Source organism: Scatophagus argus, chromosome 9 (genome assembly GCF_020382885.2).
Source record: "Scatophagus argus isolate fScaArg1 chromosome 9, fScaArg1.pri, whole genome shotgun sequence".
Taxonomy (NCBI): Eukaryota; Metazoa; Chordata; class Actinopteri; family Scatophagidae; genus Scatophagus; species Scatophagus argus.
Genome location: NC_058501.1, coordinates 1 through 71916, shown reverse-complemented (window position 1 = coordinate 71916; position 71916 = coordinate 1). Strand labels below are relative to the sequence as shown.

General features: G+C 42.1%; 3 protein-coding genes, 1 long non-coding RNA gene and 1 other non-coding gene across 6 annotated transcripts; 2 read left to right on the top strand and 3 right to left on the bottom strand.

Annotated features, from left to right (window-relative positions):
• Positions 1–45781: 45781 nt before the first annotated feature.
• On the bottom strand, positions 45782–48681 carry LOC124065051. Its single transcript, XM_046400075.1, has 6 exons — positions 48659–48681; positions 48260–48393; positions 47991–48057; positions 47121–47369; positions 46394–46664; positions 45782–46205 (listed from the first exon to the last, which is right to left on the bottom strand). The coding sequence occupies exons 1-6, from the start codon at positions 48679–48681 to the stop codon at positions 46002–46004; spliced, it is 948 nt and encodes a 315-aa protein (XP_046256031.1). The 3' UTR covers positions 45782–46001.
• A 1944-nt stretch (positions 48682–50625) lies between these two features.
• Positions 50626–53471, top strand: LOC124065346. The gene is made up of 6 exons (XM_046400638.1): positions 50626–51046; positions 51501–51778; positions 52001–52191; positions 52365–52461; positions 52599–52804; positions 53021–53471. The coding sequence occupies exons 1-6, from the start codon at positions 50954–50956 to the stop codon at positions 53212–53214; spliced, it is 1059 nt and encodes a 352-aa protein (XP_046256594.1). The 5' UTR covers positions 50626–50953; the 3' UTR covers positions 53215–53471.
• Positions 53472–53500: 29 nt separating this feature from the next.
• LOC124065345 lies at positions 53501–56778 on the bottom strand. 2 transcript variants are annotated; one of them, XM_046400635.1, is made up of 6 exons: positions 56475–56778; positions 55282–55410; positions 55001–55194; positions 54478–54625; positions 53891–54095; positions 53501–53805 (listed from the first exon to the last, which is right to left on the bottom strand). In XM_046400635.1, exons 1-6 carry the CDS (start codon positions 56688–56690, stop codon positions 53501–53503), a joined length of 1197 nt encoding a protein of 398 aa, XP_046256591.1. In that variant the 5' UTR covers positions 56691–56778. The 2 variants fall into 2 exon arrangements, with proteins under 2 accessions (XP_046256591.1, XP_046256592.1); XM_046400636.1 differs by lacking the exon at positions 56475–56778 and having other exon boundaries at positions 55282–55649.
• Positions 56779–61169: 4391 nt separating this feature from the next.
• Positions 61170–61360, bottom strand: LOC124065503. The gene has a single exon (XR_006844434.1). It is a non-coding gene; the product is annotated as a U2 spliceosomal RNA (small nuclear RNA).
• Positions 61361–66282: 4922 nt separating this feature from the next.
• Positions 66283–70264, top strand: LOC124065364. The gene is made up of 3 exons (XR_006844396.1): positions 66283–66461; positions 67608–67668; positions 69816–70264. It is a non-coding gene; the product is annotated as an uncharacterized LOC124065364 (long non-coding RNA).
• Positions 70265–71916: the final 1652 nt, after the last annotated feature.

Below are 71916 nucleotides of genomic sequence, written 5' to 3'. Positions count from 1 at the left end.
AGAGGAGCTTGAAAGGCTCCCGTTCCCGATCTACTTTAGGAACTAGACTCTAGGAACCACAAGTAACCCTGCATCTGTCCGGATGTCCTAAAGACTTTCTGAAGAGTCTCCAGTTGGTCCAGAATGCTGCAGCGAGGGTAGTGACAGGAGTTAATCAGACAGTGCATATCTCACCTGTTTTAGCCTCCCTCCATTGGCTTCCTGTAGGATATAGGATAGACTTCAAAATCCTTCCATTCAATAACAAAGCTCTGTCCTATCTTAAGGACATCATTGTTCCTTATTGCCCCAGTAGAACACTTTGCTCCCAGAATGCAGGTCTGCTAGTGGTTCCCAGTATTTCTAAAAACAGACTGGGAGCTAGAGCCTTCAGCTACCGTGCTCCACTACTGTGGAACCAACTCTCTCCATGGCTCAGAGAGGCAGACACTCTCTCCACATCCAAGTCCAGGCTAAAAACATTCCTCTATGATAGCATTTTACTTAGGGCTGTCTCAGGTAACTCTTAACCATTTTATAGCTATGCTGCCATAGGCTTAGACTGAGACAGAGAGCCATCTCCTCTCCTCTCCTCTCCTTGTTGTTCCGTTTTTATCTGTTATGCTGTGTAGTCTGGCCTTGGTGTCTCGCATTCTCCTCACGTCTTCACAGGTTTCCCCAGAGTTCCATCCACCGGCACCAACCTCCACCTGCATCACCTCCTTCCCTTGGCTTCTACCCTGCCTGAGAGGGTATCTACCTAACGGACTGAAACTGGAAGATAGTTACAGTAGAGAAGCTTGAACTAAAGCTTCCCGATCTACTTTTGAAGACTTCTAGGAAACACAAGTATTATTTCAAGATGGCGCTGCAGGAGCAGCTTCAAGTTGTGGCAACTCTGCCCCCACTTCTTTTTAGTATTTTCTACTGTTTTTTGGAGTGCTTTACCTGTTTTGTTTAATGTGGTTGATCCCTGTTGCAAATGAGCACACAGGGACACCACTTTTATTAGTTTCGTTTTTTACTTTTTGCTGTTTTTTTTTTACCTTTTTCACACTCCACTCGGAGACCCCTTCAGCTTCTTCCATGGCTCTATTGTTTACCCCAGGGATCAGCTGTTAGCTCTATGCCGCCCTGCTCTTCTCTACACGGCGAAACCACAGATTCCTGTGGAAATATGGAAGAGAAGGAGAGGCTGCAGAGCGGGATGAAAGATCCAGGAGAGGAAACTGATATACAGACCATATCTGCCCTCCATTATTATGGGCCATGTCCGTTCCCTCTCCAATAAGCTTACGGTGCTGATCTGGCTGCAGGGGTGTAGAGAGAGTGCAACCTTATGTGCTTCACTGAGACCTGGCTGAATGGACTGATACTGGACTCAGTAATTTCCCTGGATGGTTTTTGTCTTTGATGCAGACTCAACACCCACAGTCCCTCCTGCTTATCAGTGGAGATTTCAATCGAGCCTCTCTATCTTCCACTCTCCCCACATTCACACAGTATGTGAAGTGCCACACCAGGGACAACAAGATACTGGACACATACACCTCCGCAGCCCTTCCCCCTGCTTGGACGCTCTGAACACTGTCTTGTTCATCTGCACCCCGAATATGCACTCAGGGTAAGAAGAGAGCTTGCACAGAAGAAGTCTGTGAAAGTGTGGACTGATGAGGCCAGTGAGAGACTGAGAGACTGTTTCCAAACCACACACTGGGAGACACTTTACAGCTCTCATGGTGATGACATCAATGGCCTGACTGACTGCATCACAAACTACATTAACATACATTACATTGCCAACCCGGAGGGTATGGTGTTTCTCCAACAACAAGCCCTGGGTGACCCCTGAGCTAAAAGCCCTGATGGACCAGAAGAAGAGGACTTTCTTTTCAGGGGACAGAGTGAAGCAGAAGAGAGTTCAGTGTGAACTCAAGTACACAATCAGGCAGGCCAAGAACAGCTACAGGAAGAAGCTGGAGGAGCGGCTGATGCGGAACAACACATGAGATGTATGGAGGGGCCTGAAGACCATCTCAGGACATGAACAGAGTGGAGCCAAAGGGACAGCTGAAGATGACCAGCGCTGGACAAATGAATTAAACCTGTGGTAAGGACATTACCACATACAGCGGTGAACATCCAGGGCTCAGACATTGAGATGGTGGACAGTTTTAAGTTTCTGGGTGTTGTTGAAGCACACTTGCTTCCCCGAGTAGGTTGATGTGAGTGAATTAAAACAGAGTCGTTGAATAGCCTTAAAACAGAGTTATTTTTAAGTCTGTTTCAGCCAAACTCCAAGTGGGATCTAAAGCACTCAATGAAGTACATCATTATATATACCTTAAGAGAACACTTGTTGTTAGTCTCAGCACCTTTCCACTCAAGCCAGAGGGGAGGGGTGGTGTATCAGTGTCTTCGTCTGTCGGTCAGAGTGACTTGAGATATGGTGTCCTTCTCTATGTATGACGCCTCTATCTCCCTCAGAGTGTGTGCAGTACTGAGACAAACCAGTTCTACATGATTGTAACATTATGAATTATACTAAAGCATATAACAGAATAACGCACAGTAAATATTTATTAATCCACAGTGTTTACCTCAACCATAAACTGGACTGGTCACGTAACACTGATGCCCTGTACAAGAAGGGCCAAAGTCGCCTTTGTGTTGTTTGCACGTCGGGTGAATTTTTGTCCCAGTTTTGGTTTGCTTCACGTGTGGTGTTCCAGGGGTTCTTTATATTGTTTGGATCAAGCCCGGGAGGTTCAGCCCTGATTGGTTTTCTGTATCATTTGAGTGACAGGTTTGTTCTTCTGAGTTCATGTATTTTAAGTGCTTGGTTTCTTCTTTTTTTATTGTAAATAAAATATAATTATTCTTACGAGCTACGGTCTATTCTTGTGGAGTTAGTCCCTTGGAAAGAATTCCCTGGGTGAAATTCCCGGGGTGGCGTTGTCTGGCAGCTATTATTTATTTCCATAGCCCCCTTCCCTAGCATGCGGCGGTCCCGCCCTCGTGCCGCCACATAATGTAATCATGTAAAACAGACATATTTGTTTGTCTCTGTACTGCACACTCTGAGGGAGGTAGATGCGTCATACATAGCAGGAGAAGGACACCATATCTCAGTAAGAACAACCGGCGTTATCTTAAGGTAGATATAATGATGTACTTCCTTGACTGCTTCAGATCCCACTTGATGTTTGGCTGAAACAGACTTGTACTTTGTGGTGGGACCTCCAAAGATCTTTGTTTCTAAATAAATAACTGTTTCGAAGCTATTCAACGACTCTGTGTTAACTCTCTCACATCAACGCATTCGGGGAAGCAAGTGTGCTTCAACAATAGCAACGCTAGATGGCTTAGCCTTGGTCTCAAGCTCCACTGTAAGGAATCTATTTTTGAGTTATTTTTGATCAGGACATGTCCTTTAACTCACACATAACACACATTTCAAAGACTGCATTCCTTTACCTCCTCAATATTGCAAAAATTAGGCACATTCTGAGTCGGAAAGATGCAGAAAAATTAGTCCATGCATTCATTACTTCCAGGCTGGATTATTGCAACTCCCTTTTATCAGGTTGCCCCAATAAGTCTCTAAAGATTCTCCAGCTAATCCAGAACGCTGCTGCACAATTACTCACAAGAACTAGCATTAGAGATCATATTTCTCCTGTTCTGGCTTCTCTACACTGGATGCCTGTAAAATCCAGGATAGAGTTTAAAATTCTTTGCCTCACATATAAAGCCCTGAATGGCCAGGCACCATCATATCTTCAAGAGTTGATAGTACCCTATTATCCTACCAGAGCTTTACGTTCCCAAGATGCAGGGCTACTTGTGGTTCCTAGAGTTTTCAAAAGTAGATCGGGAACCAGAGCCTTTAGTTATCAAACTCCTCTACTGTGGAATCATCTTCCAGTTTCGGTTCTGGAGGTGGTTACCCTCTCTCTACGTTTGAAAGTGGACTTAAAACTTTTTGACAAAGCATATAGTTAGGGCTGACCCTATGTTGCTATAGGCTTACACCGCCAGGGATCTGATCTGCACTTTGATCTTCCTCTGACTCTCCTGTCACACATTTATGTCCCATTAATACATGTTATTAACTCAACTTCTTCCCTGGAGTCCTTGTGCTTTCTCATCTCTCAGGTTTCCATGGATCGTGGTTGGATCTCCTGCTGCGGTCCTGCTTGAAACCTACTGCGATTACCACTGTTTAGTCATAATCTATTTTAATTCTATTACTATTCTGTACAGCTACTACTATTATTATTGTTACTACTATTGTTATCATAATCACCACAATACCTTCTGTATACTTCATCATTATCATTATCTACAGTTCCAATACTTATGGTATTATCATTATTGTTAATTGATTTTCCACTTTAAAGAACACACGTCCATAAACATAATAATACAACACTCAGAAACAGAAACTCCTCTAAACCCCCCTCCTCCCACAATAAGATCTATGGTAAAAAAAAAAAAAAAAAAACAACTACCTGACAATATCCGTTTGTGCATTACATATTGAGTATACATACATTTCAGTGAACATCAGTATATCAATATGCATACAGAACCATATATTCAATGCATCATAAATCCGTAATTCAGTCATCCTCTTCATCTCTATTTCTATTCCCATTTCACAATGCTAGTGCTCTAGCCATGGAGCTAGTAATAAGCCATTTTGAGGTCATAAAGGTGGTGGCATCAGTCCTTGTCCAGTTCTAGGCATTTTCACATTTAGGTTATTCATAAAGGTTAGGAAGAAGACCACATCTTGTAAAAGTCCTCAACTTTTCCTCTTGCCATGTAAATCAGTTTTTCAAGTACCAGATTAGATGACAGCTCTGTAATCCATTGATCAGATGTACAGTAGGTCCCTGAATCTCCTTCCATTTTAAGGCACTTACACGTTTAGCTTGTAGCAGACAGAAATTAATTAGTTTACGTTCCTTTAAAGATGCTGGGAAATCCTCAGGGTATATATGCAACAAACATATCTTAGCCTCAACTGAAACAACCCTTTCTCTCAACTTAGGGATTAAGTCAAGAACCTCTTTCCAGAATATCTGCAGTTTTTGACAGTTCACATGCAATGTAGCAGGGTACCAACATCTTCCATACATTTGATGCAGTGGTCGGGGTATTGGGATTAAAGTGGTGCAATTTAACAGGTGCGATACAAGTCCTAAGTAACCATTTATACTGTAGAAGTTTGCATCTTGTATTTATAGTTTGAGTTTGAGCCAGAAGACATGCTTCCTCCTGAAGATCGTTTTCCCATGCAGATAGATAAGAAAGGGAGTTTTCTTTAGAACCTGCTAATAGTATACCATAAAAGATGGTTATTTAACCTCTGCCATGTATGTGATTTGCCATGGGTTGTTCAATGGTAGATAGTGAGGGTTCCGAAGTAGTTTTAATTTGGGAGTATATGTAGCTTCTTAGTTGCATTTACTTAAAGTGATGTTTCCCAGGAAGGTCAAATTTATCTTTTAATTGTGTGAATGACATTAGAGTACCTTCATCATAAAGATCTTTTATTTTGCTTAATCCTCTCTCCATCCAATGCCTGAATCCCATGTTACGCCTCCCAGGAGTGAAGTTTTTATTTCCCCATATGAGTGTGAAACAAGAAAGTTTGGGGGTATTATTTAAGAAGGTGTGGGCTTCATGCCATATTGTCAGAGAGTTTTTGAGGAATGGATTTTGTGTGCATCTTCTGAGTATTTTAGCTTGTGACGAATAGAGGTACTGACTCAATGGAAGCTCTATTGCATTTTTTTTCCCTATACCCAAGCTGGAACCTCTGTGGTATGAAAGTAGTATATGGCAGCCCAAAGTTGAGCTCTACTTTTATGTAATCAGAAAATTGTCTGAATATATTCAGCATATGCCTAAGGGCCCTAAATGGGGTTCCTAGCTTTGTCAAAAACAAAACAACATCATCTGCAAAAAGAAACAAACAGTGTTTTGTCTTACCTATAGCTATGCCCGTAAGGTTTATTTGGATTGTTATGGCCAAAGATTCAGGGACAGCCTTGGTGTGTAGTTCATCCACTTGTCTACTTCACCCGGTCCCAGCTAGACTGCTTATGGATGTCTTTCCTTTAGTTAACATTTCTATACTGAACCAGATCAAGCTCTCTTTAGTCAAAGGCCTATGTACCACAGGTGGCTGTCATCAAACCACTATTAAAGAAACCTTCCCTTGACCCAGATGTATTAGTTAATTACAGACCTATATCCAACCTTCCCTACTTCTCCAAGATCCTTGAGAAGGCTGTCCTAGAGACATCTCCACTCTAACGACCTTTTAGTATAATACTGAAACAGCACTGATAAAAGTTTCTAACAACCTTTCCTGGCATCCGATAGAGGTCTTGTCTCCATACTTGTACTTCTAGATCTCAGTGCTGCTTTTGATACCAGACATAATGGAGCAAGCAGTGTTGATGAGGACAACTATTCTTCTTATTTAACACTCATTGCTACCATTTCTGAAGATAGTTCTGAGGATGAAGGATTACAGCAGGCAATAGTTGCGAGTATGGAGAGTCACATGTGAGTATTACATGTGAGCACTATTCACTCACTTTACAGGGACTGTCTGATCTAGGCAGATTTTCTTAATGTTTGTGCCATATTCTGTTCATTTATTATTACTGATGTTTTCACTAAAGGGTTACCTCTTACCAGTAAGTTATTAGTAACTAGCTTCTATAACAAGCCAATATGCTGCTCCTTGTGATGGCAGGTATCTGAAAGCACAACCATTGAGGACCTTCAGAAGTCAAAGGCACCTCTGCTTGACTACTTGGCCAATGCAGGATGTCTGAGGCCTCTTTGGTCAGTCAGAGGCAGGAAGTTTATTAAGGACGACTTTAGACTCTGTTGCTCTGCTAAAAAAGAAACTCATAAAGCAAAAGAAACTTGCTCCCTGTTAATACAGAGGTTCACAAATTAAAGCAAAATGTGCAAAAACTTGAGAGGAAATGGCGTTCCTCCAAACTTATTGAAGCTCGCTCAATCTGGCAAGACAGTCTTAGATTATATAGGAAGGCCCTATGGACTGCCAGAGCAGCCTATTACTCGAAATTAATTGAGGATAACAAGCATAATGTCAGGTTTCTCTTCAGCACTGTAGCCAGGCTGACAGAGAGCCATAGTGCTATCGAACCTTGTATCCCTGTGACCCTTAGCAGCAATGACTTTATAACCTTTTTTAACGACAAGATCTTAAACATTCGAGACAAAATTCAGCACCTACTGACCTCAGCTGGTACTCATCTGACATCAAATACTAGTGTCTTAGAACCAACAGTAGAAACAGATAATCATTTTGACTGCTTTTCACCTATTGAACCCCATCAGCTATATTCACTCGTATATTCATCCAAGCCAGCAACATGCCTCTTAGACCCCATCCCTACTAACCTACTCAAAGAAGCTTTACCCTTACTTAGCCCCTGTCTATTAGACATGATCAATCTGTCCCTCATAACAGGCTATGTATATTATTCAGCCTGTATATGCTCCCCATTGGTTATATTATTAGGAAACACTCCATACATTTTCACTGTTATGCGGATGACACACAATTGTACTTATCAATGAAACCAGATGAAACAAATCAGCTGGTCAACTTCAGGCATGTCTTAAAGACATAAAAACCTGGATGACCTGCAATTTCCTACTTCTAAATTCAGACAAAACTGAAGTTATTGTTCTGGGCCCCGAACACCTTAGAAACAAATTATGCAGTGATATTGCAATGCCAGATGACTTAGCCGTGGCCTCAAGCTCCACTGTAAGAAATCTAGGAGTTATCTTTGACCAGGACATGTCCTTTAACTCACACATAGCGAATATTTCAAAGACTGCATTCTTTCACCTCCACAATTTTGCAAAGATTAGGCACATCCTGAGTCAGAAAGATACAGAAAAATTAGTCCATGCATTCATTACCTCTAAACTGGATTATTGTAACTCCCTTCTATCAGGCTGCCCCAATAAATCTATAAAGACTCTCCAGCTAATCCAGAACGCTGCAGCAGGACTACTGACAAGAACCAGCATGAGAGATCATATTTCTCCTGTTCTGGCTTCTCTACATTGGCTACCTGTAAAATTCAGGATAGATTTTAAAACTCTCCTCCTCACATATAAAGCCCTGAACGGTCAGGCACCATCCTATCTTAAAGAGTTAATAATTCAATTCAATTCAGTTTATTTATATAGCCCAATTCACAACAAAAGTTATCTCATGACACTTTCCAATTAGAGCAGGTCTAGACCAAACTCTTTAATTAAATTGTAAAATAGAGAGAGCCCAACATTCCCCCTTGAGCAAGCACTTGGCGACAGTGGCGAGGAAAAACTGCCTTTTAGAAGGCAGAAACCTCGGAGCAGACCCCGGCTCAAGATGGGCGGCCATCTGCCTTGACCGGTTGGGTTGAGAGAGAGAGAGAGAGAGAGAGAGAGAGAGCAGGAGAGCGAAAGAGAGAGCAAGGGAGAGAGGCAGAGGGGGTGGGGTGTGAGAGAAGGAGCACACAAGCAGAGATGCATAGCAGCAGTAATAATACCAGAAGTATCGAAATGTAGATAATGATAATGACAATGAAGTATACAGAAGGTATTATGGTGATTTTGATAACAATGGTAGTAACAATAATGGTAGTAGCTGTACTGAGTCTTAACAGATTTAAATCAGATTATGACTAAACAGTAGTAATTGCAGTAGGTTTTGAGCAGGACGACAGGACCGCAGCAGGAGGTCCAGTCATGATCGCTAGGAATCTGCGGGACAAGAAAGCACAGGGACTCCAGGGAAGAAGTTGAGTTAGTAATATGCATTAATTGGACATGAATGTGTGCAGAAGGAGAGGGAGAGGAAGAAAGAGCTCAGTGCGTCATGGGAGGGCCCCCGGCAGTCTAAGCCTATAGCAGCATAACTAGGGGCCGGCCTAGGCCAGCCCTAACTATAAGCTTTATCAAAGAGGAAAGTTTTTAGTCTACTCTTAAATATAGAGAGGGTGTCCGCCTCCCGGACCGAAACCGGAAGACGGTTCCATAGTAGAGGAGCTTGATAACTAAAGGCTCTGGTTCCCAATCTACTTTTGAGGACTCTAGGAACCACAAGTAGCCCTGCATTTTGGGAACGCAAAGTTCTGGTGGGATAATAGGGTACTATTAACTCTTTAAGATAGGATGGTGCCTGACCGTTCAGGGCTTTATAAGTAAGGAGGAGAATTTTAAAATCTATCCTGAATTTTACAGGTAGCCAATGTAAAGAAGCCAGAACAGGAGAAATATGGTCTCTCATGCTGGTTCTTGTCAGTAGTCCTGCTGCAGCGTTCTGGATTAGCTGGAGAGTCTTTATGGATTTACTGGGAAAGCCTGATAGAAGGGAGTTACAGTAATCCAGTCTAGATGTAATGAATGCATGGACTAATTTTTCTGCATCTTTCTGACTCAGGATGTGCCTAATCTTTGCGATATTTCGGAGGTGAAAGAATGCAGTCTTTGAAATATTTGCTATGTGCGAGTTAAAGGACATGTCCTGGTCAAAGATAACTCCTAGATTTCTTACAGTGGAGCTTGAGGCCACGGCTAAGCCATCTATCAATGCAATATCACTGCATAATTTATTTCTAAGGTGTTCGGGGCCCAGAACAATAACTTTGGTTTTGTCTGAATTTAGAAGTAGGAAGTTGCTGGTCATCCAGGTTTTTATGTCTTTAAGACATGCCTGAAGCTTGACTAGCTGATTTGTTTCATCTGGTTTCATTGATAAGTACAATTGTGTGTCATCCGCATAACAATGAAAATGTATGGAGTGTTTCCTAATAATATCACCAATGGGGAGCATATACAGGCTGAATAATATTGGCCCAAGGACAGAACCTTGGGGAACTCCATGACTAGCTTTTGAGAGTGTGGACGATGTATCATTAACATGAACAAATTGAAATCGCTCTGATAAATAAGACTGAAACCAGCTTAATGCAGTTCCTTTGATGCCAATTAGGTGTTCCAATCTGTGCAGTAATATAGAGTGGTCAATGGTGTCAAATGCAGCACTAAGGTCTAACAGTACAAGGACAGAGATAAATCCCTTGTCTGATGCCAGGAGGAGGTCATTTGTGACTTTGACCAATGCTGTTTCTGTGCTATGATGAGCTCTAAAGCCAGATTGAAAAGTTTCAAATAAGTTATTATTTTGAAGAAAGTCATATAACTGATTGGCGACTGTTCTTTCAAGGATCTTGGAAAGAAATGGAAGGTTAGATATTGGTCTATAGTTGCTTAAAACCTCTGGATCAAGTGTGTGTCAAGGAGAGGTTTGACTACAGCTATTTTAGCCTGTTATCAGGGACAGATTGATCATGTCTAATAGACAGGTGCTAAGTAAGGGTAAAGCTTCTTTGAGAAGTTTGGTAGGGATGGGGTCTAAGAGGCATGTTGTTGGCTTGGATGAATATATGAGTGAGTATAGCTGATGGGGATCGATAGGTGAAAAGCAGTCAAGATGAATATCTGTTTCTACTGTTGGTTCTAAGACACTAATGTTTGATGTTACGTCAGGATCAGCTGAGGTCAGTAGGTGCTGAATTTTGTCTCTAATGTTTAAGATCTTGTCGTTAAAAAAGGTTATAAAGTCATTGCTGCTAAGGGTCACAGGGATACAAGGTAGTGATGGGAATTCCGGCTCTTTTTAGAGAACCGGCTCTTTCGGCTCGGATCACTAAAAAGAGCCGGTTCTTTCGGCTCCCAAACGGCTCTTCAGATTTTTTTTGTTGCTTTAATCAATATATTACTAATAATATGAAATTATAGGTTTAAGGAATTTAAACTTTTAACTTTTTTTATTCAAAACAAATTTAAAGCCAAACAATACAAAATCCCTTAAAAACAAGCAACACAACAAAATATAAATTAACAATATTTACTCTTCAGTGCTACAATAAATAATTTAAAAAAAACTAAAACTGAACAAACTTTTAACTATTCACAGTTCAACTTTTAATCAATACAGAATCTCTGAAAAACACAACACAACAAAATATAAATTAAAAATCTTAACTCTTCAGTGCTACAATAAATAAACTAAAACTGAACAAACTTTTAACTATTCACAGTTCAACTTTTAACAGCTTTGGTTATGTTTGCTGCATTGTCAGTAACACAAGCAACCACCTTATTTTCCACATCCCACTCTTTTGCCACTCTGAGCAGCTCCTCTGCTAAATTCTCAGATGTGTGTCTGTCACTGAACTCAAAACAGTCCAGGAGGCAGGACACCATTTTGTAATCTTCAATAAAGTGGCATGTAACTGACAAAAAGGATGTGGTGCTTCGGGATGTCCAGCTGTCAGTTGTTAGACACACTGCTGTGGCTTTATTAACCCTCTCTTGCAGTGAAGCACGTTCTCTGTCATACAGGCCTGGGATGATTTTTTGAGAGAGGGTTTTCCTGCTTGGAATGTTATATGCTGGGTTGAGTGCATGAGAATATTTTCTGAAACCTTTGTCCTCCACAACTGAAAATGGTTGAAAATCAAGTGCAATCATTTCAGCCAGTTCCTCATCAATTTTCTTCTGTCTTGCTGGGGTCAAAGACTTCTGCAAAACTTGTCTCATGGAGCTCTGGGTGGTTGGTTTGTGTTGTGGTGCTGTACTGCATGATGCCACTGCAGCAGCAGCAGGAGCAGCAGCAGCAGGAGCAGCAGCAACAGTTACAGAAGACACACTGGCACCTTCATTAACATCAGGTTCAGGTTCTGGTCTTTTCTCCAATGGAATTGATGGGTGTACAGTTCTCATGTGCCTGTGAAGGTTGTTTGTGGAACCAGCTCGGTAGGATATTTTAATCTTGCAGACTTTACATTCTGCTTTTGAGTTGTCAATATAATTAAAGTGGGTCCAGATTTTACTCCTTTTTCTGCTGTCACTCATTTTCTTAACTTTTTTTTTTTTTTTTTACCTTTCGTCGTGTTTAGGAATGTCCTTGTCCCTCCGTGTTGCTCCTTGCACTCTCTCTCGTCTCCCCTGACTCTCTCTCTGCTCTCTTGACCTGTTCGTGTGCTGCTATTGCCACCCCTCCCCCCTCTGCTCAGCGCAGTGAGCGCACGAAGCACAGACACAGAGGCGACAACACCACGCATATTGACCAATCACGTGCGGCTTCAAGAAAAAAAAAAAAAAGAGAGAGAGAGAGAGAGAGAGAGAGAGAAAGCGGCTCCCCCAATCAGGAGCCGGCTCCCATCGTTCACTTCAAAGAGCCGGCTCCCAGAGCTGTTACGTTCGCGACCGACACATCACTAATACAAGGCTCGATAGCACTGTGGCTCTCTGTCAGCCTGGCTACAGTGCTGAATAGAAACCTGGGATTATGCTCGTTATCCTCAATTAATTTTGAGTAATAGGCTGCTCTGGCAGTCCGTAGGACCTTCCTATATAATCTAAGACTGTCTTGCCAGATAGAGCGAGATTCATTAAGTTTGGAGGAACGCCATTTCCTCTCAAGTTTTTGCACATTTTGGTTTAATTTGCGAACCTCTGTATTATACCAGGATTATATTATATTTATTTATATTTATATTTATATATTATACCAAGTTTCTTTTGCTTTATGAGTTTCTTTTTTAGCGGAGCAACAGAGTCTAAAGTTGTCCTTAGTAAACTTGCAGCACTATTCACGAAATGGTCGATTTCAGAGGGATTATTGTGTTGTTCACTCGTATGGGGACATGATACTGAAGTTAATGACAATAGAACTGTTTCTTTAAATTTATCCACAGCACTATCAGACAGGTATCTAGTGTAGGAGTTTTTTCTTGGTGGTATGAAGTCAAATAGTATAAATTCAAAAGTTATTAAACAATGGTCAGACAGAAGAGGATTTTGTTCAGAGACAGTTAAATGTTCTACATCTATACCATATGTCAAAACAAGGTCAAGAGTGTGATTGAAGCAATGAGTGGGTTCATGTACACACTGACAGAAGCCAATTGAATCTAAGAGAGAGAGAGATGCTGCGCGAAGGCTATCATTACTATCGTCCACGTGGATGTTGAAATCACCCATAATAATAACTTTATTAGTTTTAAGGACCAGACTCGATAGGAACTCTGGAAATTCCAGTAAAAATTCAGAGTATGGGCCAGGAGCGCGGTACACTACAACAATAAAAATTGGTTGTATTGTTTTCCAGGTAGGGTGTGAGAGAGTAAGAATAAGGCTTTCGAATGAATGGTAGTTGACTTTGGGCTTTGGACTAAATGATAAGTTTGGGTCAAAAATGGCGGCAACTCCACTTCCTCGGCCGGTGTCTCGAGGAATCTGAGTATTAATATGACTTTGGGGAGTGGATTCATTTAAACTGGCATATTCTTCTGCCCGAAGCCAGGTTTCGGTTAAGCAAAATAAATCTATATTATTGTCCAATATTAACTCATTCACTAGTACAGTTTTAGATAGTCCACATTTCCACAATTCTCCTATTTGTTGTAGCTGTGGAGGTGTTGGTGTTGATCTTTATTAGATTTTTATGTATAACTCCTCTTTTTGAATTTGGTTCAATTAATTTAAGTGGTCGGGGGACAGACACAGTCTCTATGGGATATTGGGTGGGTAACTGTAATGGAAGCGCAGAGAGGCGTGTAGGACTGCAACTCTGCCTCCTGGTCTCAACTCTGGGTTGTCAGGGTTTTGGTTTAATAAGAAAGTCAGTCAGATTTCTAGATATGAGAGCTGCTCCATCCAAAGTGGGATGAATGCTGTCTCTCCTAATGAGACCAGGTCTTCCCCAAAATGTCTGCCAATTATCTACAAAGCCCACATTGTTTGCTGGACACCACCTCGACAGCCAGCGATTGAATGATGACATGCGGCTAAACATATCATCACTGGTCAGATTGGGCAGGGGTCCAGAGAAAACTACGGAGTCCGACATAGTTTTTGCGAATGTACAAACTGATTCTACATTAATTTTAGTGACCTCCGACTGGCGCAGTCGAGTGTCATTACCGCCGACATGTATTACTATTTTACTGTATTTACGCTTATCCTTAGTCAGCAGTTTTAGATAAGATTCAATGTCGCCCGCTCTGGCCCCAGGAATGCATTTGACTATGGTCGCTGGTGTCGCTAACTTCACGTTTCTGACTACAGAGCTGCCAATCACCAGAGTTGGTTTCTCAGCGGGTGTGTCGCTGAGTGGGGAGAACTTGTTGGAAACGTGAAGAGGTTGGGGGTGAACCGTGAGCTTGTGCTTAGGACTATGCTTCCTCCGTACAGTCACCCAGCCTCCCTGGTTTCCCGGCTGCTCGGGAGCTACCGGGGGCAGGCTACGAGCTACACTAGATCGGTCCGCACCGGCTAATGGGGGCTGACTAACAACAGTAGCTAGAGACTTTGTTTCCATGGTGCGGAGCCGTGCTTCTAATTCACTAAGCCTCGCCTCCAGCGCTACAAGTAAACTACATTTATTACATTTACCACTTTCACTAAAGGAGGCAGAGGAATAACTAAACATTTGACACAACAAGCAGGAGAGAGCAGGAGAGCGAGAGGGAGACAGAGAAGCCATCGCTAATGAACAGGCTAAGCTAGCTTAGCGGAATTTGGCAAATGCTAATCGGTTATAAGATTAGTGTCAAATTAATAAAGTGAGTGATGAAGTCTATGACTAGAACAGACGATCAGGGTAACAGTGTGAAATTACTCGCTACAGCGAATATTAGAACAACTTAAGCGATCTTTAATTAAAGCGCAGACGGAGCTGCTCGTACCACCACTAACACACAACAACAGGAAATGACGTAGGACGCTTACCACAGCAGGAAGTCTCAGCAGGAAGAGGAAACACCAAGCTCTAATAGTACCCTATTATCCCACCACAGCTTTGCATTCCCAAAATGCACGGGTACTTGTGTTTCCTAGAGTCCTCAAAAGTAGATTGGGATCCAGAGCCTTTAGTTATCAAGCTCCTCTACTATGGAACCATCTTCCAGTTTCGGTCCGGGAGGCGGACACCCTCTCTATATTTAAGAGTAGACTAAAAACTTTCCTGTTTGATAAAGCTTATAGTTAGGGCTGGCCTAGCCTGACCCCTAGTTATGCTGATATAGGCTTAGACTTCCTCTCCCTCTTCTTCTGCACACATCTATGTCCCATCAATGCATATTACTAACTCAACTTCTTCCCTGAAGTCCTTGTGCTTTCTTGACCCGCAGAGTCCTATCGATCATGATTGGACCTCCTGCTGCAGTCCTGCTGTCGTGCTGCTCGAAACCTTCTGCGATTACTAGTGTTTAATCATAATCTGATTTAATTCTGTTACGACTCTGTACAGCTACTACCATTATTATTGTTACTACTACTGTTATCAAAATCACCATAATACCTTCTGTATGCCTCATTATCATTATCATTATCTACATTTCCGATACTTCTGGTATTATTACTGCTGCTATGCATCTCTGCTTGTGTGCTCCTTCTTTCACACCCCACCCCCGCAGTTTTTCCTCGCCACTGTCGCCAAGTGCTTGCTCAAGGGGGAATGTTGGGCTCTCTGTATTACAGTTTAATTAAAGAGTTTGGTCTAGACCTGCTCTAATTGGAAAATGTCATGAGATAACTTTTGTTGTGAATTGGCGCTATATAAATAAACTGAATTGAATTGAATTGAAAACTCTAGGGGTTCTGGAGCAAATCCAGAAACATCCAGCCAGCTTTCGCTCCCTGTTCTGCTACAAGCCAAGCACCCTGACTGCCGACCAGGTAGATGATCTTTTCACCATTCGTCTGTCACCGGAAGGGAGCAACAAGAGAGAGACTATCTACAAAATGCAGAAGGTACAATACTTGACTTAAATCCTTGCCATTTGGTTGAGTAATAATACTTCTTTTATTAATAAGAAACTACTATTGAGGCAAAGACTTTAAAGGGGAAGCCTAATAAATATATGTATATATTATATATATGTATATGCATGTATGTGTGTATATTCAATATAATCCATTAATGGCAGAGGCTAACATAATTACAGTAACAATAGATTTCAAGTTGAAACGGTTTATACATTTAAGGAGGAACTAAGCAGATTTTTTTCCGTGGCTATGCTACATTTTTACCTTAATTCAAAACATCCTGAGTTATTGTGATAATTAACCAGATCACTTGTTACTTGTTACAAGTGAGAATGGAGGCTCTCTGCCTTCCGCCTGGCATCTCATGGCTGAAAACCAACCTTGCAACATCATTGTATTACTTGGTTTGATGGCTTTGAGAGACACTTAAGCATTATGATTTCATGATTGGTTGATTCTGTTCTGAAGAAGGACCAATTCACACGAAAGCCATAACAACAAGTAAAGCAGCACTGCCAGAGGAAAGTAAGCATCCACTCATCCTTTCTAAAGATCAACATGTTGAAACTCTCATCTTAAGACACATCCACCATCAGCTGGGCCACAGTGGAAGAAACCACACATTGTCCACACTGAGGAAAAAATATTGGATCACAGGGGCTAATTCAGCAGTAAGGAAGGTGATATCTGACTGTTGCACTTGCAGACGCTTCACTGTACGACCCGGTGAACAAAAGATGGCGAATTTGCCACTGGAGAGGACTCTGCCTGATCTCCCTCCATTTACGTGTGGGAGTCGACTACTTTGGACCAATTGAGGTGAAAAGAGGGATAAGCATGTTTAAACGCTATGGAGTAATTTTTACCTGTTTGTCAAGCAGAGCAGTTCACCTGGAGATGGCAACTTCACTGATGCATGCATTAATGCTTTGAGGCGATTTATGAGCAGAAGAGGCCAAGTTACTCATATGTTGTCTGACAATGGCACTAATTTTGTTGGATCCGAGAGAGAATTGTGTGAGGCTCTTACAACGTGAATCACAGCAAGATACAGGGAGCGTTATGGATGTAATATTGGGGACTGATCATCCGTTCTTTTGTTTGGACGGAGAATGTTAAAGATAAGACCGTAAAGTTAAATATACAAATGTTCCTATTTTATGTGACTTGTTGTTGGCAATCTTTTGCTTACCTGTTGTGGAAACAAAAAGTTATGTTCAAGATCTCAATTGTATTTTTTTATTTTATTTCATCTTTGTCAATTTGTCGCGAATGTGTTGCACAGCAATTGATTGTTGATGCCTGGGTTCAGGGAAAAAAAAGAATGTATGTTGAAAAAAAAGTGTAGAGAGAGGGAGTGTGGAATACATGGAGTGAAGGCTAACGTGTCGTGCTCGTGTCGTTCTTCCCTTTCTTTATTATTATTGTCCCCGGTACCGGGGCGTAACATTTGGAGGCACCGCTGGGATTGTGTGTAGCGTTGTTAAACATCCACAGAAGGTGTTCCCAGCCATCACGCATTCCTTTTAAAAACAATTATCCAGACCAAAAGAGCAAGTGAGGAGTCGGCCACTGTGGGACCCCGACCGTCTTCGGCTACAAGTGATCTGAGGTATTGATATATACCAGGAGAGCTACTGCTACGAGGATAAATCGGCACCACCTCATCGCAAATACCGACATCCTGCTAGAAGAATGGCGTCTGCAGAAATAGAGAAATTGCAACTCGCAGTTATAAGAGAACTTTGTTTGCTCCCCTGAGAAAGTTTGGTAGAGCTGTGTGACTATCTGAGCTTAGCCGGAGCGAGTTTCGAGCATGTTAGCGGCAAAGGACGAGCGACTCTTATTACGCTAATTTCAAGCTACATCCAGAGAGAAGAGCTAGCGGACCTTGAGGATCAAGGTATGGCTGACTTGCTCCATCTCCAAGAAAAAGTGTACGAGCTACAGGCTATATGTGATACTAGTGCAACAAAACAAGATAAAGGGGAAGAAAACCTATTAAAGGAAACCGAAGCTTCGCAGCTCCGGCTAGCAAGCATGCAGAACGAGAGAGGTAACGAGGAGAAAAGAGACACCGAAAGCAACGGTTACAACAGACAAGTAACACAACACACAGCCTACAACCCTCCACAAAAAAAGACTTTAAAATTGTTGGACAAATTGGTGAGCCGGGTCAAAAAGACAAATTGACCTTTTCAAGTTTAGCGCAGCAAATTGAGCATGGTCTAAGCAAAGGGTTTCTAGAACTGGAGATTGTGGATGCAGTGATTAGAGCCATAGCGCCTGGTATGCAGCTTCGCAGCTACTTGGAGGGCAAAGTGAACTTGACTTTACCGACATTGAGACGAATCCTCCGTTCACATTATCAGGAGAAAAGTGCAACCAATCTCTATACACAGTTGACTTCTGAGGTGCAGGGATTTAAAGAAACCCCCCAAAACTTCCTCATCCGCACTCTCGATCTGAGACAAAAGATCTTGTTTGCCTCGCGGGAATCTGAGTCAGGTCTCCAATATGATCCCGGGCTAGTGCAAAGAATGTTCCTTCACACTGTGTTGACTGGATTGCAGAACGACAACATTAAGCGGGATCTTCAACCTTATTTGGAGCAAGTTGACATCTCTGACGAACTGTTGCTTGAGAGAATGAACATAGCATGTGCCTATGAGACAGAGAGACAGATGAAAAAGAGAATGGCAGGACAACAGAAACCTGTTGCTGTTCACTCAGCGGAGTCAAGTGATGTCACTGCTGAAAAGAATGAAAAATCATCCACTCACCAGAATTCTAAAGTTTCCCCTGTCATTCTCTCCCAACTCGAGGAGATTAAATCTGAAATAGCTCTGCTGAAAGACCTGAAAGTAGAAGTGTCTCAAATTAGGGAGTCCATGCCGCAGCCCCAGCACGCACATGGATCACAACCACCAGTAGGGGGTGCTGATGGCACGTCAGGACTGCAATTCTCAGGTCAGCAGATGCAGGACTTGTTGCAGAACTACTGGTTCAATGCCGGCCCTAGACACCAAGGTGGAACTGCCCGGTACCAGCAGAGATTTGCTCCACAACGCAGCTTCCCCCTCTCAAGTCGTGGACGAATGAGGAGATGTTTTGGCTGTCAGCAGAGTGGAGTTGAGGATTATTGCACACACTGTTTCAGGTGTGGCAGCAGCGAGCATTTCCTCGCAGGATGTCGAGTAAGAGGACAGAGACAGTTTGGAGGTGAGCCTTTAAATGGGGGAAGGTAACTCGCACGGGACAGGGAGTGACCAATCACACACCAGGGTCCCAGCAATGTACACACTGTGGACAGAGGAGAGACGGGGGAATGCTAAAACAGTGTGCATCCTGTAAGAATGTGCTTTATTGTTCCAGATCATGTCAAGTTGATAATTGGGCTGAACACAAAAAACAGTGTAAATTCCCCTCATGTATGATTGCTAGCGCTACCTCAAAGGGGGAAAAAAGAGCCAAGAGGGTCCCATTGGTAGGAGAGAAACACATAGTTGTTTCATCGAAGGTCAAAGGGTTCAAGCTTTGTGGGACACAGGCTCCCAAGTGACAATAATTGACGAGTTATGGAAAGAAGTGCACTTACCAGACACAAGATTGAGAGACATTTCGGAAATCTTGGATGTGACACCGGCCCTGGATATAAAGGCAGCAAATGGGGAGAGCATGCCATATACGGTTTGGGTGGAGGTTGCTTTTAGGTCAGCTTCCGGAGTTGCATCCAAGACAGAGGTGATTGTTCCCACGCTTGTAATGAAGGGTGGTGAACTTGCTCAACCAATCATTGGCTTTAATGTAATCAAGATTATTATTGACAGTGAATTAAAACAACCAGATACTACTCATGAGGAACTGCTGCGTAAAACAGTGAGGGCAGCATTCCCAGACCAGACGGATACTTTTGTCAAACAAGTAACTGCTGTTGTTCAGCAGGTCAGTGTCAAACAGGCAACAGAGTATGTAGTCAAGACAAAAAGGGAGAGAATCAACATACCCAAACACCAGTCAGTCCATGTTGAGTGTTATGTCCATATGGGCTCCCCACAGGAGGATGCAATACTAATCTTTGAGCCTGATGTGAATCCTCACTGGACAGAGGGTCTTGAACTGTGTGACATGCTTGTAGAGGTAACTAGAGGTACAAAAAAACCCTCTATTACTGTGAGTGTGCAGAATCCAACAGATCATGATGTAGTGTTAGCAGGGAGGACTGTTATGGGGACTGTCCAACATGTTCAGGCAGTCTATCCCGCCTCTGTGTTAGAGAAATCCCGCCTACCACCGTCAGTCACAATGAATCATATCACCACTGGAGAGGCTCAAACTAACAATAATGTTTGGGACCCACCTGTAGACCTGGGTCACCTCAGTGAGCCAGAGCAGGAGATAATTCGACAAATGTTAAGAGAGGAGTCTGCCTCCTTTTCAAGAACAGATGATGATATCGGTTGCATAGAAAAATTACAATTTAGTATATCTCTAAGAGACACTGAACCTGTAGCAAAATCATATCTCTCTGTGCCTAAGCCATTGTACCAGGAAATGAAAGACTACCTGAGTGACCTCATAGCTCAGGGTTGGGTAGAGAAATCAAACTCCCCTTATGCTTCACCAGTTGTGTGTGTCCGGAAAAAAGACGGCAGTCTACGACTGTGCATTGACTACCGTGAGGTGAACAAAAAGACACTCCTGGACCGTCAGCCTATCCCAGGGTGCAAGATATAATGGATGGTTTAGGAGGCAACTCATGGTTCTCTCTCTTAGATCAAGGGAAGGCTTACCATCAGGGATTTATGGCAAGGGAGAGCAGACCTCTGACTGCTTTTGTGACACCATGGGGTCTGTATGAGTGCATCAGAATTCCTTTCGGTCTTATGAACGCTCCAGCTGCCTTCCAGCGCTGTATGGAGGATTGTTTGGAAGGACTGATAGATGATATCTGTATCCCCTATTTGGATGACACCCTGGTCTTCAGCAGAACTTTTGAGGACCACGTTGAACATGTGAGGACAGTACTACAGCGGCTACGTCAGCATGGTATAAAGTTAAAACCTAGGAAGTGTGAGGTGTTCAGACGTGAGGTCCGCTATTTGGGGCGCATCGTGTCTGCAGAGGGCAGTAAAATGGACCCTGCTGATACTATCGCAGTGAGAGCGTTGAAGGAGAAGAGGCCACAGACTGTGGGAGAACTGAGAGCAGTCATGGGACTTCTTAGCTACTACCGACAGTACATCAAAGACTTTTCCCGCATCGCTGGCCCACTCTATGCTTTGACAGAATTAGACTCCAGATCAGACAAACACAGGGACAGTAACACAAGGACAAAAAAAGTGAAAGGAAAGTTCAAAGGAGCACCTTCACACAAGCTGATCACATGGACTGATGAACATCAACTGATATTGGAGAGACTGATTGACTGTCTGGTTGAGCCACCGATTCTTGGATTCCCAGACTTTAACAAGTCATTCACTTTACACACAGATGCTTCACATCAAGGTTTAGGTGCTGTGTTATATCAGTAACAGGAGGGCAAGTTACGTGTAATAGCTTATGCATCACGCACTCTGACCAAAGCAGAAAAGAATTATCATCTTCATTCAGGGAAACTTGAATTTTTGGCATTGAAGTGGGCTGTTACTGAGAGATTCAGAGACTATTTGATTGTCTCCTCCTGTACTGTATATACAGACAACAATCCACTCACCTATGTGTTGTCAACAGCCAAACTCAATGCAACAGGACATAGGTGGGTGGCAGAGCTAGCCGACTTTGACCTAATTATCAAGTATCGTCCAGGCAAAGAAAATTGTGACGCAGATGGTCTTTCAAGAATGCCCTGTAACATAGAGACAATGATGGAGAAATGTACAGAGGAAATGTCCTCCCTGTCAGTGCAAGCCACAGTCCAAGCGGTTGGATGCAATGTTTTACACACAGTATGGTCCATGATGGCTTTTGAGTGTGCAGAAATGGATAAAGACACACCTACACCATTTTCAAGAGCAAATATCTGTCAAGCTCAAAGAGATGATCGAACCATTGGCCCAGTCATTGTCTGTAAACAATGAAATGAAAAGCCTACAAGACAACAGTTAAAGTGATTCAATGCGCAGACCAAGTGTTTGCTACGTGACTGGGGGAAACTTACCTTTGATGGAGACGGGATACTTCAACAAAAAACTGTAACCAGAACTCAACTCATTCTGCCTGAAAAGTACAAATTAACAGTTTTGAAACAGCTCCACAATGAGATCGGACATCAAGGTGTGGAACTCACGTCACTCATCCGGGATTGCTTCTACTGGCCACACATGCAGCAAGAGATAGAACACTATGTCATGCAAAGGTGTACATGTTTGAAACAAAAGAAGCCCTGCAAAGAAGCACGAGCTCCACTTGTACCGATTGTTACCGCTCAGCCTTTTGAACTTGTATCCATTGACTTCTTGCATCTAGATAAGTGTAGAGGTGGATACGAATACATATTGTTAATAGTAGATCATTACACACACTTTGCACAAGCCTACCCTACGACATCAAAATCTGCCAAGACTGTTGCTGACAAAATATTTAATGATTATGCACTGAAATTTGGATTCCCTCTGAGAATTCACCACGACCAAGGAGGTGAATTTGAGAATCAATTATTTTCACAGTTGAAGAAAAACAGTGGTGTGATGGGCTCCCGAACCACACCATATCACCCACAAGGTAACGGACAAGTGGAACGGCTAAACAGGACGTTGCTACAAATGCTGAGAACACTCACTGAGGAAAGAGTCATTGCCCAAGCTCATCTATGCATATAATAGCACCAGAAGTGAAGTTACAGGGTTTTCACCTTTTTATCTTGTGTTTGGCAGATCACCAAGATTACCTGTTGACTTATTATTTGGTTTGACCCTGAGACTGGGACTGCTGATCACCAAGAGTACATGAAAAAGTGGAAACAGCAAATGCAAGAGGCATATGAGATCACGACCACAAATGCAAAAAAATGTGCTGAGAGGAGCAAGAGGAATCATGATAACAGAGTCAGAAGTTCTGTTTTGCATGAGGGTGACCGTGTTCTCGTTAGGAATATGACACCTAGAGGGGGGACAGGAAAACTCAGGAATCACTGGGAAGATTGCATCCACAAAGTCATCCGTCAAGTGGGAAAAGATATGCCCATATATGAAGTGATACCTGAGCAGGGTAAAGCGAGAGGACGTAGGATCCTGCACCGTAACCTCCTTTTGCCATGTGACAATTTACCCCTCGAAATTCAGCTGAAACCAGCCAAAATGAAAAGACTAATCACAGGTCAGACTCGTCGAGACAGAGATCAAACAGACCAAGAGACAAACGATGATAGTGATGATGATGACTATGGGTACTATCCATTCAGACATCAGCTGGTGCCACAGCCCCAAGTTCACATAGACAGAGAGGATGTGGATGAAGATGTCACAACGCTCATGCAAAACATTGAGCCTGAGCACCATTGGTGCACCAACTGGAGCAGGACGAAAGAGACTGTCAGGAGAGGACGTGACACTTCAGGAGGAGATTGCGGTGGAGGAAGGAATATCAGCAGCACAATCACCTATTCAAAGGGAAGATCACAGTGGGAATGAACAACAGCACCAGCGACCAGTCAGAGAGAGACGACCCCCAAGAGTCTTCACATATGATCAGCTGGGCCACCCCAGTTGCTGTGGTATTGGATTTCCAAATAACATGATGCATTACTATCTTCCAACATCCTATGGAGCCATGCAGGCAGCAAGTACATGGACAGCTCCAGTACAGCACTGGAATTATCAACCTGTTGCTGCACAGAGCTACTGAATGAAGAGCACGCACCTACACAGACATCACACCACAACATATACATATCATACACTCATGGATGGACTGTTTCACACACATTGAGTGTTGATGCCCTTACATATACATATCATACACTCATGGATGGACTGTTTCACAAGCTGAATGCTGAAACACTTATAGTAACATGCATACCTAACACAGTCATGAGAGGACTGATGGACAAGAAGAGTACTGATGTACGTGTACCACACACACTGCTGGACATTGAACAAGTCAAGTGATTGTATACAGACTGCTGTATTGTTGATCTGATGACAGTATATACAATAGGTAAATGCTTTGACTATCACTCACCTGTTGGTTGAGATGTCGGGGACGACATCTGTAGTGTAGGGGGGTGTGTTATGGATGTAATATTGGGGACTGATCATCCGTTTTTTTGTTTGGCGGAGAATGTTAAAGATAAGACCGTAAAGTTAAATATACAAATGTTCCTATTTTATGTGACTTGTTGTTGGCAATCTTTTGCTTACCTGTTGTGGAAACAAAAAGTTATGTTCAAGATCTCAATTGTATTTTTTTATTTTATTTCATCTTTGTCAATTTGTCGCGAATGTGTTGCACAGCAATTGATTGTTGATGCCTGGGTTCAGGGAAAAAAAAGAATGTATGTTGAAAAAAAAGTGTAGAGAGAGGGAGTGTGGAATACATGGAGTGAAGGCTAACGTGTCGTGCTCGTGTCGTTCTTCCCTTTCTTTATTATTATTGTCCCCGGTACCGGGGCGTAACAGGAGCACTGCTTCAACATGGAATCAAGTGGAGTTTCAATACCCCTGCAGCATCCCATCATGGTGGTATTTGGGAGCGTGTTATCCGGATGATCAGAAAAGTGCTCAATTCTGTTCTGCACACTGGATGATGATGGACTGCATACAGTTCTTTGTGAAGTTGAGGCCATATTAAATGATCGGCCCATCACCAAGTTATCAGAGGATCCGAACGACCTTGAACCTCTTAGACCCAATCATATTCCCCTCCTAAAAGGCAAACCTGCTGTACCACCTGGACTGTTTGTGAAGCAAGATCTGTATGTCAAGCGACGGTGGAGACAAGTCCAATACCTCTCAGATTTGTTCTGGAAGCGATGGGCGCAAGAGTATCTTCTGTTGCTTCAGGAAAGGCAGAAATGGAACCAGGGGAAAAGAAGTCTTGTTGCTGGGGACGTCGTCCTAGTGGTGGACTCGACGGCTCCTCGAGGCTCTTGGCTGCTCAGTAAAGTGCTGGAAACCTTTCCTAATAAGAATGGGTTTGTGAGATCTGCCCGTCTCAAGACAAAATCTAGTATTATGGAAAGGCCTGTAACTAAACTTTGCCTGTTGATGGCTGCCTGTGATAATTAATTGTTTTATGCACTAATAGGATATGGTGTGTGTACATCTATCACTCAAGAATAACATTTGGCTCCTTTTGTTTTGTTTTTTTTTGTTGTTTTTTGAATTGTTATGCTTACACACCATTAACAATTAGGGGCCAAATTGGTGATTTTCTGTGTTCATAAGTGTTGTACACATTTTTGCCAGTAGGTGGCAGTATCTATTTAGGCCATGGATTGAGTCTATATAGAGAGGTGGGTTAATCAGCGTAGTGGCACACACTGGGGAATCCATACGGTTTTTGACTGTGCCATGGTGTGTAACTTCACAGGTCAGAATTACGTGTTATGGTGAAAGTGAGTACTTTTGAGTCGGCTGTATGTAGCCTAATAAACCTGGAACAAAATCAGTAGTGTATGGACATTGGCTGTGTTATGCATTTACACCTGCATACACCTACACTGGCACGCGTACAAGCCCTTTAAACCACCAGCATGCGCGGATAGTGACAAAGGGCCACTATAGCAAATTATTAGCCTAAAAATTTGTGGGAAAATTTTAAATTAAGTAACATGTGCGTCAGTGCGCGTGCATCGATACGCTCGATCACTTAATGTCATTTACTATTACATGCAATTAACCTCCAGATTAACCAACAGGGAGAAATGCTTCATTGACTAAAAATAATGGGCGAAATGTGGGCAATGTCCGTCTTTTTAAGGCTAGCTTACTGCACGACGGCCAAATACAGTACCCAGCGATAACCAAATGGTCACAAAGCGATGACAGTAAAGGTGCTGATAGCTTAATTGTAGACACAGTTATTGGCATGTATGTAAGTTAACTCAGATATCTCAAGGAAATTCAATCGAAAGCAACTGGACTTAAATATTTGTCTTTGAAGACGTTTCACCTCTCATCCAAGAGGCTTCATCAGTTCCTGCTCGCTTGACTAGGCTGGGACTAGTCCAACTAGCTGGTGTGGAGATCCAGGTATTTAACCTCTGTGGAGGCATTCACATGGCCAGTGGTGTCATAGGCTCGTTTAATGCCCCATTGTGCCAAACGACAGTCGTTGAGAGACAGTCGTTGGGGATGGTGAAGTTGGTTTCGACTTCGTTAATGCTCTATTGTGTTATAATGACAGTCGTTAGAGTCACATGGGGTCCTTTGTGAATGGCAGTTCTTAGAAGCTAAGTTGTTGAATCTCCTGGGAAGGGATGAAAGGGCAGCATTGTAAATTGGGGATAGGTGGTGTCGCAGACCTCCTCCTCTGTTGAGAGATGGTTTTTCTAATTTCACATAGACCTGCAGTCTTTTGCTTCCAAGTAAGAGTTTCTGTGTTGTTATTGCTATTGTTCCGAGACTGCAGGTTCTGGAACTTTCTGGTCTGTCTTTCTTTGCTTTTGTTGTGTTGAGATAATTGGGCTTTCTTGGTGAAATCCACAACTTTCCAGATGAATCCATGGTTTCCTACGACGTGACCTCTCTGTTCACTTGTATACCAACCATGGAAGCTTTGGAAACAGTAAGAGAGCGACTTACACAGGACGACTCTCTCCAGGACAGAACAAAACTCAGACCAGAACACATATGCCAACTTCTGGATTTGTGCCTAAACACCACATATTTCCAGTTCAATGGCAAATTTTACAGACAGAAACATGGCTGTGCCATGGGTTCACCAGTATCTCCCATTGTGGCCAATTTATACATGGAGGAAGTGGAACGCAAGGCCCTGAACTCCTTTGAAGGAGCAACACCGAGCCACTGGTTCAGATATGTGGATGACACATGGGTCAAAATCAAAATGCAAGAAGTGCAAGCCTTTACTGAACATATCAACTCAGTGGACAGGAACATCAAGTTCACCAGAGAAGATGTCAAAGATAATAGTTTGCCCTTCTTAGATTGTGACGTCCACATAGAAAAGGACAGGAGCCTCCACATTGGGGTATACAGGAAACCCACACACACAGACCAATATCTCCTTTTTGACTCACACCACCCTTTGGAACACAAACTTGGTGTTATCAGAACCCTGCAACACAGAGCTGATAAGGTACCCACCAGCTCGGAGGCCCAAGGGGAAGAACACAAACACCTGAGGGATGCCCTCAAAACGTGTGGTTATCCCAGTTGGACCTTTGTAAAAACTGCAGCTGGTTCCAGGAAGAACACCACCAAGGTGGTTGAGGAGGAAAAACAGGACAGAAGAAATAACATAGTCATCCCATATGTATCTGGGGTATCAGAAAAACTCAGGAGGATCTTCAGCAAGCACCGTATCCCTGTGTATTTCAAACCCAGCAACACACTCAGACAGAGACTAGTACATCCCAAAGACAGAACACCACACACTCAGAAAAGCAATCTGGTGTATGCTGTCCAATGCAATGAGGAATGCAAAGACCTCTACATTGGGGAGACAAAACAACCACTACACAAGCGCATGTATCAGCACAGGAAGCCCAACTCCTCAGGCCTAGATTCTGCCGTCTACCTACACCTGAAGGAGAAAACTCACTCCTTTGAGGATAACAATGTTCACATCTTGGACAGAGAGGATAGATGGTTTGAAAGAGGAGTCAAAGAAGCCATCTATGTGAAATTAGAAAAACCATCTCTCAACAGAGGAGGAGGTCTGCGACACCACCTATCCCCAATTTACAATGCTGCCCTTTCATCCCTTCCCAGGAGATTCAACAACTTAGCTTCTAAGAACTGCCATTCACAAAGGACCCCATGTGACTCTAATGACTGTCGTTATAACACAATAGAGCATTAACGAAGTCGAAACCAACTTCACCATCCCCAACGACTGTCTCGCAACGACTGTCGTTTGGCACAATGGGGCATTAAACGAGCCTATGACACCACTGGCCATGTGAATGCCTCCACAGAGGTTACCTGGATCTCCACACCAGCTAGTTGGACTAGTCCCAGCCTAGTCAAGCGAGCAGGAACTGATGAAGCCTCTTGGATGAGAGGTGAAACGTCTTCAAAGACAAATATCTAAGTCCAGTTGCTTTCGATTGAATTTCCTTGAGATAACCATGACCTGGATGAATGAGAATATTCACAGACTTAACTCAGATAATGTTCAGGTAAACTATAACTAGCGCACAAAACAGCAAACAAGCTAATGACCACTAAACCATTAACGTTAGCGCCTTTTCATAATGTAATTACAGTCGTACGCTACAGAGGGACCATTAGCTGCATGCCTTTGTCTTTGGACCATTTCTCTTCTTTCCTTTTCTGTCTGAAATAAGCACCCAATAGCTTTGGCCTTTTTCTATCCAATATGTTTATTACCTGAATCGGAGTCGCCTCGGGAATCAACAGGTTACGCTAATGCCAATGCCCTCTGACGTGACGGACAGCAGGGGTCAAGACTAAACCAATACATTGATGGTGTACCTATAGTTTCATTTTTGTATAGCAAGGCTGTATTATTGGCCTTTGCACAACCCACAGACGAAAAATAAGAGTGTATGGAATTTGAAATAGGCCTACAGTAGGCAACTATCTAGTGTTGTGAATGAAATTTACTTTGAGTGCTTTTTGATTCCATAACTGTGGAGCAATTAGGAGGATCCCCGTTCCCCCTCCTCCTTATTCCAGTGGTTTGACCTCGGTGAGTGACCCTACCTCCACCCCCCACCCCCCTATTGCAGAGTTGCAGTAACTATGCATTTTTTATGTATTTTTTTCAGTGGGCGGGGCGGAGGTCCTCACATGCCGCCCCCGGCAAACTGCTGCCCTGGGCGACCGCCCAATTCGCCCATATGAGAAACCGCTACTGCTAACCTGGACAAAACACTTTCACTCAGTTTGTGAACTGTCCTACTAGAGAGGGAAGAACAATAGATCCGCTGTATGCTAATGCAAGGGATTTCTACAGCTCTTCCCCACTCCCCCCACTAGGCAGGTCAGATCACAACCTGATTCACCTCTCCCCCTGCTATGTGCCTCTCATAAAACGTCTGTCTGTAACTTCAAGGACTGTGAGGAGATGGACAGACGAGGCCAATGAGACACTCCAGGGCTGTTTTGACGTGACGTGAATGGCAGGCACTCTGTGAGCCCCACGGCCAGGACGTTGATGGGCTCACTGAGTGCATCACTGCCTAGATAAACTTCTGTGTGGACACCAATGTCCCAACCACAAGTGTAAACTGTTACCCCAACAACAAGCCGTGGGTAACCAAGGACATCAAATCCATCCTCAACGACAAGAAGAGGGCTTTCAGAACAGGCAATAGGGAGGAGGTGAGAGCTATTCAGCAAACCCTGAGATTAAAGATCAGGGAGGCAACGGAGAGGTACTGGAGGAGCTGGAGTGGAAACTCCAGCAGAACAACATGAGAGAGGTGTGGAGTGGCATGAGGACCATCACAGGTTACGGGCCAAACAGCGGAGGAGTTGTGGGCGGTGTGGAATGGGCGAATGAGCTGAATCAGTTCTTTAACAGATTCGACACAGAGACCCCAATTCATGCTACGGTTGCAACAGCTAGCCACTCCAGCCTCTCTCCCTCCCCCCACATTCCATCTGGATGGCCTCGCTCACACCTCGTCCCCAGAAGCCTGGGTGGACCACTCTCACCTGGGTACCACTGCACAGCTGCAGAGACTCCGTGCAGGCAAGGCTGCAGGCCCAGATGGTGTGAACCCCAGGGTACTGAAAGCCTGTGCCCCCCAGCTAAGCGGAGTACTTCATCATGTCTTCAACCTCAGTCTGAGTCTTCAGAGGGTCCAGGTGGTGTGGAAGACGTCATGCCTTGTTCCTGTCCCCAAGACTCCGCGTCCCAGCGACCCCAAGGACTACAGGCCTGTGGCTCTGACGTCACACATCATGAAGACCCTGGAAAGACTCGGGATCGCAGACTATCAGACTGGCAGACTGCAGTATGTACGCCTGAAGTGCTGCTTGTCAGATGAAGTGATCAGCAACACCGGGGCTCCACAGGGAACTGTCCTCTCTCCCTTCCTCTTCACTATCTACACCACAGACTTTAAGCACTGCACAGAGATCTGCCATCCAAGTTCTCTGATTGGTTGACCTCAGCTGGGGCAGACTGGGGGAAAGAGGCATTGTGAGCATGCAGCAGTCTTGAGTACTTGAGCGGAGGAAGATATTTTTTGAGCACAGAATCGATTTTTGTCTGCTCAACCATAAGTTTTGGGGTTTTTTTTCATTGTGCGCACTCAGAATTGTGGCATGAATATAATTCCATACCACCGCCCCATCCCCCTAACATATTCTGTTAGACAATGAAAATCATCAGTTCAATCAGCCATTACTGTGAGACTGTGTGACTTCTTTTACTCTCTATGGAACACACACTGCCCAATACAATAGCACTAGTTTTGCTTATAAGATAAGATAAGATGAACTTTATTGATCCCGCAGTGGGGAAATTCACTTGTCGTGGCAGCTCACAAGAACAGAAGAAGAGTGCAAAAAGTGTGCAAAAACAATTACCAAAAAATATAGAGGTAAAATAAATTAACAATATACAAGGCACAGTAAACATAGTACAATATACAGCTATATACAAGTCCTCATAATGGAGGGAAATAGGACTAGACCATAAAATTATATAGTCTTACAGCAGTGGGAATGAAGGACCTGCAGTAGCACTCCTTCCTACACTGAGAGTGTAACAGTCTGTCGCTGAAGGAACTGCCTCCACTGTCTGATGCAGAGGGTGAGAGGTGTTGTCCATGATGGATGTCAGCTTGGCTAACGTCCTCCTTTCACCCACCTCCTCCACGGAGTCCAGTGGGCAGCCCAGGACAGAGCTGGCCCTCCTGACCAGCTTATTTAGTCTCTTCCAACAGACCACAGCGTAGTGAATAGCAAAGGCTACAACAGAGTCATAAAAAGTCCTTAGGAGGGGAATGCACACTCCAAAGGACCTCAGTCTCCTCAGAAGGTGGAGGCGACTTTGGCCCTTCTTGTACAGGGCATCTGTGTTATGTGACCAGTCCAGTTTATGGTTGAGATGAAAACCTAGGTACCGTACTTAAAACTGTTCACCATCTCGATGTCCAAGAATAATACTTCAAATACTTCAAATTATAATGGTATAGTATGAAAATGTGCCCTTGAGTAAGGCACTTTACCCCCAATTTACTCCCTGGGCGCCTGAAATGGCAGTCCACTGCTCCTCTGTGTCACTGCATGTTGTATATGTGTGTGATGGGTTAAATGCAGAGATAGAATTTCCCAGCTAGGGATTAATGTTATTAATTAACCAGATGTGATGCACGACATCTTAGAGCATATGTGTCAAACTCCACATCCGGCCCGGCGTATAATTATATCTGGCCCCTATTATTATTGTTACCAATGGCCCACCAATATGAAGTGCTGATAACACACAAACTACAGATCCCATAATGCAGCGCAACTGCCGCATTGCCTTAATATTGGCTACCTGGGAACATTCCCGCGTCAATCAAGTCGAGCTCTATTGCGTATACAACCGAGGCTGTTGATTTTGTTGGTCTAGCTTCTTCTTTTATGATTATTTTCAGCACAACAACAACGTCTCTACTTGCGCAATTAGCGCACTGCTCCCTCCTGGTGGAAAGCGATCACGACACGCCCATCTGTGCCGCCCTGGGCTCGAAAGGGTGATGTGGTCGAGTGGGAAAACCGCAATGCATTGTGGGCTTTGCAGGCAGAAAAGTGCGTTTACACCGGCTGCATGTGTGATGCTGCTCTTGTGTTCTGTTGTTTTGTTTCAACAAGTTAAAACATGGTGCGAACGTGCTGTGTCGTTAACTGCCACAATCGTTCACATGATTACTTCGGTAAAACAAACGATCGGGTGAATTGTTTTTCTCATTTCCTACGTGCACGCAAACCCAAGGACCTCGGATCTGTGAGCTAACGAGGAGACGCCGAAACAAACATTTTCAGACTGCTGTTGGTGGCGTTTTTCTGAAAATAAAATGAATGGCTGACTATCTTCCTGTGCTTATTCCTATTTATCCTTAACATGTCATTGATATGTCAGGAAAATGTCCTCACCCGCTACTTGCTCATATGGTGACAAACACCAGGCCTATGCTTTACAAAGAAAGTTAATAAAACTATGCCTGATGTTGATGATAAATATTGTAGTTCACTAGCAATATATGAAACTATATTCCAACTATTTTAATTGAGCCATAAGAGGTCCTCTGTGAGATCATGCCATTTACTAGGTCTTTTCAGTTTATTATAAACATTCTTGTGAGAAAAGCCCTTTTTTTCAAGGTTTGTATTTCTAACTTGTTTTGACAAGAGATTTTATTATATATACATACATGCATATATATATATTTATTAATTTAATTTATTTATTTTGGAATGATATTCCTGTCTATTGTTATTCTGTATGTTTAAAAATGTGTTCAAAGTGTTCACTTTAGATCGGCCCGCAATCTAAAGTGTGCTTTGAGTTTTGGCCCCCTGTGCCACTGAGTTTGAAACCCCTGTCTTAGAGGGTGTAGGACCTTATGAGATCAAGCTTGTTTTGACAGGCACTTTTTTTCCGATGCCGTGCTCCCCACTTCAAGCCTAATTGCTGTGGATGTTCTTGGATGTTCTTGCTGTATCACCATCCACTGCATGCTGCCAGATCTTACAGAGAGAGTGACCACAGACTCTACATCTCTCTCCATAGAGTGTTTTAATGTTGCCATTTCTGTCAAGTTTCTTGTATAGTAGAATATAGTTCAGTATAGTTCAGCATGTTCTTTTCCAAGTCTGGTTCTGTGGCTGAATTACTTCCTCTAGCTCCTCCCTTTGTCACGGCTAAGGTTTGGACCAAAGACTGCAGGAGACCAAAGACTGGTTCAGTTTTAAGTTTTTAATTCCCAAGACAAGTTCAAAGGTTTCTTAGACTATGACTCAGCAGTGAAGGCTGGAGGCAGGCTAACAGGCAGGGCGCGCACACACAGGTCTCAATGATCAATCATCTGGCAGAGTGGTGAAGTCAGACCAGGTTTAAGTAGAGCCAGGGTGATTGCTGCAGGTGTGTGATATCAGTCAGAGACCAGCCACGCCTCCCGTCACAACCTGAAACTCAAAGGGGGAGGGGAAAAAACAGAAGAGCAACAAAAAACCAGACCATCACAGTACCCCCCCCTTAATGGACGCCACTCGGCGGCCTCCCAGGCTTATCCGGGAACTCCCGGTAGAAGTCAGCGAGCAGAACGGGGTCCAAGATGAGAGCCCGGCTGATCCAAGATCTCTCCTCCGCACCGTACCCCTCCCAGTCAACGAGGTACTGGAAACCACGGCCTCGCCTGCGCACATCCAGTAGGCGGCGGACCGTGAAAGCAGGATGACCCTCCACGAGCCGGGGGGGTGGAGGGGGCTCGGCTGGAGGGCTCAGAGGGCTCTTTACGACAGGCTTGAGCAGAGACACGTGGAAGGATGGATGGACCTTCAAAGCAGGAGGGAGCTTAAGCCTAACGACATTAGGGTTAATGATGCGTTCAATGACATATGGCCCGATGTACCTGGGAGCTAGCTTGCGTGAATCAGTCTGGAGAGGGAGGTCACGTGACGAAAGCCAAACCTCCTGTCCCACTCGGTAATCTGGAGCAGGGGTCCGACGTCGATCTGCCAATCGTGCGTGTCAAAGCTGCTCGGGCTTCTCGCCAGACACGGCGGATGCGGCGTAGATGAGCCTGGACCGAGGGGACTGCCACTTCGGACTCCTGGCTAGGAAAAAGGGGAGGTTGATAACCCTGGGAGACCATGAATGGGGACATACCTGTGGCAGTGCTGATCAGGGAGTTGTGGGCGTATTCGACCCAGGCGAGGTGAGTGGACCAAGAAGCTGGGAGATGAGAAGCCACACATCGTAGGGATGCTCCCAGGTCCTGATTTGCCCGCTCTGTCTGGCCATTGGTCTGAGGGTGGTACCCAGAAGAGAGGCTAGCCGAAGCCCCCAGAGCTTGAACAAACGCTTTCCAGACTTGAGAGGTAAACTGGGGACCCCGGTCGGAAACAATGTCCTGGGGAATACCATGGAGACGGAACAAATGGAGCACAAGAAGGTTAGCAGTTTCTAAGGCTGAGGGAAGTTTGGGCAGAGGTACAAAATGGACTGACTTAGAAAAACGATCAACAATAGTCAGAATAACTGTATTTCCATCTGATGGTGGTAAGCCAGTAACAAAATCCACAGCAACGTGTGACCAGGGGCGATGAGGTATGGGCAATGGACGGAGGAGGCCAGCTGGAGCACGGTGAGAAGACTTACCACGAGCACAAACAGAGCAGGCAGAGACAAACTCTCGGGTGTCAGCAGACATGGATGGCCACCAGAATCTCTGCTGAAGCAGAGCTAGAGTCCTATAATAACCTGGATGGCAGGCCAACTTGGACGAATGACACCACTGGAGCACTGATGACCTCACCGAGGGTGGAACAAAAAGCCGTCCTCTTGGGCAGTGCTCGGGAATGGTATGGCCCTGGAGAGCATCTTGAACTTCCTGCTCGACTTCCCACCTGGCTGCTCCAACCACACAGGAAGATGGAATGATGGTCTCCACAGGGGCCTCCTCAACTGGGGATGAAAACTGGCAGGACAAAGCATCTGGCTTGGTGTTTCGGGAACCTGGGCGGTAAGTTAGGATGAAGTTGAACCTCCCTAGGAAAAGTGCCCACCGTGCCTGACGAGGGTTTAGCCTATGAGCAGAGCGTAGATATGCCAGGTTCTTATGATCTGTCCATACTATGAATGGATGTACTGCACCTTCTAGCCAGTGTCGCCACTCCTGTAGGGCCAACACGACTGCCAGCAGCTCTCGGTTTCCTACATCGTAATTCCGCTCAGCTGGAGAGAGGCGTCTGGAGAAAAAGGCACAGGGGTGAAGTTTGTGGTTGACTGGTGATCGCTGAGAGAGTATGGCTCCAACTCCTGAATCCGAGGCGTCGACCTCCACGATGAACTGTAGATTTGGGTCAGGGTGCACTAAAACAGGGGCACTAGAGAACTTCTCTTTGAGGTTAGTGAATGCGGCCTGTGCTGTTGAGGACCATACAAAAGCCTGCTTTATAGAGGTCAACTGAGTGAGTGGGGCTGCCAACCTGCTATAGTTTTTAATAAATCGTCTGTAAAAGTTGGCGAACCCCAAGAACCTTTGTAGGTGCTTGCGAGTGGTTGGGACTGGCCACTCTAGGACAGCCTTGATTTTGGCTGGATCTGGTTTTAGTTGGCCTTGCTCAATGATAAACCCAAGGAAAGAAACAGTCGAAACACCAAACTCACATTTTTCTGCTTTAACATAAAGTTGGTTCTCCATTAACCGTTGCAACACAGTTCTGACATGCACTACATGCTCTTCTTTACTCTTAGAAAAAATCAAAATGTCATCAAGATAAACAAACACAAATCTATTTAACATGTCTCGGAGGACATCGTTGATCAGGGCTTGAAACACAGCCGGTGCATTAGTTAGTCCAAAAGGCATTACCTGATACTCAAAGTGTCCAAGGTGGGTATTAAAAGCAGTCTTCCATTCATCCCCTTCCCTTATTCTCACCAAATGATATGCATTTCTCAAATCCAGTTTGGTGAAAATCACTGAGTCGTGGAGGGGGGTGAAAGCAGAGTCAATGAGTGGCAAGGGATACTTATTTTTAACTGTGATTTCGTTCAAACCTGTGTAGTCTATACAAGGGCGCAGGGACCCATCCTTCTTTTCAACAAAGAAGGATCCCGCCCCTAGTGGAGATGATGAGGGGCGGATGAGGCCGGTAGCCAGGGAGTCCTGGATGTATCTCTCCATGGCTTCCTTCTCTGGCTTAGAGAGGTTGTAGAGCTTCTTTGAAGGAAGAGGAGAACCAGAGAGGTCAATAGCACAATCATAAGGTCTGTGAGGAGGTAATGAAAGTGCCTTGTCCTTGCTGAATACCTGCTTGAGATCATGGTACTCACTGGGAACAGCTGATAAATCAATCTCCTCCGGGAGGCTCTGAGAGATGGAAACACTGACGGGTATGGCTGAACGAAGACAGTTTGCATGACAGAAATTACTCCAGTTAACTATGGAGGCAGTGGACCAGTCAATAAGCGGATTATGTTTCTCTAGCCAAGGTAGCCCTACTACAACAGGGGACATGGGTGAGGGAATTACATAGAGTTGTATCAGTTCATGGTGATTTCCAGAGAGAGTCAGGGAAATGGGTTCAGTGCAATGAGTGACTAAGGCTAATTGCTTTCCATCAAGGGCCAAGACCTCTTTGGGCTCTGGAAGAGCTATGGTGGGTATATTAGCCTGGCTGACCAGTTCATAGTCAATGAAGCTATCATCTGCACCTGAGTCTATTAGAACTTGAATGGGCAGGGTGTCATGCGACCAGCGTAGCATACCTTGAACCTGGATCCTTTTGCTTTTTGGAGGGGTTGAAGTTAGGGAAGTTTGGCTCACCAGCGCCCCCCCCGCTGGCTGATGAGCCTCTCCTTTTGGCAGAACCGGACACTTTGCCAGGGGATGTCCTTCCTGGCCACAGTAGAAACATAAGCCAAGGTTGAAACGACGTTGTCTCTCAGCTGGAGTCAATCTGGCTCGTCCCAGCTGCATGGGTTCCTCGGTGTTAGCCGGTGGCTGTGCCTTTGTCTCAGGACCTCCACTAGAGACTCTCCAGGAAGTGGAAGGCTGCTGGTAAGGACTAGAAGCAGCGGAGGAGGACCTAGCTCTCCGTCCCTCAGCTTTCTCCCTTTGTCTTTCCCTTAGTCTATTATCTAGGCGGGTGGCTAACTCTATGAGCTCTTCTAAGGACGTTGTTTCATCCCTAGCGGCTAACTCATCCTTAATTTCTTCTGATAACCCCTTTAAAAACACTCCCTGCAAAGCTGCCTGGCCCCACCCACACTCAGCAGCTAAAATGCGGAAATCCAGTGCATACTGGGTAACGGAGTTTCTGCCCTGATTCAGTGTTAATAACTGGCTGACTGCTTCCTTTCCTTTAACAGGATGATCAAAAACCCTCCGCATCTCTGAAGTGAAAGCTGGGTAATCTGAACACAATAAGGGGGTGTTTTGGGAAATGGCTAAAGCCCAGGCGGCTGCTTTATCTGAACATAGACCCATTATGAAGGCTGTTTTTGATTGATCTGTTGCATAGGTTGCTGGTTGCTGTGTGAAAACTAGTGAACACTGGAGCAGAAACTGTGAGCAAGTACCTAGATCACCAGTATACCTGGCTGGGATTGGGATGAACGGCTCACGAGGCAGGGGAGATCGAGGATCAGATGGAGCAGCCGGAGGAGCTGGCGGGGATGGAACACTGACAGGAGTTGTGATGCTGGCGAGCTGGGTTGCCACATGGTCCAGCCGACCATCGAGCTGCGTCACACTGGAAGTGAGCTGTTGCAGAGCCTCCATTACCTTTCCCAGCGTGGCCTCGTGTTGGCTGATGAGCGCACCTTGAGACGACAAAGCACATTTCAGTTGTTTGGTCTCTGCAGGGTCCATAGTTGGCCAGATGATTCTGTCACGGCTAAGGTTTGGACCAAAGACTGCAGGAGACCAAAGACTGGTTCAGTTTTAAGTTTTTAATTCCCAAGACAAGTTCAAAGGTTTCTTAGACTATGACTCAGCAGTGAAGGCTGGAGGCAGGCTAACAGGCAGGGCGCGCACACACAGGTCTCAATGATCAATCATCTGGCAGAGTGGTGAAGTCAGACCAGGTTTAAGTAGAGCCAGGGTGATTGCTGCAGGTGTGTGATATCAGTCAGAGACCAGCCACGCCTCCCGTCACAACCTGAAACTCAAAGGGGGAGGGGAAAAAACAGAAGAGCAACAAAAAACCAGACCATCACACCCTTACTTCCTTCCCTCCCTTATAACTCTCATGTGAGTATCGTCAAAGTACTGCTTTAGCACTCACTAGTAGCCCCATACGTTAGTATGCATCACTGGTCAATAATTTGTCATGCCTGCATCTTTTTTATCTGTGCAGACTGGCAATAATGCAGACGTGACCACTCCGTTCGTACAAATCCCTGGGCAACAAAACACTGTGGTGCATGAGGCAGGCATGGGGGCAATTATGGACGAGCCAATCCCCCCCATTCTTCAAAACCCACTGTGCTCCAAATTGTTCCTGTGTTTGTAGGTATCAAATTTGTAGGTAACAAATCTGGATTCCTTATTAAGTTATTCCCAACCAATTCTCTCTTCTGTCCAAATTTTCTTTGTTCTTTTTAGGATTTCCGACAGATAATGGCAGATACAGCAGAGGGGAAGGCAATATTGAACAGCCTGGATAGCACCGGTCTATAAAGGAGAGGCATTGCCTGGTCCGCCTCTTGATCTCTTATCTAATGGATAAATTTGGAGGAAAGTGAGTACATCAAGTTTTAAATTAACTGGTCATTCAGTCTTCTACCATTACTAATAATAACAAATGATAATTACATCTATATAGTGCCTTTCTCAAATTCTCAAATCAATCAAACTCAAAGATGCTTGATGCTGGTATTCAAATTAATGCAGGTGTTTTGTGCAATCTTGAGAGGCAAATGTTCGATTGTCATATTCCCTATGTTATACAGACCTACATCAGACACCAAGAGTGTACTGGGTCCGTGTACTTTCCGTTCATTCAATTTTCAATTTAGAAACGCAAATCGGAAAACAAAAAACTGAGCTTTTTTCTTTTCTCAATATATGTAGCAGGTTTAAATAAAATAAAAAACGAGTCGTTTTCCATTCCAATACAGCCATATATTGGATTTTGTGTTATTTTTCTATTACGGATTTTTTATATTCCTTGATAAAGACCAAGAATTAAATTTGTGTTAATCCAAAATGCAAAAATGCTTTTTTTTTACATCTGTTTTATTACAACATGAACCAGAAGCAGTATACCGGGAAAGTTTTTAGCCTTTTTCCCGCGATTACCGCGTCTTGTGCAGTTTTAGCAAAACAGTAGCAGATTCGGTTGGGAACGAGTTTGAAGCCTGGAAGAGATGGTGTACCTCGAGCCCAACGGGAATTTAATAAGAGAAATGATAGCTCAAAATCTCTCTCACGCGGACATTTCCACAAATTTATTACATTTAGGTGTGCAGCAAGGATGTTCTGAAATGAGTGTCAGGAGATTTTGTGCACATCACAACATTTCCAGGAGGGGACAGGTATCCGACAGGATCCGCAATTAGAGGTTGCTATCAGCAGAGCAATAAATCAGGTAGGTTATTATTATAACAAGTTAGATTTACTCTGTTACAGGTCATCTATCTTACTTGATTAGGTTTTTGGATAAATTGTACATTTAAGAGCAGTTTTACATCATCGCCGTACTTTTACTTGAGTAAACTCATTCAGCTACACTGAGCTAGTTACTTTTCTTTTTACCCATTCAGGATTCTACCCATCAACCCATCATTAACAGCGCCCCCCCCCCGTTTTTTTTCTGAGGTGACAATTTGAGTGCATTTTTTGGCTACTCTATCCACCACTGTTTTATATTTTATATTTCATATAGACTTGGCCTACATGTCACGGCTTATGTTGATTCATCAGACAGGGCCAACATATGGCCGAAAGATGGTGACCGGGTACCTGTCTGCAATGGGAGTGGCTGCTGGTGAACGCCGGGTGGGGAAGATTTTGAGAACAACTCATTGTCCCTATCACGAAATGCGCAAACGTGTAAGTATCTTTTGAGAGCCTTTAATATTGTGGTATTTGGTATAATGTATTTTACTAGCTAACTATTACTTGCTTTTTCCCCCAAAGGGCGCACGTAACCTTAACCCCGTCCCCTACAGTGCTGCATACATGGAACACAAAGTCCACATCGACCAGAATGAAAAATTGGTCATGTTCGGAGTGACACATGTTCTCGCAATGGATGGGTACAGCAGTAAGGTGGTTGCCCACGCAACCATGCCTGTCAAAAATAATCTCACGATCTAGGAAGATGTTTACAGGTTAGTACAGTGCTTCTCAACCTTTTTTTTCTTGCTTCAATACACCCTTTGTGTGATTTCTGAGTCCAAGTACCCTCTAGGGCAAACTCTCTCACTGTAGTGGAAAAGTTAGCAGTGTTAATACAATAGGGACATAGCCTGAAGCCTCACACATTTCCACTTCAAATTATTTGAGAACAATAAATCACATCTATTGTTTTTGCTGCAAAATTCCATCTCAATAAATTAGAATGAATATGCTAATTAATCGAGCTTCACCTGTAATTGTGCACGCAGTGCACTGGTAGATTGCAATATCCTTGGTCTATCCTACATTGCAGACTTAACATTTGATGAGTCAACATCTCAGTCATGTTTCACTATTTTATAGATCAGCAGTTCTTGAATACGGGATGTGGGACCAGGTCAGGGTGGACCATGGCCGGGAATTTTACTTGACCCTCTACATGCAGGAGATGCTGTCTAACCACAGACATAACTTGCAAAGGCAACCATATCTCCAAACTCAGTCGACAAAGGTGAGGTAACGGTCTCCTTAATGTATAAAATGTGCTTTGTTTATGCCCGAAATGAGATGCTTTGGAAATGTTACTCAGATGTTATGTACTGAACAACAAAACAACAAACTCGAGCAATGATTGTTATTGGAATATATAGCTATTTAACACTTTTTAAAACCAGATGCATCCCCATCCTACTGTTTAGATTCACAATCAAAAGTTTTACATCTGATATAATCATGTTTCCTCTCACCATGTTGATTTTGCAGACTAAATTGAGTGGAATTTTTTTTAATTGAGTGTTATTATATAGTGTATATATAATATGTAAATGTAGAAAAAAAATAAAATCTATGCTTTTCTTGTCTACAAAATCATACAGTGGAAAGAATGTGGGTAGAGATTAACAACCGGGTAAATTACCCATTGAAGGAGGCCCTCATGCAGCTGCAGGATGAGGAAGTCCTCGACATGGACGACAATGTCACCAAATACTGTACATCTAACCTTACTGCCGAGCTGTGCAACATTGGCCTAACAAGAGCTGTACTTGCATGGAATGCACACAGAATCCCCAGTGAGTTACATAAAAATATAAAAAATGTAACACAGTTGACAGTGTATTCAAACAATAGCTGACATTTTGTGACTTTGCTTCACAGGCAAAGGAACACCCAATCATTTGGCAGCAGGAGGATGTCCAAAAAAAGTAGGAGATGAGTTGTTGCCACATGCCTCCCAAGCAGCAGACATGTACCAGCAGGATGTTGGCTCTTCACTTACTAGAGTCTCCTGTTTTGGAACTGACCCCTTCACAACTGAGGACGACAAAATGTCAGCAGAGCAACGTTTTGCTGAGGAGTATTCTGATATTTCAGTTTTATTAGACAACGTGGTAAACTATAACTTTGCACCTTTTCAGGATGCATTGATGCTTCTGATAAACATTACGCAGCAATATGCATGAAAATGTCAGAGACAAGTTGCTTCTGGATATACTGTGTATTTTGTTACATTTCTTTAATTGCAACTAAAATCGAACACTTGCTACCAGCAGTGTTGAACATTAAACTATGTTCCCCACCCAGTGAACATATGTTTCCAAAGTGCAAGATGAAATTAAAAAAAGATCTGTATCCTCTACAGCTGTTGAACAAGTGCAAAATTCCAACTGACTTTGAACAAGGCAATTAGCCAGATGTACAATAACAGAGGTAATCAGGTTTAAATCATTGAACGTGATACAATCACACTCAAAAGGTTAATCCATCTTAATGACACCACCCAGTATGGAGAGAACATTGTCAAGACTGGTCAGCCTGTGTGCATTGACAGAGAACTCATCCGCCCTGAATTTGAGGCACTGGTCAGATGTCAGCATCCACTGGTCAACGCAGTTTTTGCAGCCAACAAAGCTTTTGCAGCAGACAGCAATCACAGGTTCTTCCATGAGCCCTTTTTGATGAAGAAAATGAAAAGGCCAATACACATGTAAGATTAGAATTCAACATATTACTTTCTCTTTACGTTATCTACATATTACATATGTTTAAAAGCTTGGCAAGCGACAGTTTCACTTTAACATGCAAAAATGAATTAATGCTTGATTCACTTGGCCATTCAATTTGATCCTGCTTAAAGGTAGACTTTAATATAGATCAAACAACAGACCTTTGCACACAATACAGTCAAAGGCCTCCTTCATGTGTGTTATCATGGTGTTGGTCAGAACCAGCATAGCGCCCCTGGTGTCGCTGGCCTGTGTTAATATGGAGGCTGAAATGTGCCACGGATAATTAATTGAATAGACCTTTAAATAATTAATTAAATGTGTCATTAATTTATTAAAAGTGTAATTAAATTATTAAAATTGTCATTAAATGTATATATATGATTGAATCCCAATTTATTTAATGTAGATGTATACATATATTTATTTATTTCGCTATTTAATTAATTATTGTTTTCTATTTAATTATTTCATAGCCCGTGTGTTGCAGCACTTCATGAAATAATTTTAACTGTCAACCTCACCCATCAAAGCCAGTAGGCGGGTCCTTACACCTGATTGGTTTCCCTGCGAAATAAGGCTTAGCTGATCGATAGTAGAGATGATGATCATCGGACTCACAATACACACAATTACAATTGTATACGCTAGATGGCGCTGTTGGATAACAGTGACATGTGCCATAGCCGTTCAGCTATTAAACCCTCTGTGCATGTGCTGCTGCCTGCCAAACAGACAGTGTGCTGGACATCGTGACCGACATTACATTTAAACGTGTAACATCACGAATGCCCAGAGAAGAAGCATACCATGCGAAAAAGTTGCCCAGAGCTCCTCAGGGAAGCAGCCAATTTAATTGAAGAAGCCATAAGAAATGCTCCAGAACAAGAAACATCCTCCCCACAGTCACAGGAACATCCTAACCCTGCTCGAACACCTGTTCAGGGTAAGCTAATCACTTACGTATCACTTACCGGTATGTATGTCGCTGGCTAATCATGAATCTTATAATGGGCAGGTGTGCTAATAATTATCAGTTATTCAAGAGACATGTTAATGTGTAATGTTAATGATAATTTGGTAGGCCTGTGCGCTGATTGGATCTGAGTTAGTTTGCTAATCAACAAAAAATAGCTAAGTTAGCCAGCGGCCTCGTGATAGAGGAGTAAGGCTAGTATGTTAATGTGAAATTTAAAACAGCTACCATAATGTTATTATTCACTTTTGAGATGTGGTGGCTAAGATGGTATTTTTTTTCTTCGTTTTAGCCGAAATATCAAGACTCTTTGCGCCTTATGTCAGAACAAGCATGACGAGACGACCCGGTGCCCAAGCTAGAAGAATCTTCAGTTACACACACGTGTTCTGCTGTGTAGCTGACCACCGAGCCGACTCGGTCCCAAGCGTAGGGATGAAAGCTGACCTTCTCGCTGCAGGACTGGGAGAACAGAGAGTAACATTTTCAGGTCAGTAATTATGAGGGGTTTGTTCTGTATGTATAGCAAAACATTATAAACTTCGTTTAGGATAGGTAAGTGTCGTTGAATTATGACCTCTCAAAGGTAACGTGTTGTGGCTGGATGTGTGTAGTTATGCTATATTTCATTAATGACATGAGAGCAACCTGTATGTTTATACAGTACTATCTTTTTCGAGCTCAGCGTACAGGTCAGCAATATCACTGTTCTCTCCTGGTGCTCTAATGACACAGAGGATACGTGTTGTCTTCATAGTATGCTGCAGGTATGATACGAACATAATTCATGCTATGACCTGGGTCAGTATTGGCAACAGTGAAGGACAATGCCAAAATGGATACATCAGTTTAGGTTGTTTTGAAAGGGTGCAGAGAGATAATGGCATTCCCTGCTTCTGAAACCCAATTCATTACTCTGTCAACACAGTTCATGCACATTATTCTAAGTTATGGCCATTAGGTTTTAGAAATGTAAGTGAATAGAATAGAATAGAATAGAATAGAATAGAATAGAATAGAAAGCTTTTATTGTCATTATACGGGTACAATGAGATTTCTGCTTTCCCATAAAGTGCACACAGTAATAAAGTAAATAAACATAGAGACCTAGTATATACTAAAAGTAATAAAACTTAATAAAACTTAAAAAAATATATATATATATTAACAATTTTTACACAATTTGTACACGATTTACTGCAGATGGCAGTAACTTATGGGTAAAGTGAATCCTTATGGATAAAGTGAATACTTATGGGTAAAGTGAATGCAGTGTATAAAGTGACTGTTGTGGCATTCTCAAGTATTATACAATTTTACATCAAAGAGAGGGAAGGCTGCATAAAGGCAGAGAGGTACATGGCAGTATCCTATGGGTAAGTGAACACAGTGTATAAAGTGACTGATGTGACATTTTCAAGTATTTTGCAATATGCATGAGAGAGTAGAGGCAAGTATATATGGCAGTATATGACAGTATATGGCAAGTATGGCAGAATTATGACAGTATATAATAACATATAGCAGAGCAGCGATAGTGCAAGTGACAAGAGTTCCAAGAGTTCCTGTATTTAGCAACATTGTGGTGTGGGTGGCGTTGCCAGTAACATGCAAAGCCTGTCAGTTCCTTTGTGCTAGATTTGAGTTGAGTCTAGTGACAGCTTTAGGAAAGAAGCTGTTCCTCAGTCTATTTGTTTTTGTTTTGATGGCCCTGTAGCGCCTGCCAGAGGGCAACAGGTTGAAGTGGTGGAAGCCAGGGTGTGTAGTCTTTTACGATGCTCCTGGCTCTGCTGAGACAGCGGGAGTCGTATATGGAGGCTAGGGGAGGAATGTAACAGCAGTGTAACATTCAGCTGTGCAATGCTGATGATCAACCAATTTATAGTGTGCTCTGACTGTGCCAGACCCAAAGGCCACTGTCAGTCAAATATACAGGTGTGTAAATTAATGAGGATTGGGTATGTGTGCTTGCACTGATTGTGAAGGGTGTGGGAGATACATTTGACACACCTTTGGCCGCTCCCGGCAGTGTCATTATACTTGCAATTCTATCAAAAGGATTGTAATGTGACTTGTTTTGTTTTTGTTTTGTTTCTTGATTTCTATTTCGGACATGTGGAAATCCCTTGCAGTGCACAAAACACATTTTCACTTGGTATTGGTTGGTATTTGTTTACCACTACCAATGGCTCTCTTTACCCTAGGTTCATTTTACTCCTAAATTGATTGTCAGTCTTAATAGTAGTTTTCAGTCTTTGTCCTTAAGCCACTTTTACTAGTTCTGTATGTTACTAGCTGTATGTTTTGGGTGACTGTCCATTTAGATCATTAGCTGAAAAATGTTACCATTCAGCCAATTTTGCCATTCAACTAAAGACAATTATGCACTGAGAGCAACTGCAACTGAAAACGTTGACATGCACAAATAAATTTGCTTTCATAAATGATGTATGTTTATTGTATAAACTTTGTTGATGTGGCAAAATAATCAACATTTGAAGGAGTGTACACTTTTGCAAGCCATTCTGATTTAATTCCATGTATTTGTTTTTGCTTCACCAGGTACTCTGGCTCAATTGGTGAAATTCTGGGTTGGTTGGGAGAGGCTTCCTGCTGAATTGAGGCTGGAGATTTCAGAAAGGACCCTTCCCACCTCTGCCACCTGCTTCGAAACATTGAAGCTGCCACATCATTTCACAACATACAGTGAATTTGAAAAAGCACTTCTCTCTTCCATAAATACTGCAGACACAGGATTTGGGCTACTTTAATTTTTTACTTTTTAAAAGAATTCCCTGCATGTAGCATCCATGTCAGCTCAGTTAAGTTCATAGAGGGCGTCCCAAAGAATTTACTGTTCACAAACATCTGTTCTGGCCCAGGGACTGCTGATTATGTGAATAACATTCATTTTCAATTTCTGCACTGACTCGTCAGTGGCTGTTGTTCTCAAAGAGTTTAATAAATCTCAAGTTTTGCATCAGTTTGTTGTTGTCATGCTGCACACAATTTCAACGGTTTCTAAATAACACTGTATTGCATCAGATACAGACACTCCTACAGGTGGCAACATGTTAAGTTCTTCTTCCGAGAGCTCACGTGCCAATTGAACCTCAGGGACTGACACCAGGCCTCCATCCAGACTGTGTGGTCCATTCCAGTCAATGCCATAGTCATCATAAACCTGAATATTGGACAAGCATGATCAGTATTGAACTTAAAACTATTTTTACATGGCATTACACAAGGTAATTAAAATAACTCATGAAGTTGGAAACAATTAAAGGTTGCTCATTCTGTTTTTTTTAAAAGCTATGCATACTGTGAATCAGATTAACCAATGGGAAACAATTAGAAGTTAATTTCTAAAACCTGGGTAGGATCCTCCATAGGGCCTTGGTCTCTGTATCGCATCCAGAGTTGTTGAGGTGACTGATTCCTTTCAGTTCTGAGACCATGGAAGTTCCAGGCATCTCTGAAATCGTTCAGGCTCTGCTGAATGACAGGAAGGAAGGCCCGGTGCAGTGCATAAAGATGGACCTCGTTATCCGGATTGAGAAGTCCCTGATATTCCAGTGACGTAAAGATCTGGTAGAAGAGGTCTAGTGTATGTTCATAAACATCCCTCCACATCCTTTCAATCCTGTGTTAAATAAAATCAATGCTTTAATTTAAGACATTTTAAAGACCCTCCTTACTACATCACTGGTCAAGTTTTGGAACTCATTGCAGACAGACCAAGGACCTGGATTATTGGAATCATCTGCTACAGTATGGTCTTGGGCAGTTTACAGAACAAAACATGAATGTTAACATGTATTATATCCTGAAGCAGCATGTGATGCTCTCCCCTAAAGTCTTGTGTACAGGCAAGTGTCATATTGTTGGAAAGCTTAGATTCTACTGCTTGAAAGATATTCCCACTCATCAATGGCAGTGCTGTGGAGTCTTACACACAAAAATCAATAAACTGAATCAAATTAAAACAAATTGAACTGAATATTCTAAAATTTCCGTGAAGAACTAGAGAAAAGTGTTCAACTGGTGTGAACCAGTAGTATGTACAGTATGTATGTATTTATTGCAACTATGCATTTACCTCTGATTGTGGACACTTCGTCCAGTAATGTGTGAATTCCTGTCTGTTCCTCTACTCCTGATCATAAATTCAGCCACATCTGCATTCTCTCCCCCTTTATCAGACCGTACCCTTGACGGCAGTCCATACTGCTCAACAGCGGTCTTAAAGCTCTCCAAGACTGTAATGGCTCTATTATTGCCAGCCGCAGTCAGGTAGACCACGAGACGACTGAATCCATCCACCCCACCATGGATAACGAATCTCCACCTGTGAAGCAGTTTTAAACACAAAAAGATTAAATCTTTACAAGTGTTTATGTTGCTTTGTATAGTCAAGTAGGCCTTCTTGTTAAGTCATTGCACCCCTCCAAGTGGATTTTGGTTAAAGTTAAAATAAAATTATCGGATAACTGCAAACAGCAAGAGGTCAAAACTACTGGAGGCTTGGAATGACCATTAGGTTGAGAGGATGACATTCCAACAATTGGATTACTTTAAATTGTCTTCTTGTGAAATCTACCTGTGTCATTGTAATAAAACAGGTGACCAATTTTAATTGAGCAGACATTTTCACCCGAGATTCTTTTAAAGGTTCATTTATACATACTGCTAAAAAAATAAAGGGAACTAACAAACAGCACAGTGCAATGCAAAGTCAATCATAAGCCTGTCTAGGAAATGACACTGATTATGAATCCATTTTTCCTGCTGTTGTGCAAATTCAACAGCCAGCAGGTAGAACGGAGAGAAAAAAAAAACTTCCTAACAGCAAAATGGGTTCACAATTACACTTACTAACTGGACAGGTTGATATCACATAATGACTATGTTGAGTGATGTTTCGAAGTGTCTCAATTCACTTAATGTTGTTCCTACGAATATGACTGACCTGATGAGTTTATGATTCCCGTCTATGCCATAAACAATTGGGGCCAGGTACAGAGTACTGCCTTCGCCTTGACACACGCAGCCTTAAACGTCTCATGTACACTCCTTCTGCATTGACTCTGCGTAGAGAGTCAAGTATCCTTGAGCCTGGGCACAGTGGGCAGGGATTAAAGTATAGGCTAAAGCTTTGGATGACATGGCCAAAATGAATGACAATTATCAAACAGTATAGTACTAGTGACGACTGGCAACCGAAACACCTGCACTCACTTGGAACACGCACACCTCTTGCATTTAGATGGCCACGCATGAGCTTGTATCCGGTGTTTGGATGTCCTCTGTGTATTTCAAGAACCATACGGTCCAACTCATCATCGTCCACAATTGAATAAAGGTCTCGTTTTCTGCACAAAAAACATCAAAGGCAATTTGTGTTACGCTAAAGGTAATAGGTTAAATGAATGAGCTATGACACGACACCGATAACCATCAATAATCTCTGCAGTCAGACAGATGCATTCACGCTACATTCCTCAAGCCACACTGTTTCAGTCGCCTTCTGATGGTCCTTGTTGAAACTCGTAACCTCGTTGCAATCTCACTTGCTGGTATTCCACAAAGAACTTGCCGCTCAAGAGCTGCAGCTGGTATGTCGAAAACGAAATTCACCGATCCCTCCGGGTGGTTTTCATGCTGCGGTGTGGTAGCCCTACTAGCTAAGCGATGGAGTACTTCCTCTAAATTTGCTGTTACTCTCCTGTTAAAATCGTGGTCGGAAAGTGCGGAAACGATTCCAATAGTCTCTATGAACTCTTCAATTTGATTGATCACGTTGTCTGGCTCACTCGTATCTGCTTCCACATTATCTGCTAAATTGTTTACACTGTTTATAAGGTCTCTACATATTTGATTTTCATTATCTGTACCCGCCATGTTTTTTGAATATCGCCTCTCGTCATCAGACTGCAAAGTGCAGACCAAAGCAATTGATTTGGCTGTAGTCCCACCCAGAGCCGGCTTTGGTCCCGCCCACTGACTTTGATGGGTGAGGTTGACAGATACAATTATTTCATGAAGTGCTGCAGCGCACTTACTATGAAATAATTAAATAGAACAATAATTATTTAAATAGCGAAATAAACATATACATACATTTACATGAAATAAATCAGGATTCAATTAATCATATATATATTTAAAGTCAATTTTAATAATTTAATTACACTTTTAATAAATTAATGACACATTTAATTAATAATTTAAAGGTCTATTCAATTAATTATCCGTGGCACATTTCAGCCTCCATATGTTGATAGGTCCTTCAGGACTGTGGTGACTTCACTCAGTCCTTGAGCAGCCAAGATCACTTCTTCTATTTTATCATGAACTTCCTGAAGACTTGTGGAGTCCATATCTTTAAGACTACAAGGAGAGACAAAAATACACAACAAAATTGTACAATATTCACAAGTTCTGTTCAGATAAGCTTTTTTCTAAGAGATGGTACTTAAAACAAAATGAAAGACAAATATCAGTTGGCTGTAACTAAAATGTTTACCTCAGTTTCTTTGCCTTTGTTCCTTTCTGGAACTCATGGATGATCTGCTCTGGGACAGCAAGAAACTTTTTTGCATTTTGCTTCCAATACTTGGAGCCTAGCAAGAGAGGAAGACAAATCTTTGAACACATATAATGTAAACACATTTGCAGCAAAACAGAACCCTTTGCGGGTCAAGAAAATTATGAGACAAAGAGAGACCAGTATAGATGAGCATGTAGTTGATCAAACAAACTATTATTGTGTAATTATTCATTTTTCAATTAGTACCTCTTGTCCCTTCGGAGTCCACAATCTCATTTCCCTGGGCATCGGTCAGGATGAGAGGGTCATCACTCTGCAGGGCATCGTGTATTTTTGCAAGGATACCTGTGGTTGTGGCTTCAAACTCAAACAGTCTGAGAACAACCATACGAGTAGGCTTCAGTTTCCCCTGGCTGAGCTCAGCGATGAAGACAGACCTAGAAAGATTGTTGTGGGAATAGTTTACATCAAGTCAAATCAATTAATTCCATCTTAAACACATAGTCTACATTACAATTGATGCAATTACAATTGATTCAAGTTTTTAAATTATCTTGGTTACAAAGGATCTCAAGAATGCAAAAAGAAATACAATTATGATGATTTATTCATATGTAGCTTTGTAGTTAATTGTAAGATGAGATGAAACTGGAGGTACCTTTGGAAGGTGTTACTCATGCTTGCTCGGGGGGGAGTGGGAGCTATAGCCTGAGCAGGTGACCCTAGAGCAGCAGTGGGCTGTGCTGTACGTGATGATATACTGAAATTGAAAATGGAAATACAAAAGTTCGAGGCCTTCCCCCGAAAACTAACTTTTGGATAGGAAAATGCAATGGTTTTCTTTTAAAAGGGTCATTAAATTGGTTGTCCAATGTTTGTTTAAGAAATGGAAATAGAAAAAATGCCCCGTTTTTTTGTTTTCCGATTTGCGTTTCTAAATTGAAAATTGAATGAACGGAAGGTACACGGACCGCGTACTGGCATCCTCTTGTGCAAACATTCCCCTGTCTGAAGGATGCATCTACAAGCGGCTGTGTGGTCCGTGTACCTTCCGTTCATTCAATTTTCAATTTAGAAACGCAAATCGGAAAACAAAAAACGGGGCATTTTTTCTATTTCCATTTCTTAAACAAACATCGGACAATCAATTTAATGACCCTTTTAAAAGAAAACCATTGCATTTTCCTATCCAAAAGTTAGTTTTCGGGGAAGGCCTCGAACTTCTGTATTTCCATTTTCAATTCTCAGTTTTTACGCTTTCCTGTCTGTGGCCCGGAAATAAAATAAGTAATTGCGCGGAGTGATCCGTGTTGCTGGACGTGCAGGAAACAGTGCGTCCGTGTACCTTACTGGTGTTGGTGCATTCACAATTCATCTGCACTATGGACTCGAGTTTTATCCTTTTTAAAGGAAACAAAAGGATAACCCTTAAGGAGAGCGACATGATTGGAGATAAAATCGCTAGAATATTCCAGGTAAGTAACACCTTTTTCGTTTGCTTGGAGAACATGCTAGGACCAGAGGATGCTCTGCACAACACACGGCTAGCCGACTGATAAAGGCTCCTCAATGTAAAATCATTGAAATTTAAAAGTATAAGCTTATTTACAAAATAATGTGAAGGTGTGTGTGAGCGCGCTACATGCGGGGGGATGCTGTAGTGAAACTAATCTGAAGTGCAAATTAAGCTGGAGTTCAAACATTAATGGGAAAACCTGCTGAAGTTTTCTCAGCATTCCGGGGTGCGTGCGTGCGTGAGTGTGTGAGGGAGAGAGAGAGAGAGAGAGAGAGAGAGAGAGAGACGGGGTGTGTTTGAGTGACAGCTGGGGCGGAGCAATAGAATATTAGAACAATGAATATCAAAAGAAATAAATGTTAGGTAGGTTTTACATATCTGTAATTAACATTTAGCTGATGCTTTTTTCAAAGGTATATGCTCCTAGCTTGTACATAACTGATGATGACAATGTGGCCATATTCCCGGGATCAGCTGGACATTTCAGCTGCTTGGACCTCAAACATCGTGGCCACTATGAGGTTCATGGGGATGATATTGGTCTACCAGTTGCCGAGCAGAGTCATCCATTGTCAGGCCAGAACCGTTTCCAGTTCCACCGTACAGCACAGCCCACTGCTGCTCTAGGGTCACCTGCTCAGGCTATAGCTCCCACTCCCCCCCGAGCAAGCATGAGTAACACCTTCCAAAGGTACCTCCAGTTTCATCTCATCTTACAATTAACTACCAAGCTACATATGAATAAATCATCATAATTGTATTTCTTTTTGCAATTCTTGAGATCCTTTGTAACCAAGATAATTTAAAAACTTGAATCAATTGTAATTGCATCAATTGTAATGTAGACTATGTGTTTAAGATGGAATTAATTGATTTGACTTGATGTAAACTATTCCCACATTAATCTTTCTAGGTCTGTCTTCATCGCTGAGCTCAGCCAGGGGAAACTGAAGCCTACTCGTATGGTTGTTCTCAGACTGTTTGAGTTTGAAGCCACAACCACAGGTATCCTTGCAAAAATACACGATGCCCTGCAGAGTGATGACCCTCTCATCCTGACCGATGCCCAGGGAAATGAGATTGTGGACTCCGAAGGGACAAGAGGTACTAATTGAAAAATGAATAATTACACAATAATAGTTTGTTTGATCAACTACATGCCCATCTATACTGGTCTTTCTTTGTCTCATAATTTTCTTGACCTGCAAAGGGTTCTGTTTTGCTGCAAATGTGTTTACATTATATGTGTTCAAAGATTTGTCTTCCTCTCTTGCTAGGCTCCAAGTATTGGAAGCAAAATGCAAAAAAGTTTCTTGCTGTCCCAGAGCAGATCTTCCATGAGTTCCAGAAAGGAACAAAGGCAAAGAAACTGAGGTAAACATTTTAGTTACGGCCAACTGATATTTGTCTTTCATTTTGTTTTAAGTACCATCTCTTAGAAAAAAAGCTTATCTGAACAGAACTTGTGAATATTGTACAATTTTGTTGTGTATTTTTGTCTCTCCTTGTAGTCTTAAAGATATGGACTCCACAAGTCTTCAGGAAGTTCATGATAAAATAGAAGAAGTGATCTTGGCTGCTCAAGGACTGAGTGAAGTCACCACAGTCCTGAAGGACCTATCAACACAGGCCAGCGACACCAGGGGCGCTATGCTGGTTCTGACCAACACCATGATAACACACATGAAGGAGGCCTTTGGCTGTATTGTGTGCAAAGGTCTGTTGTTTGATCTATATTAAAGTCTACCTTTAAGCAGGATCAGATTGAATGGCCAAGTGAATCAAGCATTAATTCATTTTTGCATGTTAAAGTGAAACTGTCGCTTGCCAAGCTTTTAAACATATGTAATATGTAGATAACGTAAAGAGAAGGTAATATGTTGAACTTTAATCTTGCATGTGTATTGGCCTTTTCATTTTCTTCATCAAAAAGGGCTCATGGAAGAACCTGTGATTGCTGTCTGCTGCAAAAGCTTTGTTGGCTGCAAAAACTGCGTTGACCAGTGGATGCTGACATCTGACCAGTGCCTCAAATGCAGGGCGGATGAGTTCTCTGTCAATGCACACAGGCTGACCAGTCTTGACAATGTTCTCTCCATACTGGGTGGTGTCATTAAGATGGATTAACCTTTTGAGTGTGATTGTATCACATTCAGTGATTTAAACCTGATTACCTCTGTTATAGTACATCTGGCTAATTGCCTTGTTCAAAGTCAGTTGGAATTTTGCACTTGTTCAACAGCTGTAGAGGATACAGATCTTTTTTTAATTTCATGTTGCACTTTGTAAAAATATGTTCACTGGGTGGGGAACATCGTTTAATATTCAACACTGTTATGGTAGCAAGTGTTCGATTTTGGTTGCAATTAAAAGAATACACAGTATATCCAGAAGCAACTTGTCTCTGACATTTTCATGCATATTGCTGCGTAATGTTTATCAGAAGCATCAATGCATCCTGAAAAGGTGCAAAGTTATAGTTTACCGCGTTGTCTAATAAAACTGAAATATCAGAATACTCCTCAGCAAAACGTTGCTCTGCTGATATTTTGTCGTCCTCAGTTGTGAAGGGGTCAGTTCCAAAACAGGAGACTCTAGTAAGTGAAGAGCCAACATCCTGCTGGTACATGTCGGCTGCTTGGGAGGCATGTGGCAACAACTCATCTCCTACTTTTTTTGGACATCCTCCTGCTGCCAAATGATTGGGTGTTCCTTTGCCTGTGAAGCAAAGTCACAAAATGTCAGCTATTGTTTGAATACACTGTCAACTGTGTTAGATGTTTTTTATTTTTATGTAACTCACTGGGGATTCTGTGTGCATTCCATGCAAGTACAGCTCTTGTTAGGCCAATCTTGCACAGCTCGGCAGTAAGGTTAGATGTACAGTATCTGGTGACATTGTCGTCCATGTCGAGGACTTCCTGATCCTGCAGCTGCATGAGGGCCTCCTTCAATGGGTAATTTACCCGGTTGTTAATCTCTACCCACATTCTCTCCACCGTATGATTCTGTAGACAAGAAAAGCATAGATTTTATTATTTTTTTTCTACATTTACATATTATATATACACTATATAATAACACTCAATTAAAAAAAAAAATCCACTCAATTTAGTCTGCAAAATCAACATGGTGAGAGGAAACATGATTATATCAGATGTAAAACTTTTGATTGGGAATCTAAACAGTAGGATGGGGATGCATCTGGTTAAGGTTAAGTGATATATTCTGTTTTAAAAAGTGTTAAATAGCTATATATTCCAATAACAATCATTGCTCGAGTTTGTTGTTTTGTTGTTCAGTACATAACATCTGAGTAACATTTCCAAAGCATCTCATTTCGGGCATAAACAAAGCACATTTTATACATTAAGGAGACCGTTACCTCACCTTTGTCGACTGAGTTTGGAGATATGGTTGCCTTTGCAAGTTATGTCTGTGGTTAGACAGCATCTCCTGCATGTAGAGGGTCAAGTAAAATTCCCGGCCATGGTCCACCCTGACCTGGTCCCACATCCCGTATTCAAGAACTGCTGATCTATAAAATAGTGAAACATGACTCAATCAGATGTTGACTCATCAAATGTTAAGTCTGCAATGTAGGATAGATCAAGGATATTGCAATCTACCAGTGCATTGCGTGCACAATTACAGGTGAAACTCGATTAATTAGCATATTCATTCTAATTTATTTAGATGGCATTTTGCAGCAAAAACAATAGATATGATTTATTGTTCTCAAATAATTTGAAGTGGAAATGTGTGAGGCTTCAGGCTATGTCCCTATTGTATTAACACTGCTAACTTTTCCACTACAGTGAGAGAGTTTGCCCTAGAGGGTACTTGGACTCAGAAATCACACAAAGGGTGTATTGAAGCAAGAAAAAAAAAGGTTGAGAAGCACTGTACTAACCTGTAAACATCTTCATAGATCGTGAGATTATTTTTGACAGGCATGGTTGCGTGGGCAACCACCTTACTGCTGTACCCATCCATTGCGAGAACATGTGTCACTCCGAACATGACCAATTTTTCATTCTGGTCGATGTGGACTTTGTGTCCCATGTATGCAGCACTGTAGGGGACGGGGTTAAGGTTACGTGCACCCTTTGGGGGAAAAAGCAAGTAATAGTTAGCTAGTAAAATACATTATACCAAATACCACAACATTAAAGGCTCTCAAAAGATACTTACACGTTTGCGCATTTCGTGATAGGGACAATGAGTTGTTCTCAAAATATTCCCCACCCGGCGTTCACCAGCAACCACTCCCATTGCAGACAGGTACCCGGTCATCATCTTTCGGCCATATGTTGACCCTGTCTGATGAATCAACATAAGCCGTGACATGTAGGCCAAGTCTATATGAAATATAAAATATAAAACAGAGGTGGATAGAGTAGCCAAAAAATGTACTCAAATTGTCACCTCAGAAAAAAAACGGGGGGGTGTTAACGATGGGTTGATGGGTAGAATCCTGAATGGGTAAAAAGAAAAGTAACTAGCTCAGTGTAGCTCAGTGCTTCTCAAATAGTGGGGTGTGTGACCCTGGAGAACATGCTTTTTTTGCCGTACTAGAATAAAGTGTAATTGCACATCCACTACAGTAGTTGGCAGTGGCGCTCTCATTGTCAGAGTGTGCGCAGGGAGTATTAGCTCTATGGTGTAGCGGCTTTTTTGCACCGAGCAGGCGATATGAAGTGCAGTAAACGAACCCTTAAGAGACAACATGAAGAAATTTTTAACAGGGATGAAAAGAAAGGCGGAGAGAGACGAAGATAATGAGACAAAAGTAACTCACCCGAAAGCTAAGACGAGGAAATATGACGAAGCATATGTAGCGCTTGGCTTCACTGTGACTACAGTGGGAGACGAAAGACCGGTGTGTTTACTGTGTCTAAAAATGCTGGCAGCGGACAGCATGAAGCCAAATAAATTAAGGTGCCACTTGAAGACATTACATCCCAATCATGCTGATAAGCCGCTGGAGTTTTTTCAGCCAAAACGTGCCGAATATTGCCAACAATCATCCCGCTTTGTGAATGCTACTTCAGTAAACCAGCGAGCACTGTTAGCATCATATTATTACATATTATTAAATATTATTACATATTATTATTACTATTATTTATAGTCGCGGCGGAGAGTTGGGGGGGCGCGAATTGTTTTCTTCTTGCTGGGGGGGGGGGCGCAACAGAAAATAATTGAGAAGCACTGGTGTAGCTGAACGAGTTTACTCAAGTAAAAGTACGGAGATGATGTAAAACTGCTCTTAAATGTACAATTTATCCAAAAACCTAATCAAGTAAGGTAGAGGACCTGTAACAGAGTAAATCTAACTTGTTACTACCCACCTCTGTAAATCGAAGAAAACCATAATAACCTACCTGATTTATTGCCCTGCTGATAGCAACCTCTAATTGCGTGTCGGATACCTGTCCCCTCCTGGAAATGTTGTGATGTGCACAAAATCTCCTGACACTCATTTCAGAACATCCTTGCTGCACACCTAACTGTAATAAATTTGTGGAAATGTCCGCGTGCGAGAGATTTTGAGCTATCATTTCTCTTATTAAATTCCCGTAGGGCTCGAGGGACACCATCTCTTCCAGGATTCAAACTCGTTCTCAACCGAATCTGCTACTGTTTTGCTAAAACTGCAAAAGACGCGGTAATCGCGGGAAAAAGGCTAAAAAACTTTCGCGGTATACTGCTTCCGGTTCACCTTGTAATAAAACATGTAAAAAAAATCCTTGCATTTTTGCATTTTGGATTAACACAAATTTAATTCTTGGTCTTTATCAAAGAATATAAAAAATCCGTAATAGAAAAACAACACAAAATCCAATATATGGCTGTATTGGAATGAAAAACGACTCTTGTTTTTTATTTTTTTTAAACCTGCTACATATATTGAGAAAAGAAAAAAGCTCCGTTTTTTGTTTTCCGATTTGCGTTTCTAAATTGAAAATTGAATGAACGGAAGGTACACGGACCCTGTGTGAGTTGCCACAATCACTCGTCACATTCTTGGCCACTGAGTGGGTATCTCTCTTGGTGTCTCATTATGAAATCGGTGCCTGTGAAGAAATCACAAAATGCCAAAATTAGGACTGATATGACATACCAACTACCTACAGACTGGTAAATTTGTGAAGCATTTATCACTGCAACTACAAGGAATGCTAGCGTACATGCATTACTTTAAAGCCCCCAAATTCAGAATATGAGAGCTAGCATGGAAACCTGTCATTCACTTCCAGGACATAAACAGCAATACAATTAAGCGTAAAAATATTAACTCAAACACAGCAATCACATCTTTCCTGAAGACTGAGGATTAAAAATGGAGTTTTAATTCCGATATGATTGCTGCAAATGGTGAGCCTGGCGCACCAAACGCTTTCACATCGTTTCATTTTGTGCAAAGCATCTGGGATCCCTCTACTGGAGTACGTTTCCTTCCTCATGGGCAGATACTTTCTGTGAAAAATATTGGCATACCAGAGCCCTCTGTTGGCCAATTGCCCCACTGAAAAATTGTTGAAAGGAAACCTAAGCTAATGGAGAGATCCCTGACTGTGCTGTATCAAAGTGTGATATTGAGCAGAAGCACTAGGTGGCGCTAGCCTGGCTAGCAAATGGTAGAGATGTGTTTGAAAAGCAAAATGACAGTGACTGTTTCTGATTTTAAAGGACACTTGGTATGCCAAGAGGCACCTGCATCAGCCAGCCACGGGCTTTCTTGAGGAGAGGCAGAGGAACATAAGAAAGAGGATCAGGTCTGCACAATGACCCCAGAGAGAAGAGGGATCCATGCCATGCCCCATATTCATACCAGGTAACTGTTAAACTGAACCAATTTACTTATTACTTTTAAGAGTATAGGTGGAGGATTTATCATTTTCTAGCCAAGTGTCATCATAGGCTAGCTATTCCCTGACCCATTCCTGCAAGACTGCATTTCGCCTGTGATGCAAAGTATCCAAAGATTAGGCAGAATTTTGAAAAAATTCATAATTTACTTCATTTACATAAATAAAGGGGGCTATGACATCATATGCATCCATGGCATACGTCTTGTTACTTTTTACTGTTTTTTTCAACCTTTTGTACATTTTTCCCATTTAAAATAAATTTAAGATTCAAGATTTTCTTCATTACATGTCATTAGTAGAGAGTACATACAGAGTTTTGGTTCCTGAAAAAAACGTAAAAATAAATAGTAGTGATAGATGTACTACATGAGTGATGTTGATGATGATGATGATGAAGTACGAAGTGAGTAATTTGCTCAAAATTGTGAGTATTGTATTCTTTAAACTTGTTTGCTTCTTTAAATGACTTATATGTGTATAACCCGCAATCTAAAAAAAAATGAGCATAACATAATTCAACATAATTGATGGATCAAATAAACCCAACTAAAAACGTAAACCATTATTGGGTCAAAAGGTCAAAAGGTCACAACCATTTTCTGGGTTACTGTAACCCAACGTCCCTGTCAGAATAACCCAATATGTGGGTGGATTAAGCTACCCACATGTTGGGTTAGTTGTCAAGTTGTTTCTGGTCCATTTTTAACAATTTTTAACGATGGTGAATCGGGAAAAAAAAAAGAAAACAAAGACTATAAAACTTGAGTGAGTGATTGACTTCAGTTTGATCAATAATTTTTTTCAGTGTTCAGAGTTCCCTCCTTGCTAACATTTATAACATGTACTGTATCCCTAAAAGAAGCAAAAGAATAGCTGATAATTTGACACACTGAGTAAGAGAGAGTAGGAGAGGGACTGGGAGAGGGAGAATAGCCAATTGCTAGGTACTAGGCCGAGGTAATTAGTAGAACTGCACACTAAACAAACTGTTAGATTTATGAGAAAGTTTATGAGGCTTGCAAGGATTATGAGGGCTCAGGCCTACAAGTGTAAAATAAAAGAGTATAGAAAGTAGTGAAGTGCTATGAAGAAAAAATGCAACAAAGCAACAAAATATGCTACCTGCAACAGGCAGAACAGTTTACAGTTTATTCAACAAAGTTGAATAAAATGAGGGATAACATTATTTGATTTATAATGCTATCTTTGAATATAAAATTAAATCCCAGTCTGAGTGCTATGCTTCTAATTCAATTTTTCAATACAGTTTATTTATATAGCGTCAATTCACAACAACAGTTATCTCATGACACTTTCAAATTAGAGCAGGTCTAGATGTGGAGTGGTGTTTGAACACAGGACACTTCGCTATGTATTTGTCAACTGTGCACAGTTCTGTGAAAACACTGTACTGTTACCTTTGTAACCTGTCTCTCTCCGAACCGTAGTGGGGAGCTCGGCTTGTCGCTGGTAACTGGCATCTTGGAGTCCGGGCCAAAGTGTGCAAAGGAAAGAGGACGAAAACGAAGACGGACTGTGCGACACTGCACTGTTTTTATTATTCTCTTTTCTTAGGCAAAAATACATCACTGGGCCAGTAAACTGTCAACTGTCTGGTCGCTGCCGTGTATTAAACACTTCACAATCATACTAAGCCAAAAACTTGATTTTTCACATTCCTCTTGGAAAAGTGGGTCAGTCACATTTGACTAATACTAAGCCAAAAACTTGACTGTGCACAGGTCTGTGAGAAACTGTACTGAACATGCTGAGCCTCAAGTTTACTCACTGAAAACAGATTGATTGTTTACAGCCCTCTGAGAAAAGTGTACTCAAAATTGTGAAACTCATGTATCGTCAATGAAAACAGGTTTTAAAGTCGTTCTCGTGAGATCAGATGGAATTTGAAAGAAACAGAGGTAAAACCATGTTTTCTGTCAAATTCAGTCACATTTGACTAATACTAAGCCAAAAACTTGATTGTGCACAGTTCTGTGAGAAAACTGCTTTCAACATGGTGAAAGCTGTTTTCTGAACCAAACGTCAAACTGTGTTTTCTATCTAATTCAGTCATTTTTGACTCATACTAAGCCAAAAACTTGATTATTCACATTCCTCTTGGAAAAGTGAATTCAAAATGCTGAAACTCACGTTTACTCACTGCTTCTCGTGAAATAAGCTGGAATTTCAGAGAAACAGAGGTCAAACCATGTTTCTGTCTAATTCAGTCACTTTTGACAATATCTTTGCCAAAAACTTGATTGTACACACTTCTGTAAGAAAACTGCACTCAACATGGTGAAACTCATGTTTCCTCATTGAAAAGAGGTTTTAAGGTGCTTCTTGTGAGAACACCCGGAATTTGAGACAAAAATGGTGTCAAGCCATGTTTTCGGTCAAATTCAGTCACATTTGACTAATACTAAGTCAAAAACTTGATTTTTCACATTCCTCTTGGAAAAGTGAATTCAAAATGCTGAAACTCACATTTACTCACTGAAAACAGGTTTTAAAGTGCTTCTTGTGAAATAAGCTGGAACTTCAGAGAAACAGAGGTCAAACCATGTTTTCTGTCTAATTCAGTCACATTTGACAAATACTAAGCCAAAAACTTGATTGTGCACAGGACTGTGAGAAAACTGCACTCAAAACTCTGAAACACAAGTTAACTCACTGAACAAGCAAAATGAAATGCTTCCTCTGTGATAAAGCTGAAAATACAGAGAAACACATCGACCCTTGTCTTCTGTCTAATTCAGTCACATTTGGCTAATGCTCAGTCAAAATCTTGATTGTGCACAGGCCTGTGAGAAAACTGCAATCAAAATGCTGAAACTATTTACTCATAGAAAAGAGGTTTTAAAATGCTTCTTGTGAGATCAGCTGGAATTTGAGAGAAACAGAGGTCAAAACATGTTCTCGATCTAATTCAGTGATTAAAGATTAAAGTGACATATTTTGTCATTGGAGGGAACTCACTCCAACGAAATTTGTTCTCTGCATTTAACCCACCCAAGTGACGTGCACACACACACACAGCAAACCCGGGGCAGTGGGCGACCGCGTGCAGCGCCCGGGGAGCAGTGGGGGTTAGGTACCTTGCTCAAGGGTACCTCAGCCATGGACACCGGGACGGGGAATCGAACCAGCGATCCACCGGTTACGGGTCCGACACCCTAACCGCTGATCCACGACTGCCCCTAGGAGGGGTGCACCGCTCCTGGAAACACTGCAATACCAGGTCGATGCGTGGAGTGGACGGAGCAAGCCCCTATTCCATCTCCCTGTTCCAAAAATCAATTTAATATATGGTCCCCGGGTAGGGGACGTATCAGATATTAAACTGATAAGAACAGATACTACACTTGATCTTAGCCAAAAGGCCGAGAAGCGATCTTGCGATATTTGACAACATCTAAGCCAAAAACTTTGATTGTGCACACTTCTGTGAAGAAATTGCATTCAAAACGCTGAAACTCGAGTTAACTCACTGAACAAACAAAATGAAGTACTTGCTCTGTGATCAGCTGAAAATACAAAGAAAAAGAGGTCGAACCGTGTCTTCTGTCTAATTCAGTTACATTTGACTATTACTGAGTCAAAAACTTGATGGTGCACAGATCTGTGAAAAAACTGTACTTAAAATGCTGAAACTCAAGTGAATAATTTCCCTTCAGGGATAAATAAAAGAATTCTGATTCTGATTCTGAAAACAATTAAAATGCTGAGACTCAAGTTTACTCACTGAAAACAGGTTTCAGTGTGATCAGATGAAAAATGAGAGAAAGAGAGGTCAAGCCATGTTTTCTGTCTAATTCAGTCACACTTGACTACATCTAAGCCAAAACATCAACTGTGTACAGTTCTGTGAGGAACATTTACTTAAAATGCTGAGACTCAAGTTCACTCACTGACAATAGGTTTCAGTGAGTGCTTCTTGTGAGATCAGATGAAATATGAGAAAAATAGAGGTAAAACCATGGTTTCTGTCTAAATCAGTCACACTTGACTACATCTAAGCCAAAACATCATCTGTGCACAGTTCTGTGTTCTGTGTACCGAAAATGCTGAGACTCAAGTTTACTCACTGAACACAGGCCAAAAAGTACTTTCTCTTTCATCAGCTGGAATTTGAGAGAAACGGACATAAAACTGTGTTTTCTGTCTAATTCAGTCACATCTGACTATTGCTAAGCCAAAACCTTGATTGTGCAGTCTTGTGAGGAAACTGCACTCAATATGCTTAAACTACTGAAATCAGGCCATAAAATACTTGTTATGTGATCAGAATCAGAATCAGAATCAGAATTCCTTTATTAATCCCTGGAGGGAAATTCTTGTTTTTACAGACATTGCACATGCAGTATTCCCGACCAAGAAAGGAGAAAAGTGCAGAGTATAAAAATAGGATAAACAAAAAAACTAAATTCTCAAGTACAGGTATTTACAAAAAACTGTATTCAAATTTTTTAAGAAAATTTAAAAATACAGGTATGTACATGTGTAAAAGAGCCAATATGTACATTGTATATACAAGTGAGTGTGTCTGTCACAGTGCTGAGTTTAACAGTTTGATGGCGACAGGAAGGAATGATTTCCTGTGTCGCTCTGTGGTGCATCGTGGCAGTATGAGTCTGTTGCTGAACGAGCTCCTGTAGCCGATCAGCACATCGTGGAGAGGGTGAGAGGGAAAGTCCAGTATAGTTCTTGTTTTGGACAACATCCTCCTCTCAGACACCACTGTCAGAGAGTCCAGTTCCTCTCCCACAACATGGCTGGCCTTCTTGATGATTCTATTGAGTCTGTTAGTGTCCCTCACCCTCAGGCAGCTGCCCCAGCAGGCAACAGCATATGTGATGGCACTGGACACCACCGACTCGTAGAACATCCTCAGCATCATCCTGCAGATGTTGAAGGACCTCAGCCGCCTCAGAAAGTAGAGGCGGCTCTGGCCCTTTCTGTAGACCATGTCCACGTTCTTGCACCAGTCCAGTTTGTGGTCTAAGTACACCCCCAGGTATTTGTACTCCTCCACCACCTCCACAGTGTCCCCTTTGATGTTGATAGGGGTCACTGGAGCCTTAGTCCTCCTCAGGTCCACCACCAGTTCCTTGGTCTTTGTCACATGGAGCTGTAGGTGGTTTTTCCCGCTCCATGTGACAAAGTTGTCCACTACCGTCCTGTACTCTCTCTCATCCCCCCCAGTAATACACCCAACCACTGCAGAGTCATCAGAAAATTTCTGAAGATGGCAGGACTCTGTGCAGTGCGTAAAGTCTGTGGTGTAGATCGTGAAGAGGAAGGGAGAGAGGACAGTCCCCTGTGGAGCCCCGGTGTTGCTGATCACTTCATCTGACAGGCAGCACTTCTGGCGTACATACTGTGGTCTGCCCGTCAGACAGTCTGCGATCCAGGACACCAGTGGGGCATCCACCTGCATCGCTGTCAGCTTCTCAGCCAGCAGAGCCGGCCTGATGGTGTCAAACGCACTCGAGAAATCGAAGAACGTGATTCTCACAGTGCTTGCCGGCTTGTCTAGGTGAGTGTAGACTCTGTTCAGCAGGTAGATGATGGCATCGTCCACTCCAAGGCGGGGCTGGTAGGCGAACTGAAGGGGATCCTGAAGTGGTTGGACCATGGGCCGGAGCTGTTCCAGGACGAGTCTTTCCAGGGTCTTCATGATGTGTGACGTCAGGGCCACAGGCCTGTAGTCCTTGGGGTCGCTGGGACGCGGCGTCTTCGGGACAGGAACAAGGCATGACGTCTTCCACACCACGGGGACCCTCTGAAGACTCAGACTCAGGTTGATGACATGATGGAGTACTCCGCTTAGCTGGGGGGCACAGGCTTTCAGGACCCTGGGGGTCACACCATCTGGGCCTGCAGCTTTGCCTGCACGGAGTATCTGCAGCTGTCTTCTCACCTGGTCAGCTGTGAAGGTCATCGTTGGGGTGATGGGTGGGGGAGGAGTGCTTGTGGTACCCAGGTGAGAGTGGTCCACCCAGGCTTCTGGGGACGAGGTGTGAGCGAGGCCTTCCAGATGGAATGTGGGTGGAGGGAGAGAGGCTGGAGTGGATGGTTGCTGCAACCGTACTGCTGAGGAGTCGTTTGAAGTGTGAATTGGGGTCCCTGTGTCGAATCTGTTAAAAAACTGATTCAGCTCATTCGCCCGTTCCACATTGCCATCAACTCCTCCGCTGTTTGGCCCGTAACCTGTGATGGTCCTCATGCCACTCCACACCTCTCTCGTGTTGTTCTGCTGGAGTTTCCACTCCAGCTTCCTCCGGTACCTCTCGGTGATCACCTGGAAATTGAGAGAACAAAAGGCTAAACCATGTTTTCTGTCTAATTCAGTCACATTTGACTAATACTAAGTCAAAAACTTGATTTTTCACAGCAATCAAATAAAGCGTAGTCAAAATGGTGAAACTCATGTTTCCTCACTGAAAATAGGTTTTAAAGTGCTTCTTGTGAAATAAGCTGGAATTTGAGAGAAACAGAGGTCAAACCATGTTTTCTGTCTAATTCAGTCACATTTGACAATATCTTTGCCAAAAACTTGATTGTACACACTTCTGTGAGGAAGGTGCACTCAAAATGGTGAAACTCATGTTTCCTCACTGAACATAGGCCATACAGTACTTGCTCTTTAATCAGATGACTTTGAGAGAAACAGAGAAACACAGAGGTTAAACCATTTTTTCTCGACAGAAAACATATGATTGCTTTCTAGACAGATAACATGGTTTGACCTCTCTTTCACTCACTTGATTCAGTTGATGAGTAAAAAACTTGATTGTCCACAAAACTGTGACAAACATGCAACGAAAATGCTGAAACTCATATTCACTCACCGACAGCAGGCTTGAAAGTGCTTCTTGTGAGATCACCTGGAATATGAGAGAAACGGTGGTCAAACCATGTTTCTGTCTAATTCAGTCGCATTTGACTACATCTAAGCCAAAACCTCGATTGTGCACAGTTCTGTGAGAAAACTGCACTCAAAATGCTGAGACTCAAGCTTACTCACGGAAAACAGGCCATGAGGTACTTGCTGTGTGATGACGTAGAGTTTGGGGGAAAACAGAAGTTAAAACCATGCTTTCTGTCTAATTTAGTCCTGTTTGATGAATATTAAGCCAACAACTGGATTATGCACAATTCTGTGAGAGAACTGCACTCAAAATTCTGAAACAAATTTTCACTCACTAAAAAGAGATTTCAATATGCTTTTTGTGAGATCAGCTGGACCTTGAGAGAAACAGAGGTCAAACCATGTTGTCTGTCTTATTCAGTCACACTTCACTACATCTAAGCCAAAACCTTGATTGTGCACAGATCTTTGAGACAACTGTACTTAAAATGCTTAAACTCATGTTAACTCACTAAAAACAGGTCATAAAATACTTGCTCTGTCATCAGCTGGACCTTGAGAGAAAAGGAGGTCAAACCATGTTTTCTGTCTAATTCTGTCACACTTGACTACATCTAAGCCAAAACCTTGATTGTGCACACTTCTGTGAGGAAACTGCACTCAAAATGGTGAAATTCAAGTTAACTCACTGAACATAGGCCATACAGTACTTGCTCTTTGATCAGATGACTTTGAGAGAAACAGAGAAACACAGAGGTTAAACCATTTTTTCTCGACAGAAAACATATTATTGCTTTCTAGACAGATAACATGGTTTGACCTCTTTTTCTCTCAAATTCCAGCACATCTCATGAGAAGCACTTTAAAACCTGTTTTCAGTGACGAAACATGAGTTTCAGCATCTTAAGTACACTTTTTCACACAGAACTGTGCACAATCAAGTTTTAGGCTTCGATTTAGTCAAATGTGACTGAAATAGACACAAAACATGGTTTGACTTCTTTTTTCTCTTAAGCTACGTTTGAACAATATATGATTGTTGTATTATTGAATTACAATTATTATAATAATGTTGAAGCTAGTAAAGGTGTAGTTACTTACAATATAGCCCACTTGCGGTTAGCATGTGAATTTCACACCAGGAATGATCTTATTCTCAGTTCTCAAAAGATTACGTCCTCATTTGCATTTATTCATCCATCCATCCTCACCTCTTGTCTGGCGTTGTGGCAGAAAGATCCTCTTATCTCTTAACGTTTTCCTCCTCCTCCGAGTTGAACGTGCTAGACATAATAAAAGAAGTTGGCAGAGGTTTGTTTATAAATATTGCGAGCCTGGTAGCGAAATCAAAGATTGTCGCAAGCTTTTATTCAACAGGGTTGAATAAAAAAAACAGATCATTTTCAATAGCTTTGAAATAGCTGCTGCAACGGCCAGAAGTTCGACTGAGTACAATGTGCATGATCAGAGTGCTGTCCCACAGTATGGGAACACAAGCGCAGAATAGCCTAAAACGTCAAGTTTTGTAGATATATTTCCTTCTTTTTTTTTTTTTTACAAGGAACTGAGAAACTGCAGAGAAAGCGGAAGACGGAACGGGATTAAGAGAAAGCTAACCAGAGGTATGTGTAGCCTAATTATGCCATAAATATTGTCAAGACAAACTTTCTATTCATGCATAGCTATCTAGCTAACGGTGCCGTCTTTTCCCCTGGCCATTCCATATCGCCTCCATCCAATTCATCCCGTTTCCCCACTGTCATGATTGTTATACAATAAGTTTAATAGTCGAAAATATAGGGTCGATTAAACTTTCCATAGCGAGCGTTGCTTCAGTCCCGTTCACAGTATGAAGAGTTAGGCTCTCCTACATATTTCACTATGAGATGGAGGAAGCCGCTGCTGATGAATCTGCGATCTTGAGAATTTGTTATTATCAGTTTACCTCTCTTTTTCGTGATGAATTAAAATGAGTAATTGATGTAATATAACTTTTGGTGTGGGGGCAAACCAGGTTTAGTTAAAAAAATAACTATGTGATATTGTTTCATGTGATTCGAATAAATGTCCAGTCAGACACTTCAAAAGACTGTGTACGGCCGCTTGTATACGCGATCACATTCTTTCGGTGACTACAGTAGATAGGAAGAGGAAATGCAAATACGAGTACCTGAAATTTTTAAGTACAGCATTTCTGCAAATGCCAACACAAAACATGGTTTGACTTCTTTTTCTCTCAGGCTAAGTTTGAACAATATATGATTGCTATATTGTTGAATTACAGTTATTATAAAGCAGGTTATTATAATGTTGAAGCTAGTAAAGGTGTAGTTACTTACAATATAGCCCACTTGCGGTTAGCACGTGAATTTCACACCAGGAATGATCTTATTCTCAGTACTCAAAAGATTACTTCCACATTTTTGCATTTATTCATCCATCGATCCTCATCTCTTGTCGGGCGTTGTGGCAGAAAGATCCTCTTATCTCTTAACGTTTTCCTCCTCCTCCGAGTTGAACGTGCTAGACATAATAAAAGAAGTTGGCAGAGGTTTGTTTATAAATATTGCGAGCCTGGTAGCGAAATCAAAGAGTGTCGCAAGTTTTTATTCAGTAGCATGTTGCTTTGAAATAGCAGCTGCAACGGCCAGAAGTAATAAAGTTCGATTGATGTGCATGATCAGAGGGCTGTCCCACAGTATGGGAATACAGGTGGAGAATAGCCTAACACGTCAAGTTTGAAGCTATCTTTTCTTCTTTTTAACAAGGAGCTGAGAAACTGCAGAGACAGCGGAAGACGGAACGAGATGAAAAGAAAGCTAACCAGAGGTATGTGTAGCCTAATTATGCCATAAATATTGTCAAGACAAACTTTATATTCATGCATAGCTATCTAGCTAACGGTGCCGTCTTTTTCCCTGGCCATTCCATAACGCCTCCATCCAAGTCATCCCGTTTCCCCACGGTCATGATTGTTATACGATAAGTTTAATAGTCGAAAATATGGGGTCGGTTAAACTTTCCATAGCGAGCGTTGCTTCAGTCCCGTTCACAGTATAAAGAGTTAGGCTCTCCTACATATTTCACTATGAGATGGAGGAAGCCGCTGCTGATGAATCTGCGATCTTGAGAATTTGTTATTATTAGCTTACCTCTCTCTTTTGTGATGAATTAAAATGAGTAATGAATGCAATATAACTTTTGGTATGGAACAAACCAGGTTTAGTTAAAAAAAAAACTATGTGATATTGTTTCATGTGATTCGAATATATGTCCAATCATACACTTCAAAAGACTGTGTATGGCTGCTTGTATACGCGATCACGTTCTTTCGGTGACTACAGTAGCTAGGAAGAGGAAATGCAAATATGAGTACCTGTAAATTCTAAGTACAGCATTTCTGTAAATGCTGACACAAAACATGGTTTGACTTCTTTTTTCTCTTAAGCTACGTTTGAACAATATATGATTGTTGTATTATTGAATTACAATTATTATAATAATGTTGAAGCTAGTAAAGGTGTAGTTACTTACAATATAGCCCACTTGCGGTTAGCACGTGAATTTCATACGAGGAATCATCTTATCCTCAGTTCTCAAAATATTACTTCCACATTTTTGCCTTTATTCGTCCATCCTTTCTCACTTCAAAGATCCTTTTACCTTATAACGTTTTCCTCCTCCTCCGAGTTGAACGTGCTAGACATAATAAAAGAAGTTGGCAGAGGTTTGTTTATAAATATTGCGAGCCTCGTAGTGAAATCAAAGAGTGTCGCAAGTTTTTATTCAATAGCGTGTTGCTTTGAAATAGCAGCTGCAACGGCCAGAAGGGATAAAGTTCGACTGAGTGCAATGGGCATGATCAGAGGGCTTCCCATTGGGACAGTATGGGAATACAGGTGCAGAATAGCCTACAAAGTTTTGAAGCTATCTTTTCTTCTTTTTAAAAAGGAGCTGAGAAACTGCAGAGACAGCGGAAGAAGGAACGAGATGAAGAGAAAGCTAACCAGAGGTATGTGTAGCCTAATTATGCCATAAATATTGTCAAGACAAACTTTCTATTCATGCATAGCTATCTAGCTAACGGTGCCGTCTTTTTCCCTGGCCATTCCATAACGCCTTCATCCAAGTCATCCCGTTTACCCACTGATGTGATGATTGTTATGCCTCATGTTATGGAGTCGATTAAACTTTCCATAGCGAGCATTGCTTCAGTCCCGTTGAGAGGATTAGTAGTAGTAGTAGCAGCGAGGTTCTCCTACATATTTTACCATGAGATGCAGGAAGTCGCTGCTGATGAATCTGCATCCTCTTGTGAACTTGTTATTATCAGTTTACCTCTCTCTTTCGTGATTAATTAAAATGAGTAATGAATGTAATACAACTTTTGGTATAGTTAAAAAAAAAAATAACCATGTGACATTATTTAATGTGATTCACATAAATGTCCAGTCAGACACTTCAACTATGTATGGCCGCTTGTATACGCGATCGCATTCTTTCAGTCACTACAGAAGATAGGAAGAGGAAATGCAAAGTGCAGCGTTTCTGTAAATGTACAGTTGCTCTGTTTTACAGCTGCAATGAAATTAAACACACAAACCAATTAATGCTGCCCCTACCATAAAAACACTACTGCTGATAATGAATGAATATCAGTGAACTCAGCATAGTAATCACTGTATATTGTGCATGAATATTTCTAAAAAAAATGGTCTAAATATAGTTACCACTGTCTGACTAAAGGTGGATTTGTTTTTAACTGAAGAGGGCGACATCAAAGAGTGTCTCAAGCTTGTCAGCGGGCTGCTTTCAACTGCAGCTGCAGCAGCATACAAAGGGGAAATAGGTGTAGGAGAGCAATGGGCATGAGCAGAGCATGTTCCCAAAGCAGGGTAAAACAGGTGCAGAAAGCCTAAAAAGTCAAGTTTGGAAAGATATAAAGATATCTTTTCTTCTTTTTTATTAATTATAAGGAGCTGTGGAGAAGTTGCTGTGAAAGCCAAAGAAGGAACTGGATGAACACAAAGCAGACGTGAGGTATGCATAATTATGTCATTATTATTGTCGAGACAAGCTAGCTATTTAAGCATTGCTTGCATCTAGCTAACTGGCCTATCTTTCTCCTTGGCCATTTCACGTTGCCTTCATCAAAGTCATCCCATTTCCCCACTGATGTCTGCCTCAGACCAAGTCATGATTGTTATGCATCAAGTTTAATCATCTAATATATGGGGTCGATTAAACTTTCCATCATGAGTGTTGCTTCAGTTGCGTTCACAGTATGAACAGGTAGGCTCAATTAAGTAAGTTAGCAAGAAAGCAGCTGTTGATGAATCTGCAATCTGGTAATAACATGTTATTATTATTATTATTAGAACAAAAACTAGTGAATGGGGTGCAGGGAGGTCGAGTAAAAAGATATACAAAGTAACAAAATACCAGGATATTTCACACCCCCTTTTGAATAAAACTATTAAAAGCACACAATATACCCTGATATATACACAAAATATGACAATTTGGAAATAGCAGGAAAAAGAAATGACTGTACTGCACTAGAAGATATGATTATTACGCTGTGGTTTTACAACCTGGCACTGCACAACCAAGTGACTCAACTGAAAAAATAGTCAAAATTACTTTTAGAAATGCACTGATTTATGTAAACATTAAATGCTTTATGGTTTCATGGGTTTTTAAAGGCTGCGGACTATTTGGTCACTTTGGCATTATCTCAGTGAGATATTATTACCTGTGTCAGTGTAATTCACTTCAAAACATATTTAGCAATGTCTTTCATGTTTAGAAAAGCTCTGATTTATGTACATATGAAGTATGTGAAGGTTTTGCTTGTGTTTACTGTAATATTAATACGGTAAACAGTACTTTTCAACTTTGACCTCATCTTACAAAATAATTTTGGAAGTACTTAATGGTTTGATGTGTTTATTGTGAAGTTTAGCAGCTACACACACTACTTGTTCATTTTGGCCTTATCTCAGCGAGAGAACGCTGTTTTTGTAAATCTGACTATAATTCAGTTGGAAACATGGTTACAGACTGCTTTCTTCATCAGACATATGCAGAATTGAGAAAATAGCAAGTTCTTAATGCTTTGATGTGTTTATTGTGAAGTTTAGCAGCTACACACACTACTTGTTCATTTTGGCCTTATCTCAGCGAGAGAACGCTGTTTTTGTAAATCTGACTATAGTTCAGTTGGAAACATGGTTACAGACTGCTTTCTTCATCAGACATATGCAGGATTGAGAAAATAGCAAGTTCTTAATGCTTTGATGTGTTTATTGTGAAGTTTAGCAGCTACACACACTACTTGTTCATTTTGGCCTTATCTCAGCGAGAGAACGCTGTTTTTGTAAATCTGACTGCAGTTCACTTGTAAACATGGTTACAGACTGCTTTCTTCATCAGACATATGCAGGATTGAGAAAATATGAAGTAGTTAATGGTTTGATGTGTTTATTGTGAAGTTTAGCAGCTACACACACTACTTGTTCATTTTGGCCTTATCTCAGCGAGAGAACGCTGTTTTTGTAAATCTGACTATAATTCAGTTGGAAACATGGTTACAGACTGCTTTCTTCATCAGACATATGCAGGATTGAGAAAATAGCAAGTTCTTAATGGTTTGATGTGTTTATTGTGAAGTTTAGCAGCTACACACACTACTTGTTCATTTTGGCCTTATCTCAGCGAGAGAACGCTGTTTTTGTAAATCTGACTGTAGTTCACTTCTAAACATGGTTACAGACTGCTTTCTTCATCAGACATATGCAGGATTGAGAAAATAGCAAGTTCTTAATGCTTTGATGTGTTTATTGTGAAGTTTAGCAGCTACACACACTACTTGTTCATTTTGGCCTTATCTCAGCGAGAGAACGCTGTTTTTGTAAATCTGACTGCAGTTCAATTCTAAACATGGTTACAGACTGCTTTCTTCATCAGACATATGCAGGATTGAGAAAATAGCAAGTTCTTAATGCTTTGATGTGTTTATTGTGAAGTTTAGCAGCTACACACACTACTTGTTCATTTTGGCCTTATCTCAGCGAG

Bases quoted from the DNA above. Each gene is read 5' to 3' on its own strand.
- LOC124065346 (XM_046400638.1), top strand. From the start codon at position 50,954: ATGGACTCGAGTTTTATCCTTTTTAAAGGAAACAAAAGGATAACCCTT. The intron at 51,779-52,000 runs GTACCTCCAGTT...TAATCTTTCTAG, and splicing joins ATGAGTAACACCTTCCAAAG to GTCTGTCTTCATCGCTGAGC. The intron at 52,192-52,364 runs GTACTAATTGAA...CTCTCTTGCTAG, and splicing joins GGACTCCGAAGGGACAAGAG to GCTCCAAGTATTGGAAGCAA.
- LOC124065051 (XM_046400075.1), bottom strand. From the start codon at position 48,681: ATGAAAACCACCCGGAGGGATCG. The intron at 48,058-48,259 runs GTGAGTGCAGGT...GCGTGTGTCAAG, and splicing joins AAGAGGTGTGCGTGTTCCAA to GCGAAGGCAGTACTCTGTAC. The intron at 46,665-47,120 runs GTAAATGCATAG...TATTTAACACAG, and splicing joins CGAAGTGTCCACAATCAGAG to GATTGAAAGGATGTGGAGGG.
- LOC124065345 (XM_046400635.1), bottom strand. From the start codon at position 56,690: ATGGTGTCCCTCGAGCCCTACGGGAATTTAATAAGAGAAATGATAGCT. The intron at 54,096-54,477 runs GTGAGGTAACGG...TCTTGTCTACAG, and splicing joins TCCAAACTCAGTCGACAAAG to AATCATACGGTGGAGAGAAT. The intron at 53,806-53,890 runs GTGAGTTACATA...TTTGCTTCACAG, and splicing joins GAATGCACACAGAATCCCCA to GCAAAGGAACACCCAATCAT.